At 37.1% G+C, this 58090-nt stretch overlaps 2 protein-coding genes across 3 annotated transcripts; both read left to right on the top strand.

Moving 5' to 3' along the window:
* Positions 1-10510: 10510 nt before the first annotated feature.
* PUR5 (phosphoribosylformylglycinamidine cyclo-ligase, chloroplast / phosphoribosyl-aminoimidazole synthetase / AIR synthase (PUR5)) lies at positions 10511-22171 on the top strand. 2 transcript variants are annotated; one of them, XM_086557538.1, is made up of 8 exons: positions 10511-10877; positions 11240-11334; positions 11414-11515; positions 11635-11694; positions 21013-21185; positions 21276-21337; positions 21474-21632; positions 21858-22171. In XM_086557538.1, exons 1-8 carry the CDS (start codon positions 10580-10582, stop codon positions 21869-21871), a joined length of 963 nt encoding a protein of 320 aa, XP_086413664.1. In that variant the 5' UTR covers positions 10511-10579; the 3' UTR covers positions 21872-22171. The 2 variants fall into 2 exon arrangements, with proteins under 2 accessions (XP_086413664.1, XP_086413663.1); XM_086557537.1 differs by having other exon boundaries at positions 10513-10877; positions 21276-21378.
* Positions 22172-43272: 21101 nt separating this feature from the next.
* Positions 43273-43986, top strand: LOC147504804 (uncharacterized). Its single transcript, XM_086605367.1, has one exon. It carries the CDS (start codon positions 43273-43275, stop codon positions 43984-43986), a length of 714 nt encoding a protein of 237 aa, XP_086461493.1.
* The last annotated feature ends 14104 nt before the right edge of the window (positions 43987-58090 follow it).

Below are 58090 nucleotides of genomic sequence, written 5' to 3'. Positions count from 1 at the left end.
CCAAAGAAGTAGTGCGGTTGGTTAGACATGTGGCCAAACTAAGTCCAACCTAACATAATCTCTAGCAGCTGCTTGGTTAAGTTATATCTCAACTTACATGTATTCTTTTCCCATTACACATAAGTTAACATGTCTTAGCTATTGCAATGAGACAGTTGCAAAGCATATACACATCAGGAGGCTGTTTAGAGCCAATGGGAAGATTTGCCAAGAGGTTGCTAACCCACTCAAAGATCATCACATGCCTTTTCTATAGGCGATTAGCTTGGATGATATCCAAGACACTCAATTTCCACCAAAGGTAAACACATAAACATTCTTGGATCCGGTTTATAACATATTACCCTTCTAACAATGATGGAAATCTACTAAATATCGGTCCATAATCAATGGCTCTGCGCTATAGTACTTGGATAATCGACAATATACATCAAAGTTCCTTATAAGGACACAATGGGTTATCACCAAGATGCCATTAATGTAGGCAATGTCATGTCTCACATACATTATCCATCAAGTACAATTGGCTACCAATGATATTGACATATTTAGTATGAGAAAACACAAGGAGATTATTTTTCATAAGATGGATATATGCCACAAAAGGTGTTAACACATGCTTACTATCATAATACCCATACTTTTCAATGAAAAATATTTCTACTAAGTGTTATAACAATATAATGAGACCAACATGAGTTTTAATTCCTATATTCACTACCATTCAATTCTATAGTGCACGAAATTCCCCCCTATACCATCCGGCCGGTCGGTTTAAAGATGTACTGTGGCCTTCAACCATATTCAAACGTCAACATCTTGACAACTGAATATAGCAGTTACAGAAATGAGTTTAACAACATAATAAACTATCATTTTCAATGACGGTTTATGATGTGTTTCAAATAGGAATTTCTCTGTCTCATACACATTCTCAATGCTAGCACTCATGATATTAAATCATCTAAACAAAGAGAGATTAACACATATGTCTTGCTTTGCTCTAAAGAAAGTACACATTTTTTTATCAACAACGGTGCTTTGACATCCATATGACACTAATATGTTGTTGAATTGCTCATGCCATTTATAGGCGCTTGAATCAACTCATACAAAGATTTAACTAAATTGTATACCTTCAGCTCATCACCTGGTACTACTTGGTATTGTAGTTCAAGACAACTACTAACTAGAGTCTTTAGAATTCTCGTAGAAGAAATTCTAGTTATATGAGCAAGGTTTCAAAATAGTATAAATCTTGTCTCTGATTGAAACCCCTTGGCTATTATTATTAGCATTGTATTTTGCAATACAACTATCACGTTTTAGTTTTCTTTTGAAGATCCAATTCAACCTATAGATCCCCAATAAATCAAGAGTCCGGTTTAGAGGAGTTGTATCCTTCAAAAGGACACTTTCATGTAATTGACAACTTCCTTATAGGTTAATGAATCTTCCTCAAGAAACATATAAACATCATCACCGTGAATGGTGGAAATACTCATTGATAGTCTTCCAAATTTCTTGTGCAGAAATAATGGGATTATCTTATGTAGTTCATTATGCCAATTTCTAAAAAACCACAACCTCAAATAAAATTAGCATATAAGACATTCAATAATAGTGTGGTATCTACAAAATTGTTATCACTCATGACAACTGAAAACAAACATCACTATTATGAGTTTCACCAATGAATATCTACTAGATAATTCTAGGTCTAAAAAGACTTCTTTTAGATTCATTCACAATAGCCTTGGCAAGACACCCCCACATTTTGAAGCATTTTTGGATAGGCCCAAGACCTTTCCATACTTTGTAGTTCATGTCTTTCCAATTATCTTGTGAGATGAACTATGGTAAAAACATGATGTTATGCATATGGGTCACCACCCCCACGGTTCAATAGTTACTCAACCTAATCAAACTTTCATGCAAAACACATTATACCGCTACAAACACTAAAAGAAACAACAACAATAAAATGCACTCTTATGACAAGAATATATTTTACTCAAGTCTATGATTCGGATCATATAAACATAGTCATATTATGTTCATGTTATCTATATGAAAGGAAATCTACAAAAGATTCTAATGAATCTTAAAGAATAGAAGAATCAGATGAAAAGGGTTTTACCCGAGATAATATCATTATCATCCTTCTTTTCATCATTCAACATTCCAACTATCATAGGGAGACAATCCACGCACTTGTACATCACCTTAGCTATTTATCCATAGTCATAGGAGGATAATGCCTAATAAGACAATCCACAAGCGTTACATCTCTTTGTCTAAAATAGTCACTGGAGGATATTGTCTAAGAAGACAATCCATAACCTTACATCTCCTTGACTAAATTAGGTTTAGGAGGATATAATTGTTTCCCATATTGTTTCCTCTCATAGACAACGATGTTCATTACTTAATAATATATGACATGGTTAAACTTCATGCCTATGTTAAATAATGCATTCATGCCAAACATGGTTAATATCATATCATAGGTTCAGAAAAAGTAAACTTTAACTGTACCCCTCACAACAAAAAGTATACGATATTTAAGCAAATCTAGCCACTGAATATGCAAAACAACTGAGGACTTCACCTCCTCTTTTTACATGAGCTCAAGCAAGATAGGATACCCTATTAACAAGACCTCAAGTACTACCACAACATCTAATGGCTCAACCCATTAATGTCTTCAACTAGAAATTTTTTTTTTTTTACCAATAAACTATTATCAAGTTTAAAGCAAATCCACGATGATTAATATCCAAAACTAGCATGCTACACAACTTTAACATATGCTATATTGGATATAAGCTACAAGTTACTTCATCTAACATGTATTTTCACAACAGTACAATTCTAACCATCGTCTAACAACACGTTCACTCAATAAAGGTAAGCAATTATGCATTGAATACATTATAATTACTATCCAAGATTTGAGTGTGGTTGATATTAACTATCTTAAGGTCACTCTTAGACCATCTACATACATCTACATATGTACAAAGAAAATAATATCAAACTACTTCTAGTCAAACCAATTAATTCCTAAGTGATAAACACGTATAATTTGTTGACTAGGTTATTAAAGAAGTTTAAGCTTAGGGATTTCCCTCCTAAGAAAAACTAGCATGCAACTCAAGGCAAGAATATCACCATATAATCAAACCAAAAGAATTGCAAAGAGTGAAAGAATACGATACCTAACCGATTGAAAAATCGGATTACCATATTTTCCTCCTTCTAGAAAAAACAGCTCAAAAGAACTGTAATTCGGAACCAGCTCATGAAGAATTGGGTATCAAGCCTTATACCTATGGAAAGCTCTTTGAATCAGCTATCCAACACAAAAAGCGGATTGCAAAACCGAGCTCTGAGCTGAAAGTTATAGCAGTTTCCGTAACGAGTGACGCAGCTGTCAAAAAGACGAACTTTGACGTTTTTCTTGATAGAAATCTCATATTTGACTCCCACAAACATAGGAGAAAAGTCTACAACCATATAGGGTCTGATAAACCACAAAAGATCAATAAATATTCAATCTTTAATTGGTTTCCCTATCAAAAACGAAATTATTAGAAAATTTCTAAAGTCATAACCCAATAACACAAACAATAACTCAAAGTAAAAGACTTATCTTTTGATTGTCGTATTAAAGCACTCTCCTTTGTTCTACTACAAAATTCTTTCCTTAAGATTGTAAGAATAGTTGTATGAACACAAAGAACTAAAGTAGAAACGTAAGGAACAAGAGCAATAAAGAAACAAGGCGGCGATGGCAGGAATAACCAAGGCGCTGGATTAAACGTCCTAAGGAAAGATTTAAGCCCTTCCAATGGTGAAAAAGGCAATTGGCGTCTTCCTCCGCGAGGATTCAATGGTTAACAAGCACCGACTTTGCACTAGAACGGACTACCCTCTAGAACAAAGAATATAACTCTCGGTGAAGAAGAGAAGAAGAAAAGGACCGGTTTTAGTTTTTTTTTTCTCGAGTTGAGTTTCGATCAAGTCTATTTTTCTATGGACTCACAAGTCCTATTTATAGAGGTTAGGAGAAAGAGATACCAACTCCTAATAGAACACTGAAACTTGCTGCTCAAGAAAAAGGCAAAACAAGTTTAGGCTATTGGTCAAACCACTACCCACAACAGTAAGCCCAAGCCCAAGCCCAGGCCTGAACCCTACCCGATGTGGTGGATAACCAATGTGGGACTATCTACTATGCACTAAAGTGGAGAGAACACATATGGTTCATCTCCTCCACTTTGCACACACTCACAAGTATTTCGAAATACACTTAGAGATTCCAACAGTATGTTATTGAATATTGGCCGACTCCACTTATTAACTAGATTCTGGGCAAGTCTTCTGTTGCTATTACTCATTGACTCTCTTGGCCGAATTTCGATAAAAACATAATTAATAACCCTGCCGATACCACTTTTCTTCAGTTGCTCCCTCCTATCAAACTGCTCTAAATCAATTGAATAATCAGTTAGTATCTCGAGTATCGCAGTTCGGATCACTATGTTGGGCATGCTTCCGTCAGGTAACGGTTCAAGCCAATTCTTTAAAAGGGTCAGCACACCATGATCTAGGAACTCATTTTGAAGTGGTTTCCTTAAAAGAACTTGACTTTCTTGAGTTTGTTCACTGCGGGCTTAGACAATTCATTAAGTGCAACATCTTCTTCTGCTGAGTTCGGCAATAACCTTTTCCACATACAAAGCAATATCTTCAGCAGAACTTTTCTCCACTCTCTTCTCTTTATTTCCAAACATTGCTTCAATCTCCTCATCTTCTACAGCATTTTTTGCCCGAGAGCATTGTCGTTATTTTTTGAAGTCTTTTCAACACTCACTTGGTCACTGTTTTTCTGATCAACCCTAGAAAGTATTTTTCCATGTCTCTTTCATCTCTTGATCAACAAAGTCTCTTTTCCTCTTTATCACAAGCTTTAACCTAGGTTTAGAGACTTCCCCACAACCCAAACCACGAACAAGATATGCTGCATTGTCTTTCTCACAAGCCATATCTTACTTACTAATGTTGTTGATCAACAACGAAAGTTAAACACAGGGAAGCTAGCTTTTTTTTTTCCGAACAACAAAACGAAAATTTAGAACAAGTGAGGAGAAATAACTAACAGGGGGGTTACTTCTTATATATATAGAGAGTGGGAAGAACGAAGGGAACACTTGGCTTGGCTTGGCTTCGAGACTTCGAGTTAAAGCTATCGAATTTCACTTACGTTCTATTTCTATTTGCTAATTTAACAACCTGGATTTGTCTGTTCTTAGCTTCTCTCAGTTCCTAATTCGAAAAGCACATGCACATCCGCACATAGCTCTTCAAACCTTGAACGCGTTATTTTATTACATAAAAGAGACTTGATTATCAGTAATCTTGCATGGGTACGCCCTAATTTCCTCACACGGTACGGACACAGACACGGACACAAATTACCCATGCAACACAAATTATCAGAGACTTGCTTATCACTTAAATATTTGATCGAGGCGTGCAACCATCACCATAAAGCATATTATATAGGAGTTTGCTTTCTTTCCTTACGGAAGGGGACTGCATAAATGCATAGGAGATCACTCTCTCTTATATGTCGATGAGCTGAACGTCAGTGGGACTTGTTACAGGAGCAACATTTCACACAAAAAAATTGGTCTGGTGGTACAAACTTGAAAAAAGACTTGGCAAATGAAACATTACAGTGAAAAATGGTAAATATGTTGATAGTATTTGGTCACGGTGTATCAGTGCCTTCTATCAAACATGTGGCAACTGAACCGAGTACAGGAGACAAGAACTTGAGAACTCCATGAAAATACAAGAACTTTCAAGGATCATTACAAACTCAATGGAGTTCTCATAAAACCAAACTCCAGGAGCAGAATCGTCTTACTTAAACTAGGATCACTACGACTTCTATGAGTCCTCACCCAAAGACATAAGCCACGGTCGGTGAAAATCTATTACACTAAATGCCACCATTTACAGAACTCTATGAATCCTCACTGCAGAATAAACGTCTCATATAGGTTCAGGAAATTTACACAAAGATCGACCATGATCACCCAAAATAAAACACATGATTAAAGGACCTGAACAACATACAAAGTCTTAAAAAGAAGAAGAAATAAAACTTGATGTCGAAATACAGGTTCGAGATTAAAGTAACTACAACTTGTAAGAAGTGTAAATGTTTAGATACAGTTTCTTGTTCATAGATGGCAGAGCTATACATAACGTTTGAAGCATTGGATGTCCACATTCTGCAATAAATCGAATATAGAATTAGAAAATAAAAACCCAAACAACCAATATTTAAAGTAAACAACAAATACACTTATTTCAACTGAAATTTCATTAATAGTGGTAAGTGGTAAGCGTCGTCTAAACTGTTAACCCACTTGCCATTCAACCTCTTACTCTCTTACATTGGTTATACAATACTCCCTTAGAAGGGCACTAAGGAAAGCAAGCCGATTGTGAATATACAATAAAAAGCAAACTTGTGAAAACAAAGTCCTTGAGAATAAATACATTTTGCTTTAAATGAATATACATGACGATTTAGTTGTATACTTACAATTTAAATATCTGCAAAACTTGGCCATGATAACTAATATGTAACGCTGGGGTCTAACCTGTTTAAAATATAGGGTGAACTAGTGTTACCCCCACTAGATGAGCCAATTAGGATTTCCCCCCTACTAGATGGAAAATTAGGGTCTCCCCCCTAAACACACGGTCAATTTGGTTTGACCGTTAACTTTCAAGTCAAACAACTGAAAATGACATAAATGCCCCCACCTAATTAAAATTGAATATTTTCTTTTTGAAAACAATGAGGGCATTTGTGTAATTTTCAATTGTTTGACTTAAAAGTTAACGGTCAAACCAAGTTGACCATGTGTTTAGAGGGGAGACCCTAATTTCCCATCTAGTGGGGGGGAAATCCTAATTGGCTCATCTAGTTGGGGGGGGGGAATACTAGTTAACCCTATAAAATATATACAATGATAGGAAGGAAAAATAGGAAAACAGGGGAAGATGGGAAAGAGATAGAAGATGTGGGTGCCTGGACTGTGATAGGCCTTTGCGAGATTTTAATGTGGTCAGGTCTCAAAAAGAGTTTTTTTTTTTTTTTTGGGGGGATGGGCCGGTTGCTAGGATTGTCATGTGAGAGTTTGAACTTTGAAGGCATGAGTGCATGAATAACGATTGCAGTTTGATAGAAGCCTCTTACTGGTCATTAAATTAACTGGATCAGAGCAATAACCAACATCTGAAAAGGTGGATTTGCGCTCGCTTAGTCCGAGTTTCTTTTTTAATTTAATTGGTAGTTGGCTGTTGGCAAGACACAGTTTAGATTAGGCGTCACTTTTGCCTTGGACTTTTGAAAGATATGCAGGCCACATGCCTTTCTAAAGGTATGTGGTGTCTCAATGCTGAATTTCTCAGAAGGAATTAAAATGCCTTGCCTCTTGGTCTTTTTAATTTAATTGGTAGTTGGCTGTTGGCAAGACACAGTTTAGATTAGGCATCACTTTTGCCTTGGACTTTTGAAAGATATGCAGGCCACATGCCTTTCTAAAGGTATGTGGTGTCTCAATGCTGAATTTCTCAGAAGGAATTAAAATGCCTTGCCTCTTGGTATTTTGGACTTTGGCCCTGTTTGCATTTACTAACACTTAAGTTTACACTTAAGCTGACAGGCTAGAAAGGTTACAAACGGCAGTGAAAATATTGCTCTTGCACAGGAACTAGTCCAGGATATGGGTAGAAAGGTTTGAGATCATAATATTGTTCCAAAAGTGGACATCATGAGTAAATCATATGATAGGAGGGATTGGCAGTTTCTCAAATGTGTGTTGCAAGAAGCATGGATTTTTTTAACGATGGAAAGTGTCCAGAAGCCGACTGAGTCTTTGGTAATGGGACGAGTGTGTGAAGTCTCTTTCTAACCTTCTAGGGGTCTACGCCAAGGGTGTCCTCCCTATTCTTGTTGTTCTACAAAGGAAAACAAAAGCTTTTCTGGGAAGGTAAAATAGGTTTCTTCAAATCCCAAAATGCTTCTACACTGATTACACATTTACTATATGCAGACCACTTTCTTGTCTTAATAAGTGGGTGTTACAACAGTTCGAGGATTTCTAAAATTCATTGAGTCATGGTAAAATCTTGGTTTATTCAATCATCAGGGACTCCCAAGCTCAAAAATTATCTACAAATGTAAATAGATAATTGAAGGCTTTGAAAACATGTCTGATTAGAAAGTGAACATGATCATAAGTGGGTCTATTACCTCTATCCAAAAGACCAGAAAACTGGAAAAATATAACTCAACAGGTGAATGGATTCCGGATCAGGACCTTTCCTATGATATACCTAGGAGCTCCCATATATCACTAAAACGATCTTTTTTTTATCGCAAAAAAAGTGCACTGGAAGATAGAAAGGGTGGATATAGGATGTATAAGTTATTATCTCAGAGTAGGAAGCTTATACAGTTAAAAATTAAAAAAACACTCTAAACTCAACTCCAATCCACGTTTTAGCACATCTGGTCTTTCCATCTCAGGAAGTGACGCATTTACGGAGCATCATGAGGGAGATTTGAAGGAAAACGAAAAAGAATGGTCTGCCGGGAGCAAGAGAAGGCGACCTAGGTATTAGAAATTTGGAGGAAATTCTGAAGCTACCTGTACACTTTGAATTCATCTCCTTTTTAAACATGTCTTCAGGGAGCTGCTGATCTACTAGGTAATTTAACTTTTACTAATGATGTAAATGATATTTTTCTTCCTCCTCTAGATGCTAGGTTAAGTTGTTTTTTAGAGGATGCTAGAAATGGGAGTATCTATGCACAACTTTTAGTTTTTTATGTATACAGGTCGGGGTCTGCCTAACACCTTAACTTATTCTATAGAAAGATTTTTTATTTGTAGTTTTCTGAAAGATCACGGAGGTTATTGGTCTCTGGTCATTTGTTTGTGTTAGGGGTAACTGAAATCCTTCCTCACCCGCTCGCCCTCATAGGTTATTAATTAAAGTTATATTTTCATTAAAAAGCACAAATATCATACGTTTCCATAGAGCCCTGTAGTGTCTATCAATCATGAATTTACCTAGAATTTTCTCATAAGATCCACAATCAGATAGAGCTAAATGAGATAATTTAACATGATACTGACCAGTAGTTGAAACAAGTTGAATATTGACTTCACAAAGACAGCCCGGCAAAAAGAAGCTCGAGTTCCTCTTCCTGTGCACGTGTCCTCTGCCATAAGAAAGAAATATCACAGAAAAATTATTGGAATTAAATCACAAATAAACAATTTACGTCACATTATACACATAAATGCAGTTGAAATAACAAAAAATTTCTAAAAGCCTATAATAGGGTTTCAAGATCTCTGACCTGAACGGACATTAGTTGCAATATTTTATTGAGAACCAGTAAGCGATTTGTTGAATAACTACCCTTTGGGTGTTGTTTCAGTTTATCCATTTCCGCGCAAACTGCTGTTCTCTTAACTTCACTACTCCCCGTCGATGATGGTGCCCATGAATTTGAACCATTCATATTTTCCTTATTGCTTTCCTTCACTCCTTCATAGGCATTACTAGCATCCGTATCCATCTTTCCAAAAACTACTCCATAAAATAAAAAAACAATTGAAAACACCGAGTTATACTAAAAGTGTAAAATAAACAAACACGCAGACTACCAAAGTTTCTGTAGTATAGTCAGGATCTAAACAGAAGTGCATTGTAGCTAACAAAAATTATTCTTCCAAATAAAATAAAATCCAAAAATAGCTTCCAATCTCGTGAAATTTAATTTATTCAGCACTCATGCATTCATACTAGTCCATAGTAAGCAATTGCTTCTCCCTCTCATATTTCCAGTTCAATGATGCATTGTCAACTAACAACAAAATGTATATTGGTAATAAAAGTTTGCATAGTATCATTCTGCATCAATCAAGACCACCCCTCCAGTTTTTGAGTCACCAACCCTGCACTAGCGGGCACTTAGCGCCAAGGCTGGTAGGGTGTTCACTGTTAAGCTATAGTTCTAAACATGCCAATTTTCGCTGAACATGCATAGGGTTAGTCATATTACTTTTGTTCTACACTTTGCCTCCACAAATACGCTACTACACTTGTACTTCAATTTAAACAGAAAATAAAAATAAAAAAAAAAAATCACAACACCCAGACAGAAGGCAACTAGTAATAATTGTAACAGACATAAACTCAAAAAAGCAAAAAATAAATAAAAACAAAGTGAAGTCCTACATAAAATTGAGAAAAAATATAAGAAGGAACTCACACTTTTTATTTGTCAGTCAGAAAAAGTGGACTGTACTTGATAAACACGAACTCACAAACTAACTAAAGTTTTATACTTTTTATATTCCCTATATAGAAACTATATATTTAGAACAAATATATATATAACACAAACAACTGTCTTCATTTTTAGGTCTGGGCTTATTCTTCCAGTTCTACTACTACAACTACTACACACAACATGGAAACGAGTTTGACACTGAAGACAAATACTTTCAACTCGTTGAAACAACCCCATTACATTTGCAAATCACCAAAGTTTAAATCTTTTTTAAAAATCTCTTCCTTAACACCTGGGAAACTTAGACTGAAAAGGGAGGCAGCTTCTTTAGTTATGAATGTAAAGAGTGGAGATGATGATGGTCAAAGTATGACTTATAAAGATGCTGGTGTTGATATTGATGCTGGCTCTGAACTTGTTAAAAGAATTGCTAAGATGGCTCCTGGAATTGGTGGCTTTGGTGGTCTTTTTCCTTTTGGTAAATTTTTCCTCTTCCTCATTTTTTTTTCTGTTGTAAAATTCATACATAGAATGAAATAGTGCGAGATGTCGTGATAAATGTTGCAATGTGTGTAATGAACTGCTTTGAGTTGTATTGAGACTCATATCCACTTTATGTACCAGCCCCTTGTGTCCATTAGTGTCTTCTGATAATCTTTGCACATAGAAAACTACTGATTATTCATACTATATTGATTTTTTTCCCCTGCCCTGCCATTGCGAATGTTCTCTAGTGAAGGGAATTGTTGGTTGTAATTTTATGTTGACATGGTTACTTTCTGTGCATTTTTTTTTTTTTTTTGCATTGGTTGGAAATTACTTTATTCATCTCATGAACAGGGGATTCATACCTTGTTGCTGGTACGGATGGCGTTGGAACAAAGCTAAAGCTTGCCTTTGAAACTGGAATCCATGACACTATCGGGATCGATTTGGTAGAGATTTAAATGAATCTTGCAATAAAGCCTGGATATTTTAAGACATGCAATGCAATGTAATCTGTCTCCTTTCCAGGTTGCTATGAGCGTAAATGACATAGTTACTTCTGGAGCAAAACCGTTATTTTTCCTTGACTATTTTGCTACAAGTCACCTTGATGTTGATCTTGCTGAAAAGGTTAGTGTTTTGGTTGCTTGAATTCATGTTTATGCACGTATGCTTCTTTCTTGATTTCTTCATAGCAATGTTGTTGTCTTTGTTACTCTCAATTTTAATTTTTGTTTCTCAATATTCAGGTTATAAAAGGCATAGTTGATGGATGCCAACAGTGTGACTGCGCTCTTTTAGGTGGAGAGGTACTCTTATTTCTTCTCAGCACTTATTTTCTACACTACCATTATCTAGTGAACATGTGAGTAACTGTAGCATGGTGCAAGACATATTCTTGACTAGATACTGTACAAGACTTGTTTCCACAGTTCAATCCACTCCCCTTTTTAGTTGGAATAGTATGGTGAATCCTGGGAATCCTGTTGAGAGTTTGTCTATGTCTGTTCATAAATGATAATCTATAATTGACTTTTTTTTAATCAGTAAATAAGTGGATTGATGCCCTGAATAAATAAAAGAGGTTAGAGGATTATATATTACATCCTATGATACAAGTACAAAAGAAAATTGGAAAATAACATAATGAATCAAAATCGTCTGCTAAACAACTCGGAGAATAGTTCTACAATGGCCCAACAAAAAATCCCAACCGTACATGAATCTCCCGGAAGGCATGTCTATCCACTCCTCCCATATCTTCGGCTAAAGAAAGATGAAGCCTTTGAGCGAGGTAATAGTCTCCTCCATGGAAGTGTCTATATTATAAAAGTATCTCATGTTCCTCTCCAACCAAAGACCTCACATAATTGGAAAAGTAATGGTAGACTATGGGATATGTTAAATAATGTCCCTATTATAAATAATGTCACACGTGAGGGGGCATGCTGAGATGTTTAGTCCCACATAGCATATGTTAAGTCACATAAAAATATATAAGTCTTGGGGCCTCTCTACTTATCGCCAATTGGTTTTAAGTTGGATGCCCAAATTCAATATTCTCAAAAACTTGCTTGGCTGGTTTGAATTGGCTTCCGGTCTTAGAATCAATTTATCAAAGTTGAAGATTTATGGAGTGGGTATGGTGGAGAGTTTGGGTGGAATTGCTAGTGTGTTGGGTTGTGGGGTGGAGACATTTCCTACAACTTATTTGGGTCTTCCTTTAGGAGCTAAAACCAAAGTCCAAGGCTATTTGGACGAAGGTCATTAAGAGGGTTGAGAGTAAGTTGGCGGGTTGGAAAACAATGTGTCTTTCCATACGGGGGAGGTGCACTTGGTGAACTCTACGTTTTTTACCATTCCAAATTATTATTTCTCCTTGTTTCCTATTGCGATGGGTGTTGCTAGACATTTGGGAGGATTTTTTTTATGGGTATAACATGTGTTTGGGATGGCTTTAAAAAAGGTGTGACATTTCTTTTTGGAATTGGTGGGACCAGTTCCTTTTGGGAGGATATTTGGATGGGGAAACCTCACTTAACGAGCAATTTGGGGACATCTATAGTTTGGCGTCTATGATGCACGGATACTCCTAAAATGCCATTACACCCGTATCAGTCGGGTACGATACCGATACGGGTACTGGATACTTCTAAGATACTTCTAGGGTATTGGAATCCCTGAAATAGACCTAATCCGATAGTTCTACTCCCTTGAAATGTAAATGTTTCTTGAGGTTTCAAGCTGTATTGACTTTGACATGTGTTTCAAGCTGTATTGACGCAGGTGCCAACTAGCAAAGTCGGTAAAACCTTTGGGGGATGATACCAGAGGTCTGGGGCTCGAACCCCGCCAACATCAAAGAGTTACTGATCTCATTTAAATCAGGCTTACCCATTAAAAAAAAAAAAAAAAGTTTTTCACATGTTCTTGACTAAGTTTACTCAAAGAACTATTAACATAATTTTCAGAATACACATATTTTAAAATATTCATATTAATTAGCCGTACACGTATCCTAATATTTCAAAAAGCCGTATCATATCCCGTATCGGTGTTGCTGTATTGGTACCCATACCCGTATCCGTGCATCATAATTTGGCGTGCAACAAGAAAGCTTTGATACCGGATTACTTGGAAATGAGCAATTAATCGGGCGTGTGGAATGTAATCCTTTAGAATAGGTCTTAATTGAATCTTATTGATGTCGGAGAAGTCTCCACTTGGTAAATATTACATTTGTTATACATTTTTATGAGCTCATATGATTGTAGTAAGATTCAAGTAACTATAATTCTGGGCTATTAAATCATTGAGTACTCACCGAGTAATTGGTGAGTACTCGCCTCTCAGCTTAGCCAACCCGACTAACAATTTAATCTCCGATCACAATCGGACTCAAAAACTCCCTGAGTACTCGGCTGATTAGCTGATTAGCCGAGTAATTGTGTTCACTATTTCAACTATTTCAATGTTAAACATTGAACTCGACATTTCGCCGATTCGACCAACCCTCGATTCTGTAAAGTTCTATACTTTAATTATATTTATTTTAGTTGATTGAGTGTTTAATTGTTTATTGATTGATTGGGTTCTTAATTGGTTTCATTATGTTGGTATTTCAAAGTTAAATATATTTAATAATTATTTGTAAAGAAATATAGTGTTATGAAAAATCGTCCGATTAATCCAGATTAATCCCCGACCGATTACACCTACTCGCTCCTCGCTCTTCAAACGAGTAGTGACCGAGTAGCGATTTAACTGCACAACTATAATTATTATGTTAGTGAGGTTGTTTGGATTGGAAAATGGAGCGGTTTGAGACTTTCTTAAAATGCATTCATGAAATGGGGAGTTTCGAGGAGGTGGATGTTAGAAAGTGGATTTGGGAAGCAAATGTTGAGTTCACCACAACATCATTCTACTTAGTCTTAGTCAAGGAATTTACCTTGTTGAATCTTGAGGCTATGGAGGGAATTGTATACGTTTGACATAAAAGGATAAGGAGAACCTCTATCCCATTCCAAGTAGTTCTCTTTTGTTGGCTTGCTTATTTGGGAAGGATCAATACGATTGATAATCTATAGAAGAATAAATCTCTAATTATTTTCATTGAAGTAATATTGGTTTAAATACAAGAGCAAGATTGTTCTACAATCAAAGTATCTCCCTCTACATGGAAAGATCTATGCACAGGAATAATGTCTTTACAAGGAAAGGAAACAAGTGTTTCAGCCTATTTATATGCTGATCTACTGGACAGGTTATACACTCCCCTGCAAACTTGGTGGTCGTGGACGAACGAGTTTGGACCGAAGAAACAAGAACCGCTGCTTGTGGAGGCCGTTAGTGAGAACATCAGTTGTTTGATTAAATGAAGGAACAAATTGCACACGGTGACTACTTGAAGAACCCGCTCACAAAGTGGTAGTCAAGCTCGATGTGTTTGGTGTGTGAGCCTGAAAAACTGGATTAGCTACAATGTATGTTGTGTTCAGATTGTCACAAAGGAGGAACAACTGGAGTGCTACTAGGATGATGTTTCTCACAAAGAAGGTGAGTGATCTAGACTGTCTCAGCACTAGGGCTGTCAATGGGCCGGATTGGAGCCGGACCTAGTTGTATCCAGGTCTAGTCTGATGACACTTTTGCTAAGTCCAAGCCCGGCCCAGCCTAAGTCTTTTCAGACTCGAGGCTGATCGGCCTGGTCCGAAATACAGTAAGTCAATAGTAATGAATTTCTCCAAAATTCTTTGGCTGGTCATGGGAATTGAACCTTGGTCTCATTCGTGGCAACATCAGCCTTATCCACCAAGCTACAAAGGCCATTTGTTCTGAAAATGTTAAACTTAAAATAATACAATCAAACTTGAAAACTAATAAAAACAACAACTACAAGTATCAAAATATCGGGCCGGGCCACTATCAGACCGGACATAGCTTTGTCCAGAACTGGCCAATTAAGGCTATTGGGCCTAATTTTTAGTCTAAGTCCCTATACTATTGATTCGGATCCAATCGGGCTTCGGGCCTAGCCTGACCCATTGACAGCCCTACTCAGCACACAAATGAGCAAGAGACTGGTATTCAGTAAAGTACTAGAGTGAGACACCGTGGGTTGCTTCTTAGAGCTCCTGAGCTCCAAGAGACAAGATTAGGTCCAACAAGACAGAAAAACCAGATGTAGAGCACTTGCCGAATCTGCATCTGAAAACCCATAAGAGTTGATGAGGAGCCGGCAGAAGAGCGGAACTTCAAAGCATACTCAATGGAACCTTTCTGATATTGGAGGACACACTTGACATCAACAAGGTGAAAAGTGCGAGGAGCACTCATAAACTGTGCAACATGATGGGCAACTTATGCAATGTCCGGTCTTGTTAGAGTGAGATATTGTAGTGAGCTAACAGGGTGGCAGTCCTCAGTTGCATCTTTAAGTAGGTCATCTTCCAAGGCAGAGAGCTGAGAGTTAGCAGCAACAGGAATGGAAGATGGCTTACAATCAGTTATATTCCTCCACTTGAGAAGGTCAAGTGTATACTTGGTCTGAGAGAGATGCAAGCCTGGGTGCAGAGAAGACACTAAAAGGTCAATAAAATAACTGATAGGACCAAGGCAGAGAGCTGAGACTTAGCAGCAACAGGACTGGAAGACGGCTTACAATCAGTTATATTCCTCCACTTGAGAAGGTCAAGTGTATACTTGGTCTGAGAGAGATGCAAGCCTGGGCGCAGAGAAGACACTTAAAGGTCAATAAAATAACTGATAGGACCAAGGTCTTTCATTTCAAAATCGTTACACAAGGTGGAAATGAACTAGGAAAGCAAAGAATCGTCATTACTGGTGAGGACAAAGTCATCAACATACATAAACATAAATAACAAGAATCATAAGCATCATATATAAACATACCCCATCAAAACAGAAACACAGAATGATCGGCTTGGCTTTGAGTGAAGCCATACTGTATAATGAAATAGCTAGACCTAGGGAACCATGCTTGTGATGCTTGTTTCAACACGTAAATTGCCTTGTTGAGTTTACAAGAGGGTGTTATGGGTCTACAAAACCAGATGTCTGCCTCATTAATACTTCCTTATTTAGAAAACCATGTAAAAGGCATTTTTCACATCAAGTTGGTGAAGTGGCTAGCCATTAGTGACAACCAAACTAAGTATAGTGTGAATCATTGCCACCAAGTTCGGCGTTTTATTAAAAAAAAACGCCTTTAAAACCCGTTAAATTGGTAAGACGTCTTGTATCACTTTAAAATCCGAGTTTTTCAAAATATTGCATTTTAAACTTAAAAAACGCATTTATCGCGAGATTTTGAAAATCTCCCGTTTAAACTTATTATTATTATTATTATTTTATTTTATTTTTATTATTTTTTATTATTTTTATTATCTAAAAGAAAACGTGAGAAGAAAAAGGGGTTTTGGAGTTTACCTTTTTGAAGAGTTGGCATTAGATTGAACTTATTGAGACAGTTCTATTTTGTTTTGGACTATTAATACTTGGAAATTTTAAAGTTATTTGTAGTATTTGATTATGCCATTATGGTTGGTAATTAGTAGTATCTTCTTATATAGGGTCATGTTTTGGTACTGAATCTAAAACTTCTAGTATTTGGACGAGTAATTGATAACTTGATACCTTCATGCATTTGAATTTTCTTTCATTTGTATTATTATTATTTTTATTTTCTGTGCCTATTTTTTTTTTCCACTTTTATAAAAAATCAAACTCCTTATCTATCGTATTCTTTATTATCGGTTTTAACCGTTTCTTTTACGTATTATACGTTTTAAACCCATTTTTTATGACCCACGTTTTTTTACGCCTTTTTTTTAGTTTTTTTTCGAGATGTTCTGTTTAAAACACGAACTAAGTTTTTTTCAAGTACAACGTTTTAAACCCGTACCGTACTTGGTGACAATGGTGCAAATGGTGGTAGGTTTGACAACGGGGTTGAGAGTATAGTCAATGCCAGGTTATTGATGAAACCCCTTTGCAATAAAGTTGTGCTTTGGGTTGTTCAACGCTACTGTAAGAAGTCTTTTTTAGCTCGAACACCCATTTGGTGTCAACGGTGTTCTGATAAGGAGAAGGTGGGTGTTGTTTTTCAATAAGGAGTTGAACTCATCAGCGCCATTTAGGATAATGGACAGCCTGAGAGTAGCAAGGGGGTTCTAACTGTGAGGCAGAAAACTCTGTTGCATATGCCTTATAAGGGGATAGTGCACTATGCCATCGAGGCGAATCAGCTGGTGTTGTGTACCATCTTGCAAGCGTGTGACCATTTTGTGATCCCGAGATGGTAAGGACTGTTCTGTAGAAGATGCGGGGCAATAGAATCAGCTTCTAAAGAACTTGGTGTAGTAGGAGAGTCTGCAGATGAGTCATGTGATTGGTCTTGAGAGTCTAAAGATAAGTCTTGTGATTGCTGATGAGTGGCTGAACTAGGTTCAGCAAGAAAGAGTAGATGTCGGAAATGTAGGCAGTTGAGAACGATGATGATATTGTAGAGTGAATAATCAGGTCAATGGCCATTGGGATGAGTTGTGCTCTTCTCTGAAGGTGTTGTTGGTGGAATGATGTGATATGTACTGACAGATACAAATGGAGGCATACAAGCCTTCTATCTCCGAGCAAATGGACATGTAAACTCATCTAACTGTACATGCCTTGAGATGTATACCCTATTGGATGCTGGATCAAGACATCTGTAACCTTTCTGCTGCGAGCTATAACCCAAGAAAACACACAACACAGTTCTTGGCATAGGTTTACTAGTGAAATATTCCCCAAGACGTGGATAACACACACACCCAAATGCCCATAGATTAGTGTAACTAGGGGACCCAGGCTAACCACTTATAAGACCCCGATTTTAAAAGGTGAGAAGGGAAATTAAAAATCAAACTATCCATTGTAGACCAGGAGTAGGGTTATCTTATTTTCCAAAGACAATTAATAAGGTAAACATCTGTGGGAACCACTTTAATTCATAAAATAAGTGGGACATTTGCAGTGATTAGCAAGGTGCGGGACATATCAACAATTTGACGGTGTTTGCGTTTGGCAAGACCGTTTTGCTCAGTTATGTGAGGACAAGAAACCTGTGGGGTGGATGCCTTGGGACACATATAACAGAGAATGGACGATTTACATGTTCATTTCCCCCATCACTATGAAAATATTTGATAGAACTGCTAAAAATGTTTTTGACAGATGCAAGGATGGTTTGAAAGTGGGTAAAACTTTTAATTTACTCCTCATTGGAAGAACCCATGAGTACCATGTGAAGTCATCAGTAAAGAAAACATAATATTAAAACCAGAAACAGATACAACAGGCGGCATCCATACAACAGTGGCACTCATTTTATTATTATTAGGTACTCATTTTATTATTATTAGGTAAGGGAAGCTGTGTGTATTCCCAAAGCACAACCTTTACAAAAGGTGGGATGTTTAAACTGAAAATCAGAAGCTAAAATTTTATTAGGTTGTAAATAAGCCGTCACTATGGATGATGGATGACCTAAACAATTTTACTAAACAGCAAATGCTGAAGGGGATGCCCAAACGGAGGATATAGGATAGAGGTTGTCTTTACATGGGTCCTGGAAGAATGGAACACTAATTATTAAGTCAGAAACACAAAAAGCAGGTGGATGAAACAAAAAGCACAGAATTATCTTTAGTAAAGTTTCCCAAACGGAGGATATAGGATAGAGGTTGTCTTTACATGGATCCTGGAAGAATGGAACACTAGTTATTAAGTCAGAAACACAAAAAGCAGGTGGATGAAACAAAAAGCACAGAATTATCTTTAGTAAAGTTAGCAATAGACAAGAGGGTTCTTGTCCATGGGAGGGACATGGAGAACATTATTTAAATTGTTGGATTTTGAACCAAAGGGAAGAGACATGTTACAAGAGTTGGGCGATCTGGAGTGTCACCATTACCAAGAACCACATTATTAGAGTCAGTATAAAGTGTTCCTATTCTGTAAGGGCGCAACAGCTCCAGTCATATGGTGGGTGGCACCAGTTTTGGGGTACCAATTGGGATCCATAGGCTTAGTGAATTGCAATCCAGCAAAGGCAATATTAAGTTGATTGGTCCCCAACTGACTTGGATGTCGTTGGGGACAAGTGAAAGCATAAAGCTCAGTCTGAAAGCATATCTGGAAAGTAAGAATATATTTAGTATGCGCCCCAAGAATACCAGAACTGGTTTGATTTCGGTTTCCTAGCCATGACCCGTGTCTCTCCACTTACGACCTCGAAAGTTGCCTCAATTACCACGAGGCTGACTTGGGCCAGAGGTATTGCCACAGAACTGACTAGGGCCAGAAGTGTTGCCACGAGACTGAGTGGGCATAAGAGCAGTGTGAGCAACTTGCTCCATCTGAGTAGGGGTTGCAATTGGAGTCTCATAGAAAGAAGGCGAGCACACAAATCTTGGAATTCTGAAAGACGAGGAAAATTTGGAATAGTTGTCACAATCATAGAATAATCAGAACCGAGGCTTTGAAGAATTGCAGTGACAATATATCTGTTAACTGGTTCGTTAATGGAGGCCAGGGAATCAGCCAAGGACTTGGCATGTTGGAGATACTCTGTAATTGACTGATATCCCTTCAAAATGGAGAGAAGTTGAAACCTGATATGGGTGGCATTGGCCACTGATTGCTGCAAGACATGACATCGAATTTCAAGTTTCTTTGGCAGTACTGGATCCAACAACCATCGCTAAGATCGGTTCAGAAAGAGTAGCCAGTGAGAATACGAACCAAAGTTTGATCAGTTCTATATAAAGCGGTGTAAGAATGATTTAACTCGGCAGGTTTGCCATCCACAACAGGAAAATACTCATTAGGTGCAGGAAACTATCCATCAATAATTGCCAGAAGTTCTGCATTAAACAAAAGGGTACAACTGCTTGCGCCACAGAAGGTAGTTGCTATCATTCAACTTCATTGTGACGAGATTGGTTAAGTTAGGGATCGAGAATGACACACTGTACAATTGGGAGGTTGGTAGAATTGAGGAGGTTGAACCGGTGCTGGTTCCAGAGGAATCGAAAGAAAAATCCGCCATTATGTGGTGTTTAAAGAAAGAAACTTGAGGATCTTTGAGCATAAGGAGAAGGAACTTCACAAGATTGTGGAAGAGGTCAAATATGTGTTGTTTGATTAGGGCTTACAGAAGCGTCTCCAAGCTTCCAAGGGGTGGGTTACTAAAAAATTTATTTGTAACTGGGACTCTTGCACTTTCAGGTTATATGGGTATGAATGTATGATCTAGTAGCTTCTTGCAACCTACGATCACTTACGTAATTTCTGATATGTACAGTGATTCAAACTTGAAAGAATGAAATTGAATTTTACAGATCATAGGCAAAAAAAAAAAAATGGCGGAATTGTGTGCCAATCATATATTCTCTTTATTAGTGTGTTTCAATTAGGTTTAATCTTATGATGTATATCGAATCCAATAAGAAGTTACTGGTTTAGATACTTAACATTGTCAGAAATACTTTTGTTGTGCGTTGAGTTCAGTAAAGAATTTCATAAACTAGGATCTCAATGTAAGGTGGCTTGCCCTTTTGCAGACAGCAGAAATGCCAGATTTCTATGCAGATGGAGAATATGATCTTAGTGGTTTCGCAGTTGGCTCTGTCGGAAAGAATTCTGTCATTGATGGTAAAAACATTGTAGCTGGAGATGTTCTTCTTGGCCTTCCATCTAGTGGAGTACATTCTAATGGGTTCTCACTTGTTAGAAGGTAATTGCTATAAGATCAATACTTCTTAATGTTTCTCTATTATTTCTCTTATAATCTAATCTTTACATGAGATTTCTAATTACTTTGCAGGGTTCTGGCTCAGAGTGGCCTTTCTTTGAAAAATCAACTCCCCGGTGCAACTATCACACTTGGTGAAGCTCTTATGGCACCAACTATAATTTATGTTAAACAAGTCAGTTTATTACTCAGGCGGATATCTTTCTCTTCCTATTCTGCTCTCAATTTGTGACAAACGTTTTAAGATTTAACTTCATCTTGGTTAAATAGGTGCTCGATATAATCAGCAAGGGAGGTGTGAAAGGAATAGCCCACATCACTGGTGGTGGACTTACAGACAATATACCCCGGATATTTCCAAAAGGCCTTGGAGCTGCGATTCATCAAGATTCGTGGAATGTCCCTGCCTTGTTCAAATGGATCCAAGAGGTTTGATACCACTTCTTTAGCATCTCTGTGGAGAAGTAAAACTTCATGAAATATGTAGTTTTGATTTCTTTTACCTTTTTTGTTAATAATTCATCAAAGTTTCTACTTGAGTAACATCCAGTCTGTGCCATGGGCGGTAATGATGTGGGGCATTAATGAAAAATATGAAACCATATATGCATCCTCATAGGCTATTGTCACCATTAAAAGTTGGCGTTTGTGCAGGCTGGAAGAGTTGAAGATGTTGAGATGAGGCGGACATTCAATTTAGGAATTGGAATGGTTCTTGTTGTTACTCCAGAGGCTGCTGTTAGAATACTTGGGGAGTGTCATAAAAGAAATGTTGCCTATCGCATTGGTGAGGTTGTTAGTGGTGGTGGAGTGACATACTGCTAAACAAATTCAGTGAAATGTATGTTATTAAATTATGTTTGTTTTGTGAGTGTATCTGGTTATGGAAAAGATGGGAAGTGTACGTGGAATTTGTTTTCGTAGTATTCTGCCCAATAAGCACAAGTAAAAGTTTCATTTAGATTTAAGTATTTGTTTTATGTTGAATTCTTCTTATTTTGTCTTTAGAAAGTGTTATTATTTTGCTTCTTCGACAAATTCACCTCATGTCTAACCTCACAAGCCCACTGAAACTCCAACACCAAATTGGCGACAAAAAACTCCAAATGCGGCATAGGGCAAATTCTCCTCCCAGCACCAAATGGCCAGCTATATCAAATGGTGCTGCTATTTCTCCGTTGTTTTTAGAGGACGTCTAGGGTGTGTTGGGTGCACCCAAATTTTACATGCGCAGGATTTTCAGCCATACATTTTGAAGAGTAAAACCGGTTAAGTTTCAATTGGGTCACTAAGCTACCCATTAAACCACTAGTTGCAACATACTTTAGTTAAACTACTACATATAGCATATACGTTAGTATCGAACAATAAATGACATATTGAATCTAGTGAACGAGATTAGGCATAGCTGGAAGAGGAGATAGTGTTGATGGAAAATTCGGTGGGACAATTGGAGCTTCAGGAAGCACCTGTGACCTATTAGCTCGAGACATAGTTGCATGTGGCTTTTTGAAGGGTGCGGTAAAGTGTTGTTGGGGTTTATACCAATACCAATCGATTTCTCCACTACACATGTATTTGAATACAATTCAACTCTAGACAAATTTCTAAATATCAACTACAACCTATGTTAACATGCCAAACTCGCTAAACAACTATTAACAATAGATAATAATATAAAACAAAATTAAACGCATACCACAACACAAAGATATACCGTGGTTCGGCCAATGATGTCTACTTCCATAAGAGCTAGTCATTTTATAAAGTGGAAAGGAATATTACAATCTCTAATTTCAGTCTCCACTAGATCACTCTTATCTTTTTATAGGGTTATCTCTCTGTAAAAGTTATCTCTCAATCTTGATAGCTTTCAAGATTGGGTTTTCTCTGACTTTTGTGCTGTCTCTCGTGTGTTTGGTTTTGCCAAAAACCCAAACTTATGATGCAAAACTCACGGTTCCGCAAAAATAGAATCTTGCCAAAATAGGCATGGGCACGAGGCGCGCTTAGAATTGTACTACAACGGCGCAAGGTGCGCTCTTGCCTTGGACAATGTCCAGGTGCTTGAGTGCTGGGTGCACTCCAGATTTGCCTATGCAGGGCGCGGGGTCATACCTTGGACGATGTCCAGGCTCTTGAGCGCTAGGGTGCGCTTCAAAATGGCTTGTGGAGGGCGCGGGGCGCGCTTTGTCTTCTCCACACAAGCTGAAAATGAATTTCTCTACTTTCCTCATGTGAGGGATAACTCTAACATAAAGCATTGTGTTGACTATTGTAGAGAGTCCATGCTCGTTGTCCTTCTATAGCTCGTTGTCTTTCCTCTATAGAAGCAAAACTTTCGTGCAAAGTATTAGGAAACCCCGTTACTTGCTTGTGGCACTCAAACCATGTCCTATATAAACCCAAGATTAGGTACTTCAATAATATGATACTTTTACTCGCATAGTCAATAATATGGTACTCAAAGTTACATATACTTCAATAGTATGATATTATAAAGCACATATTCCATAATATGATACGATTCATTACATATATTTCAGGAATATGATACTATAAAGCCCATAATACTTCAATAATATGATACTTTTAGTCACAAATTCAATAATATGATACTCTAAGTTATATATACTTCAATAGTATGATACTATTAATCCCATATTCCATACTATGATACTAGTAGTTTCATATATTTAAAGAATATGATACTATCAATCGCATAATACTTCAATAATATGCTACACTTAGTCACATTTTCCATAATATGATACTCCAAGTTACATATAATTCAATAGTATGATACTCTGAGTTTGATATACATTTAAGTGCTACATTTCCTGGTGTTGAGATTGCGTTTAATCATATGATAAAACCATTGTATCTCAAACTATTTTTCCTAAAAAGTTGGCATACTACTTGAGATTGCGTCTAGTTATTGCAACTTTGTTTTGTATGTCATTACATTATTGATTCTAAATAGTAAATAAGATTTATGTTAAAAAGAGAGTTATGGAGTTTTGACAGGTTATTTTCATACTTGTCATGTGTTCACAGTGCAAACGTGTTACATCAGATTGTATCTTAACTGCTAGCATGGCCGAACAAACATAACAAAATGGGCTATTACGAAAAAAGTTCTGACAAAATGAGCAAAAGACATGGATAAGTGCTTCAGTTTAAAAAGTTGTCAAGCTTGTCGAAGTGCTTGGATACATACATCGTGAGCATTATAGAGTTGCAATCATAAAAATGTCAGGTTACATCTTACCAAGTTAAAACTTGCAATCAGAAAAAGAGAGAAAAAGTTAGAATACATCTTACAAGGAGCCATCTTATGAAGCTATAACTGTGCAGAAGTTCAAAGTTGAACTTTGCATTACACATTACATTTTTCAATTTATTTTTAGGTTTGAGAATTCAGACAGAGTCATTTTCAGTGTAACAATGGGTTTCGCAGTCAAAGTGGCTGTTTTCTTTCTTGATGCCATCTTCACTGCATCACGAAGCCATTGAAATCCTTGGCAACTCTTGCATTTCAAATACCTTTCTCCAACATTTAATCCATACTTGGTAGTCTTAACAGTCCTCCTCCCCTTACAGTCTTTTGTATTGCATTCACAGTTTACCCAAGGGCACTCGTTCATCCAATGGCCTGGCTGACCATACTTAAAGCATTCGTTTGTTGATGAGCTTGATCTAGAAAGTTGATAAGAAACAACTTCATCTAACCATTGCAAATAACTACGACATGAATCATGTTGGCACTTCAAGTACTTCCTTCCTGGATTGCTTGTTGTTTGCGATTTGCCCAATAATCGGATCCCATCACATGTAGCTTCTTTACAGCGAGAGTACATAAATTGGCACTCAATAGCGGAGTGTCCAAGTTGATCACATACCTGACATTCAACCTGTGGTGAACGAAACATGTACTTCTCAATTTGAAACTCATGAAGATAGAGACAATGAACAAATGTCTCGATCAGCAACTAATGCAGAAATTAAACTTCTTAATAGGCTACTTCAGACCAATAACTCAACCAAGTTCAATTATTCAAGAATTAGTAATCCATAAAGGAAGAAAAACCTTCACACAACCAACAAAATTTTTCATGTTTTTTATACTTGATAAATTAAAATTTATCTCTCTTAACATTTCAAAGATCAAATTCTTCGTGCTCTTTATACTTGATAAAATTATAAGTGACGAATGACACTCAATAACTCAAAATTTTCTCTTATTTACCCCTAAAACTTAAACTTAATCAAACTCATGAATTTAAAGGGAAATTACCTTCATTTTTGCAAAATTAATGTGCTATTATGCTTGTTTTGTGCTTCTTATGCTTGATTGGACCTTATGCAGTAGCAATAACTTAGATTTTTTTTAAAAAAAAAGGTAAAAACCCTAAACGCTAACCCTAGATGTTTATATAAGAGAAATGTAAAAGGAGGGACAGGTTATACTGTTGGAGCATACGAAGGGAACAAATGCATTGACTAACTTATATTAAAACAATAGATGTAGCATACTCCAATTAAGCCACTAGATGTAGCATACTACTATTAAATTACTATCTGTAGCATACTCCGATTAAACTACTATCTGTAGCATACTCCCATTAAATCACTATATTGGATTTAATAAGTATTGCGAGCGATGACAAAGTGGTAGAGCTATATTGGAATAAGAGTATTTTCCAATGCGTACATCATAATGAAATATGCATGTCGACGATAATTTGAATGCGAAAACATAGCCGTAATTTGAATGTGAACACTCAAGTACCACACATACCTGTAATTTGAATGTGAACACTTAAGTACCAAATATATTCGTAATTTCATTTAAAAACATAGCCGTGATTCAAAAACCAAACCACAATGTTTAGGCATTGAAACACAAACTTAAACACTTAAGTGCAACCCAAGAGTGAAACACCAAACTACGTTACAACCAGTCAACCACAATTCTCATATGCTATTTATTGTATCATAGACACATGCTATAATGATTGAAAGAAGATGAGGGCTTCTCACCCTTGTGTTTTTCTGCATTTTGATTTACATTTCTTTTCATAATTACTTGTCCTACTTTCTACTATATGAGGCCCTAGTATATATGCTATTATTTGATACTAGGACTACCAAATGGCATTGCATGTAGTAGCCTAATTACAATTTAGTAGAAAGTCCATTCTCTTTTCTCTTATTTTATGGCTGTCTCCATCAAATGAAGTCCAAATGTATGCTAATTACGAATAAGAAAAGAAAACAATACAAGTTTACAATTTGATATTATGAAGGTCAGTTATACAATACATAATATTTATGTTCTACCTAATCTAAGATGAGCAGCATACTTATGCTGTCATTTTCTTTTCATGTGCAGAGTACTTATGTTGTACCTAATCTAACTTAAGTAGCCATCTAACTTCTCTAAAAATAAAGTAAATCAAAATAAAAAACAAAGGCTCCATCAATAAACATGCCCCAAATCTGAAACAATTATATACCTAAGATACGTGACTTTTCTAGAAAATTTTCGACAGAGTCTCCTCTATCATTTTCAACATTTTCATAAAAGACTTGTCATAACCTGAAAATTAAAACAATGTACTTCTCAGTCATTAACCCAGCTACTTAACCGTCTCGACGAATGCCAGAGCAGTTAAATAACCGGTTGACAAAAATGAGATCACTGCAATAGAAAGACTTGAAATGCCAAAGAACTTAAATGTCTCGACTAATTACAGATCATCCAAGCACCTCGTACAAAGCCATTACCGAAAACACAAATTAAATATATACTTATGTGTCTGATAGCTATCAAAAGGTTTACATCATTAACAAATGGTACTTACTATACAACTTTCAAAAAGAGAAACAAAAGAGGTCCAAAGATAATACCTAGGGACCTTCTGAGTTCTGATGGTACTTACATCAGAACCCTCCAATTGGTTTGTATAACACACATGTTCTGGATACTAAAAAGCATACTCCATCTAAGAACTAATACACGATATCCAACTTGTGACATTACAATTGATATGTCAAAAGTAACCTCTAACAAAAAGAAAAAGTTTCTTGTAATTACCTATAACTCTACCCCACATTACCTACAATGGTACCACATCAACTATCCAACATTACACCTCCATTACACAACTTACATAGATATGGACATAAGTTATAAAGTTGTATCATCCAAAAACAAGTTTTATTCCCAAGCTTAGCAACCTAGCTCTCATTCCTGTAACAATTGCCTCTTTGACCTAGTTACTCTGACAGGTGCTTGTTCTTTTACATTCTGCTGCACTGGTACTGCTTCCTCCTGCTGTACTGGTACCGGTTCACGGGATCCCAACACTACTACTGTGTCAGAGACTAATGGAAGTGTAGCACCTAAGGGAGCAAGACATGGAGGCATAGTCAGAGACCTAATGTGAACTAGTATAATGTGCTATACAGCTGAAGCTAGGTCGTACAAGAACAATCTTACATAAGGAATTACAAGCTATTCTTAATGGCTTGAAATTGTGTATACTACCAGGTAGGTTAAAAATGCCATGGTCTGTTAAAAATGAGGCGATAGAGATTTGGGAGTTAATGCAACAGCCTAGCTAAGTGAAGGTTGTTAATTTTTTTTAAAAAAAGTCTAATAGAGCAGCTGACTTTTCAGCCTCCCTAAGGGATCTAGAAAGGAAAGATAGATCTTACATGTAGTAATACTGTTTATGTAGGAAATAGAAATAGGTTGTTATTAGCACGAAAACATAAAATATTCATTAAGTGTTAGTAGAGTTTCACCAAGTTTTGTCGGCAATGCATTTGTTTCCTTCGAAGTCTTCTTTTTCTGTGGGTATTTTCTTTGATACTTTCAGTATTCCACGGTGACGTTGTAATCAGGTTGGAGGAGCTCTGAAAATATTTTGAATTCATGTCATTACCACTTGCAATAATAAGATGCTTCAGAGTAGTGTGTCTTATAAAAGCCCCACGCCGTGACGCTAACAATCTCATTATGAAATTTAAAATTAATATTGGTTAGACAAACTACCTGGAGTGACATCAAGTGAAGAATGTCTGGGTCGTCGGCGCAGACAAGTTTTATTTGGGAGGCCATCTTTAATTGCTTGGATTTCTCTCTGTTTGTCCATATGTGGCTTCTTCTTCATTGGACCAACTAGATAGGGAAATAATAAACATTTTAGATGATAAGTCCTCAAGTCCTTATACCTTATAAAAATTTCTAGAAAAATTTAACTTTCATGATACACAAATAGATAAGGATGATAAGACACTATCGACTTACCATCCATTCCACAATCCCCGGTGCTTTCCACAGTAGTCACAACAGGAGGTGGACTTTGTGGATGACAACCTGTTGAACCTGCTGCCTCATCGATGGAGATTGGAGCTGTTTGCTCAATCGTCTCGGACCTCGATCTTTTTCACCAGAACATCTATATATGCCACAAAATGATATATATTAAAAAGGCAGATGAAATGGGCGTATATAAAACATCTTCTATTTAAAGAAATTCACACTCTATAAAGCAACAACTTCTATTTTAGCATTCTCTACATAATCTTATAACATCACTTAATTAACTCCCCATAATTGGTCCATGTAAAGACAAGAGCAGGAGTACTTTTGTTTTTTAATTTATCAAGGCAAATTCAAACTTTGAAGATGGTAATAAAAATACATTAAAGTTGCTACGACGAACATACTTCCTTCTCCTCTCTCCAGTGTGCCTTTCGTGTCCACAGAAGTAGGGTATAACACCCTATGTTTTAGTTCTCTTATTTTCATAATAATAATAATAATGAATAATATATAAAATAATATAGGATAACTATCAGTTAAGGATAAGAGTCCCGTAACTAATAGATAAGGGTTGTCCTTGTTTTTCGGTGAGTTTTCTCACGTAGAGTTTTGGGAAAAAACACAAATGAGGGTTTTAGAAAAAAGAAAATGGGAGTTTTCTTGTGCCAGAAAAAGGAAGTTTTTCGGTAGCTGGTTGATAGTCGGGATGGCGCTAAAGGTGAGTAGCTATTTTGCTATTTCACGGAGTTATAGTTTTCGTGATATCGGATTATCTTGGTCTAATGTTTACTTTTTTTTATCATTCATTATATTGTTTTATTCGACGTCGTGGTGTCGAGTGGTTAAAACTCTTTGGAGCTTTGTTCATGGAGGCGCCAGCCCATGAATCCTACGGCCATTATATTATGTTGTTGGGTTTTGGGGTATTTTGTTGGTTGAAATTGGTTGATGGACGTCGGGAGGTAGGATTGGGAACTGTTGGAGCTTGAGAAGGTTTTAATGGCGAGCACGCCATTCTTGTGATCTTGGGGTGGGGGCGATTTTGTAGTTTGAAATGTTTATGATGTTGTTTTTGGGTTGGATTTACGTTTGGTTGAGTGGGGGCTTGACAGAGGTGCTGTTGAAGCTTGGGTGACCATTAATGGTGGCCGAAAATTGTAGATCTAGGTTGAGAAGAGTTTTGATTTACTAATATTTGTTGTTTTCATTTTCATTAAAGTTGTATGGGTTGGTATGGGGATCGAAACCGTGGGGTCAAAATGGGTGGTCGATCGGAATTGGTAAAATTTTGGACAAGATGACCTTTGTTCATCTTAGTTGGGCCTTGGGCCTTGGTTGGTTTTGTTTTGGGCCGGCTATTTTGTTTGGTTAGGCCGGTTTGTTTTGTTTTGATTGGGCCCGATTAGGTTCTAAATTGTTGGGCCAATTCTAATATTTGTTTTGTTGGGCCAGTTTCATTTGTTTTGATTGGGCCGGTTTCAGTTTAATTTTCGGGCCGAATCCAATTATGTTTTGGGCTAGTTCAGTATAAGTTTTTGGGCCAGTTTCTAATATTGCTTGGGGCCTGTCCATTGGACTTAATATAGATCTAATTGGGTCTTTCAACATTTAAACTTTCGGGTTTTAAGGTTTGGGCTTGGCCAGTTGGGTCCGAACCATGACCTTAGTCACGAGCCCATGAGCCATTCATTTTGACCTTAGCCATGAACCATGGCTATGACCCTGAACCTGTTGAATATAGAAACGACAGTTTGACTTTGACAATGAGGTGTTGACTTTGACCAGAGTTGACTGTTGACCAGGGTTGACTTTGACCCGTTGACCCAATTTGACTTTTTAACTCGGATTATGATTTGGGCTATTAGGATAAGTCTAGGGCTTTTTGCATGCTTGGCTTTAAGCTAAGACCTTTATATATACGTGTGTATGTGTATTAACTACTATGTGTTTTTGTGGTATTTTATGATATGCAACGTTATGACACTAAGACATCCCTGAAATTAATAACGCGTAAATAAAAAATACAAGAAATCAAGATACTCCTTCGTTCTCTGAAATGATATATGTAATAACGTTCAATAATGCGTAAAAAAATTTAACGCACTCTTTTAGAACTCTCCACGCCTCAAGTTTTGGAATTGAGGTTATGACTGTTGATGTCATAGGTTAGGTGGGCATTTATTGAATGTGCCATAAATGGCCCGTTAGCGTTATCTATGGGTATTCATTGAATGTGTCATGAATGACCCGGGTATTCATTGAATGTGCCATGAATGACCAAATTCTTTGGACTGCCCTAGAGAGGAACTAAGGTATTCGCCTTGCGGGTTAGTTGTATTCCTTGAGTGTACGGGAATGTAGAGTTGGGTATTCCTTGAATGTGACGGGAATGACCTAAGGTATTTAGGCACTAAATGGTGAGTGTATAAGAAAAGAAATTGATTATTTGATAAGAGAAATTGATTTGATTATGCGAGTGTATTTGGGCTTGCATTGGAATACCTATAGGATATCTACACATATTATATAGAAGTTCTAACTTTCTTTTGCAGGAGGGTAGGACTTAATAACATTTTGTGCAGGGACGCGGTCCTACCCTTATACAGCAGTGGATATCGGTAAGTTTGAATTAAATGATTTAGATATTAAAACGAGTATTGGAATGAGTTAATATAATGGAAGTTTTGCTTGGGAAGAAACTATGCCGGTTGAAATGACGGAACTACCTGTCTTCCAAGCTGAGAATGATTAAGTTATGGGAAAATATAACATGATTGTTTGGATAATTAAAGTATGATAATGTTTATATGTGGTTAGTCTACTCATACCAGCAAATTCCATTTTGCTGACCCATGTTTGCTTTGTTTTGGTAGCGTGGGTGTGTTCTTGGGTTTCTGGTGGGTGGAAAATGGCGTGTGATTTGGATTCTCGCCTGGAGCAGTCCGGGAGTTTAGTTTATTAGGTCTGATCTTTTGGAAGGATGTAATAACGTAGGTTACATTTTTATATGACATGAGAATACGATGTTGGAAATTGTTATTCTTAAAGTTTGTTTATGTTTGTATTGGGATGGAAGAAAGTTTTTAATAAAGTGATTGTTGAGGAATTCGGAGATTTTTGTTGTTAAGTTGATCCTGTTGTGATGTGGGTTTTAGGTTTTGACATGTGTTGTATCCCCCCGTCATAGCCTGGGTTTTTAGACAATTGAACCAAGTGATGGTTGAGATATTTATATTTTAATTATTCATTTTTTTTAATTGTTTAGAAATTTGGGCTGTGACATAGGGAGTGCTTTTGTGCTGCAAAAGGCAAACATGGCTAGGGCCCAGGAGTGAAGAGTGACGACACCTTACTTCATTGGAAAACCCTATTTGTCACACCCTCCCATGATTTTGAACACATAACCCCTGAACTCCTCGCTAAGAGCATCTCCATTAACCTCTAGTGAAATTGTCTTTTCATAATTATAATTGTAATTGTTTATTGATTTTAATTATTATACACATACATTACTTTATAATATAATAAAACGCGGGAAACACGTTGCTTAATACTTGTTCTCGGTCACTTTTAGTGGATTCTTAGCTTTGACATAGCACCAACCTTGGATAACATGTAAAAGCCTCAAAGGTGTTCTTATGTCACGAGAAACCGCATCCAACACGCCCTGTGTTATTTTTCCAAACTTATTTTTAATGGAGTTATTATGCACACAACCAAGTTTCGAATTTTTAATAGAGCCCAGATTAGGTGATCATGAGACTGTAGAAACTACATAATTCTCTACAAAACATGCACATCACATGAAATGAAAATGAAAATATCGAAGACCTGTTTGGTGAAGAAACTACGTATACATTCCAGTCCAAACATTATTTTTTGGGTGCCCATAAAACCTTATTGATGAACCCTTTAAATTTTGATCTTTTGGAAGTCTAGTCTACCTACTAATGCAAACTTGCAAAAGTCAGGACCTTTATCCACTTCTTTAATTAAGTTAAGTTAATACAAGTTCGGGTGTACTAAACCTTAATTTAAAAAAAAAAAAAAAAAAAACTGCATCATTAATAAATGAGGTTGAAAACATGTTTACCTTCACGCATGTCTTGCATATCACATTATGTATGTACTGAGGTGATAATATTGTCAACCGGACTCGAAGAAGTATCTGCATAACCAATTATCGCAAATTCCAGCCCGTAAGCATCAATGATAATTATTACTTTGGAAATTCAATTCTTTGATTCCTATATGTATTTAAACAATTCCAGGTTACCATTACGTATTTCTGGCTCGACTTGGGGATGACCACTAGCAATGCCTCCTTTAACATTCTCTACACATCAGTTCAAATATATGTTTATTCATTTACACTAAAGAGTACATCATTAATTCGATAATACTGTACATTACAACCTAAACTTACCACCACGAGAAGCAGGCAGTGTTGTAGTCAGCGGCATATTTTCATTTAACAATCGCACATTGACTGGTTCGTTTACTATATTGATCCGCTCACCTTGTTCATTGACTTCTTTGTCATCAGCGCTGTCCTCACTTTCATAAGTTGGTGCCAAAAAAGGATCAGACTCACTACTCATGTCATTGGAGCCTTCCTGAACACCACTCACACTCTCATCACAATGCATATCTTCACTTACATCATCATCACTCCCGGCTTCACCAACTCTTACTATTTCTGAATGCACGGCGAGCAAATCTTCTGGGATTACTTGTTAAGTGATACTCTCGAAGAAAGGCACAAACAATTGAGCAAGGTGGAAAGAGCGCTTCCTCTGCACCAAAACACAAAAACAAATACAGTTTTAGCTTCACAAGATATACATGGATAACTATCCACATAACAAAGGTTGAAGTTACTAGCAAGAAGAAGTTTTAAGGGAAATCTCATCATATCATAATCAAGCTACTTTCTAAAAGCATGCATTCTAAGCAAACTTCATTCTAAACAAAAACATAGTAAACACACAGAATGAATTCATAACATATTAACCTCTTCAGTCAACTTTTCCCTCAGCAATGCTTGGTGAGGGTGCAAGGGTCGAATTTGCGTGACACTGTGGCTCCTATACCACTCCAAGTAAGTAGCATGACTTGCCTCGGTGAACTCTACTTGTTCCTCCCTAGATGCGGTCAGGGCGACACCAGATTTCCCGGTCAAGATATTTCTTTGGGCGGCTTAGGGATTTAGGATCATCTCTCCACCTAGTAGGTGGATCCGGTATGTGTTGCTTCTGCCCAAACTGCCTCATGCATCTTTCTGGCATATACCTCTCTACAATGTCGAAGTGTATACGCCATGTAGATATAGGCTTCATATATGAAGCGTTCAAAGCAAACTGGGGAGCATTCACCCAAGCATCCCATGGCTGCCATATTATCTAAAATAGCAAACATCATACCAAGATTAGCATATACACTTCTTTGGCATTCACATTCACACATAAATAAGTAGTGATCAGCTCCAAACAACCTAATTGCATTGGTTTTTTACGACGTGGCTAATTTGTTTATGCATGACAGATATCAATTATAAATGCATATCGCTAATACCTAAATATCTACTTAAGACAACCATTGCATGACTAACCTTATCCGCACGTAGCGTGTCCATCTTTGCACTTAGATGCTCATACGTGAGCTTTGAAGGTCTATATTTGACGTGTTTCCACCGGCAAGAAGCTGGGAATTTAACAAAAGCAGGACACCTTGGCTGACACATACGAATCCTTTCGTAAAACCATGCCTAGAAGCAAACATCCATAATTAAAATCCAATACATAGTTAATTAATAACGAACAGTCCATAAAAGAATTTGAAGCTACAGTGTTACAACACTTACCAACAGTAGAGTTGAAGAGCCACAAACATTCAAAACAAAATTACAGTCACTTTTGCGGCCTTTGTTATTTTCTTTACGACGAAGTGATGCCCGCATGAGTGACTTGAATAGGAACGCAAGCATAGCAGTACCCCAAGCATACGAGGCACAATTCTCCGTATCGACCAGGAATGGTAGATACTTCATATGCACATGATAACCTCGGCTCTGAAAAACTGTGCTTCCAATGAGGGATAACACAAATGCAATCCGCGTTGTTGTGTTTGGCTCACACCTACTCGTCGGTAATGCGAATGTAGTTTGCAGCCCGACACAATTTCAGCGATTTCCCTCTTACCCTCGACTCACGGAGGACTTAGGCCCAAATATTTCTTACATGCTTCATGAGCCCAATTTTGAAGTTGCCCACAATTGGTTTCCCAATTACATTTAAGCCTAGAATATAGGCAACATCCTCTAGTGTAATTGTTGCTTCAAAAGTTGGAAAGTGGAATGAATTAGTCTCTGGTCGCCAATGGTCAACCAAAGCAGATATCAAGTCCTGGTCCCCATGGAACTGGTCTATTTTTCTCAAGTACTTGAAGCCCAAACCCGCAACCATTTTCTTTTGGGTTTTAGATAATATCCAGTCATTTACCTTTTGATTGTGCTCATGTGTACGGACCACTGGTCGAACCTGTTACTCATTTAGACAATTTATTGAATGTTAATTAATAGAAGCAAACTTAAAACTTATAATTAATAAATAGTTGAAGATAGCTAGTTACCTCTCCGTCCATGAGCAAAGATGATATATGATCATCTTGTAAGTATAAATGCTGCATAATTTGTAGTATGTTGTCCATGCTGTAGGGTGTAGTAAGAGGTACATTAGTAGAAAAAAGTTAGAGCCAAAATAATTAAACTAGAACAGTTCATACAAGAGATAAGAGATTAAACAAATTGCACGTTACATGGATTCAATATCTTATGATAAGGTAGTTAAAATTAATGAAGGGAAAGTAATGGCCAAATCACATATCAAAATCACATATCGAAAACAATCTTAGGCAAAGGAGTTGAATGTTCTTATTAATTGAACATTTAATAGTTGCAACATAATTTAACAAAGTTTTCGCAGATGACTTCTGCAGCTGATCAGCAAAACGCAGCCCCAATTTGAAAATGAATAAAGACATCACAAAACACAAGCAACGAGAGCATGACAACTTCTTAAATACTTCTTAGTAAGTTTCACATTAAATTGAATAGAATATAGGTGTTAGTCGATGCATTTTGCATGTTGTATAGGGAGAGAGTAAAAGTAATCTACACAGTTAAAAGATTACGCAGCTCACAGTTTAGGATAGTTCTTCTTGCACTCTAAATACTCAGAATATACCCACGCTACAAATATTGGGATAATCCCAATGAAGAATGAGACCTGCAATAAATACATATTTCCGAAACCATATCGATTCTGACTAACATATAATAAGAAAAAATGTGACAATTGACAAAGAAAGGTATTGATAGAGACTGGACGCATACACACACCCACAAAGATAGAGCATTAAAAATAATTATCATACTTATTATGTGAGAAAAGATATGTTGCAAGATCAAAATGTACACGATCTGAGAGTTATTAATGCTCTCATAATTCTTCTGTTAAGTAAATTGCCGACAGAGAAGGCAAATAGTCATCTTCTCACTATTCTTTTCTTATTTACCGCGATCAAGACAGTCATGACTTCATGGGAGTTGGGGCTACTTTGGATGTATTTTAGGTCCATAATTTGGATTTCTTACTTCCCTCAACCTAGAGTACTTTCCTCATCTCTAGTTTGAAAAAATGATGCAAGAGTAGACCAATGGGAAGAAAACGTTAATGTAAGTCCTTTTTACTCAATTTTTCTATTTTTTGGTTTGATTAAAGGAGTAGTAGCTACTCTATATATCAATGAGGATGAGATATCGTACAGTACAAAACAGACACACGAAACACAAAAGTAAGACATCAACAAGACAGACCACACAAACAACAAAATACGGCCAGAAGGTACAATACTTAAAGCTATATATCAAAGATATCCAACTAGGAAAAAAAATAGTAAAAACGGATATCTCTCTCAACTTGTGTTGCATAAGTACGGCGTGGACACAACATATCTACCCTCAAAATGCCTTGACAGCTCTCTAATTGTCTTCTCATATGACTTAGCCGTTCCCTCAAAATGCAATGACAGAGCTCTAATCGTCTTCTCATATGACTTAGCCGTTCCCTCAAAATGCAATGACAGAGTTCTAATCATTTTCTCATATGACATTGCCCTTCCCTCAAAATGACTTGACAGAGCTCTAATAGTCTTCTCATATGACATTTCCCTTCCCTCAAAATGCAATGAGAGCTCTAATTGTCTTCTCGACACAACATGGCCGAAAATGGCAATGCTTCATAAACTAGTGCCCCTCTAAGGAAAGTATTCACTGGAACCAAGCAAGAAACTATAACTCCTTCACCAATCCAGAGACTTCCAAATAAACCTCAAACAGAGAGCAAAATGACACCAAATATGCCAAGAAAATGGAGATTGAATGAGAGTGACTGGCACACTCCCCATTCGACATACACAAAGGCCTAAAGCTCGCAATCAGTTTTCTCCTCCCAAAAAGGATATCTCTAGTACGGATATTATTCTTGGTGGTACAACCAAGTAAGAAACGAGAATCAGGAAAGGACTTACCATGCACAAATTTGTGCTTCTTAGTTCTTATGGACAGAGAAGGCCTGCACAACCTTCTCAAATGACAGAAGACTCTCCTCTGAAAATCTAGCCCTTGCCCATTCTCAAACCTATACGTGAACTCCCACAAAAAGATCTTAAGACCTTGGCAAATACCGCATCCATAAGGATCAGGTGATGACCCATTAATATCTCGTTTCTATCTCTCTCCAATTCATCATTAACCAAAGCAGATTTCAAGTCCCGGTCCCCATGGAACTGGTATATTTGGGTATTAATCATCCAAACAAACATTAAATAGATTACCCAGGACCAAGGCAACTGTTATATAGGATTTTTTTACTTAACCCCCCACGAATGTACCCCCCTGCGATAACCCCCCATTTTGAAAATCATTACAGATTGTCCCCCACTCCGTCTGTTTTGTGTGTAACGTACGTTGATATTTTCCATATTGACAACTTTGCCCCTACTTCAAATTTGTTAAAACCCCCTATTTTTAACATACGTCTTTGACCATTAACCAATCTTCTGAAAAAATCAGAAAATTAGGAAAAAAATCAGAAGTTAATGAAGCTTGAAACACAAATTTATGTTAAAGTTTGTGAATTCACTATTAACTTAACATATCAAAGGAAGTAAAATCAAAAGCAATCAAGACCCAAACTATCTTAAAAAAAATCTAAAATTTAGGTCCAGGAGGAGGAGCACCACCATAATAATCCAATGGTCCATTATCTCTTCTTCTCTTCTTCTTACAACAAACAAACAACAAACTCAATACAACAAACACTACTACTCCACCAATAGCAATCCCAACCACCGTTCCAATCGATATTCCATTCGAAGACGGAGATGGTGGTGATAGCCCCGACAATGGTGATGGCGGCGAGGGTGGTGGTCTTCCAGAAACTGGCGTGGGAGGTGATGGTGGACTGCTTGTATTTCTAGGAGGTGGCAGTATGTAGAGATTGCGAAGGCATGGTCGTGGTTGGTGTCGGTGTCACCGAAGGCGGTGGAGAGCCTGCAGGCATTGTAAGAGGTGGTGGGGAGGTGGCAGGAGGTGTGGGCGGTGGTGCTGCCGTGGAGGTGGATGGAGGTGGAGAGTGGTGTTGTAGCTGGTGGTGAGGAGGTTGCATTGGGAGATGGGGTTGGTGGTGATGGTGATGTTGTTGGAGCTGGTGAAGCTCCGGGTGATGGTGTTGTTGACATTTTACAATTTGAGGCTACCTCTCAAAATTAAAGTTTGTATTGTGGGTTTTTTCTCTCTCTCAAAATTAACCCAAAATATTCCCGCTTTATAATAGGGGTAAAATGGCCAATATGAAAAATATCAACTGACGGTACTCACAAAACAGACGAAATGGGGGGCAATCAGTAATGATTTCCAAAATGGGGGGTTATCGCAAAAGGGGGTACATCCGTGGGGGGTTAAGTAAAAAAACCCCTTAAATATATTGCCCCAACTAAATCATCAACTAATTGGTCGAGTCAAAATCGACTTGACGAGTAAGGAAAATAATTTGTTTTAGTAATTGAAATAATGAAACAATGAAACAATGAAACAAAACAACCTTATAATGAGCATATAATTTTTTTTATAACAAACTTATTTATGATACGTACCATTTAATAATATCTTTCACTCCACACTTCTTTGTACATTGAGGACACTATAGATTACCCACACGAGTTAGTAGTACAAGTACAAAATAAGATTTAGAATCCACATACCGCTTCTACACAAGAAACAACAGTACAAACCCGTCGACCTCAAAGCTTTGATGCATTTTTCAAAAGATTGTTAACCAAGACAATACGAGTTTCTCAAAAAAAAAAAAAAAAATATATATATATATATATATATATATATATATATATATATATGCCCCGCTCTTAGATGGACGTCTGTTTCCGGACTTTACTTAAAAACCGAAATTTTGAAATACTAAATATACTCTCACGAAGGGTTTTCTCATGACTCGCTCCTTTTCTCTCAAGTCCAAACTTACATTACAATTTCCCTCCCTCCTGGTACTCTTTTCTCTCTCTCATGGGGTTCCTCTTCTCTCAAATTCAAGGCCTTGACCCCTGACCGCTTTATTTGTACCATGTATTTGAGTGTTTGGCTGCTTGGAAATAACCGACTTATCCATGTCTAGTAGGCTCTCTAGGCTCTTGTTGGTATCCGTCCGAACAAATTGTGCCATTGCTTGCACTATAAATTTTTATGTGCAAATCTTGGTAAGCTTGTTGTTTTGGTGGGAGTTGATCTATTTATGTAAATTTGATACTAGAAAAAATAATCTTGGCATGTTGTCGGGGTTGACGACAATTGGAATAAGGGAATTAGAGAGAGGAGGACGGTCAGAATGAGAGACTCTTCTTTGTGTTTGACGTTGGTTTGCTTTGGTTTTGTAGGAACCAAGTCTGACATTTTTGTATCTGTTTGCACAAGAGACAGCACACAACACTACAGCAGTGACCTTTTCAATTTTTTTTCCACAATCCAGCTGGTGCTCTTTCAGGGCACTGCTCAGAACAACATGTATATTTCAAATCGTTCCACAGCAAATCTATAAGTACATTAAAACACTTTAATAACCGTCTCACATTTAACAATATAAATTCATCGTTAGTAAATCCACAAATGCTGCTCCAACATTTTATCTAGGTTGGTAACTTGATCTAAATCAGAACTAAAGTGAAGTACCAATCTGTGAACTAGTATGAATTACAAAATAGATTGGGTAGATTGGAATGAAGCAGCAAGTTAAAGATGCATTTTGTTTGTTCTTTCATGAGTTTTGTTCTCATCTACGATCTAATTTCCATGTTACGTAGAGGGAACCATTTAGCTACTAGAACTTAGATCCTTTAAATCGCAATACATACAGGTGGAATCAAGAACCCAAGTTAAACTAATTACCCATGCTTCCAAGAGACATTCTTTGAGGTTTAAGTAGTTGAGGATGAAGTCCACTCCTCCACTAGCAACGAGTTAATTCTGTCTTAAAACCTATGAGCTCTGAGCTACCTTCAAAAAAGCACATTGTTGTCACAAGCACCAAAAATAAGAAGAAATAAAGAAGGGTGAAGAAACTCAAAAACCAGGGAATTGCCAACTCAGTTAAAATGATGTTAATACATCATGTTCTAGGCTGAGCGAAATATTTTTGAGGAGTTAGCGGATTTGGAGGATGACGACTTATCTAATGCAGAACCAGAATTATTTGGAGATAGAGAGTCCACGCCAGCCCCTACTAGAGTAACAATCGAGAGGTCCTCAGTACAGACTAGAGCCCAAAAGAAAAAAAATACAGCTCATCAAACAAAATCTGGAAAGAAAAGCAGGGGAAAGCCCAAAGGAAGTGGGAAGAGGAAAAACCACTAAACTCTTTAAATGATTAAAGCATGCAGCTGGAATGTAAGGGGTCTAAATGGGAGTACAAAGGCAGCACTGATAAACAAGTTTATTTTGGAAAATAAGATTCGATGTATGGGGATACTAGAAACAAAGGTAAAAATGGATAAGTTTAGTAGTATAGTAGAGAGAGTTTGCCCATCATGGGTGGTGGAACAATTATTCAAGCAATGAGTATGGTGGAATATGGTTTTCTTGGGATAGGAGTTATCCGGATGTGAACAAGGAGGTGGAAGGAGGCCCAGTTCATCCATTGTAAGGTGAAACTATTGCAACATGGCTTCTCCTTTTTGTCACCATGGTATATGCTAGTAAACCATAGAAATGAAAGGTTGATTACGTGGGAGGAATTGAAGACTCTTAGTGCTAGTATACAAGGACCATGGTGTGTAATGGGAGATTTCAACAATGTGTTGTTCTCACATGAAAGAGTTGGTGATATGGCTGCGTGCATCCAAGGGAGGCAGTTCGTTTGCAAACCTGTTTGAATGTGGCGGGACTCTTTGACCACTCGCTTCGGGATGCTTTTATACATGGAATAGTGGAGGGATAGTGTAAGAAAATGGTAAAAAATAGACAGATGCCTAATAAATGCTGCATGGACTTCAATAAGGCTGGCAACAAAGGTGGAATTCCTAACGCAAGGAGTTTCAGACCATTGTCCAGTGGTAATGACTTTTCTCTCTACAGTCAGAAGTCACCCCCCTTTTCGATTTTGTAACTCTTGGATGCTCCACCAAGAGTTTGAGGAAACTTTGAAAGGTTGTTGGGACATAACGGATCATGGCAGTCCAACCTTTATGCTAACTAGAAAATTGAAGAGTTTGAAAGAAGTGTTAAAAGGGTGGGCAAGAACCTTTTGTCATGATACACAGAAGCTAGTAATAGATACAAGAGCTGAATTGGAGTCAATACAAGTTAGAATGCAACAGCACCCGCAAGATAGTTCTCTCAGTGCCCAAGAGTATCTCATTAGAATGAAGTTGTGTGATCTGCTCAAGCTGGAGGAGGCTGACATACTACAGAGAACAGATATAGATTGGATGGAGTTTGGAGATAAATGCAGCAGTTTTTTCTTTAACGCTCTCAAGGAAAAGAAGAAGAGAAGTCAAATATGGGAGATCCACGGACATACAAGGAATCGAGTAAGAGAGGAAAGGAACCAAGAGTTTGAAGCTTTCTGCAGATACTATAAGGACTTACTTGGGGTGACTTCTAGCACCTCGTGTGGGACAAATTTTCTGAAGAGTTTGAATGTTGTGGAGGTAAGCAATACCTCACGCCAGTTCTTAGAGTTCTTAGAGTCCTTTATTTGGTATGGAGGAAATAAGTCACGAGATAAATGCTTGGAGGCTTTATTTGGTATGGAGGACAATAAGTCATCGGGAAACTGATGGATTTAATGCTTGATTTTCTTGAAGAGGTGTTGGGATACTATTGGTGAGGACTTCATTAAAGCTATAAAGCATATATTCGCGATAAGCGGTTATTTGGAGGTATCAACTCCACTCTCCTTTGTCTTATTCCGAAAATGAAAAATGCTTTAAATGTTAGTGAGTTTAGACCTATTGCCTGCTGTAATGTTATATACAAATGTGTATCAAAGGTACTAACAAACAGGTTGAAGACATGCATTCCATCATTAATCTCAAGCTCCCAATCGGCATTCATTCCGGGGAGATCTATTCAGGACAACCTCCTTCTTGCCCATGAACTTCTCAGAGGATACACAAGGAAGAAAGGGCAGAAAAGATGTGCAATTAAGCTTGACATCAAGAAAGCTTATGACTCAGTCTCATGGCAAGCACTTGAAGCTATTCTACAGAAATTCAGATTCCCCCCCAGTGTTTATTGAATGGCTGTACATGTGTTATGCATCTCCTGTCTTCTCCGTGATGGTAAATGGGACACCGGAAGCGGTACTTTCGCGGGGAGGCGAGGGCTTCGACAAGGTGACCCAGTTTCACCTTATATGTTTGTGCTTATTATGGAAGTTTTGAGTTATTTGCTCCAGCAAGGGCTTCGAGGAAAATAAGATACAAGCCCACTCAAAATGTAAAAACTGGCTATCTCTCACCTCTGCTTCCCGTGATGATGTGTTCCTCTTTTGCAAAGGAAACATGGAGTCTATCCTAGCAATCAAGGATAGCCTAGCCTCCTTTCTCTCAAGCGGGGGCTCCGGGCCTCAGATTATCTTAACAAGGGGTATGGATGAAGAGGAAGGGGAAGTACTAGCAGCTGTAATGAACATCTCCTTAGTCTCTCCACCGGTTACATACCTAGGCCTCCCCTTACAAACATCAAGGCTGGGTATAAAGGGACTGATTGCCTCTCATTGAAAAGATCACGAGTCGAATATCGAATTTGGAAGAATAAAGATTTGAATAGAAAGCGGTGATACGACTAGTGAAGTCGTGTCTATCCTCTTTTCAAACATATTGGGCAAAGACTTTTATTTTGCCTAAAGCAGTTTTGGAAAAAGGTGGGTAAGATATGCAAATGATTTCCGGGCAGGGACCAAACATGGCAAAAAGATGCACCACTCGAGTCATGCAACTCTCAGGAAGGAAAAATAACAAGGGGGACTTGGGTTGATAGACCCAAAACTATGGAATCAAGCAGCATACTGTGGACTAGTCTTCAAACTGGTACAAAGGTCAGAGAACTTGTGGGTGAAATGGACATGGGAACATCACATCAAGCAAAATCATTTTTGGACAATGAAGATACCTCAGGACTGCTCCTGGGTCTGGAGAGGGATACTGAAGCACCGTGAAGTCTCATGGAAATATGTGAGGTACGTCATTGCAAATGGAAATGCGACAAGTTTCTGGCATGACCCCTGGTGCTCGAGCCCTCTCTTTCTAAATCAACAAGCTAAAACACTGCTAGTTGGCACAGTCAATCTAGATGCGAGAGTAGCTGATGTAATCTCGGATGGCTGTTGGTCGAGGACTATTACAGAGTTACCTGACAGCGAAGTGAAGAAGTGGATCATGGGAACCGAGATTAATTCCTTCATAAGTTCAGATCAGGTCATTTGGACTCCGACAAGTTCTGGCAATTTCTCAATCTCCTCAGCTTATGCAGCGCTCAAAGATGTGCGAACCAAAGTCAAGTGGTACAAGATAGTATGGGGCAAGCTTTCGGTTCCTAGACATTCCTTTACAATGTGGCAATTATTCTCAGGGGCCCTTCCTACACAAAACAGACTAAAGGTAAAGAAGGTGATTCAACGTTCTCGATGCTTCTTATGTGATGGCCATGAGGAGAGCTCGGCCCACTTATTCTTTGACTGCTCGTACTCGAAACTAGTGTGGCAAGGTATGAAAAAAGCAATGGGATTATCAGAACTGGTTCGCAGCTCACACGCCGAAGTGGTACCGACTCATGTTCCTCCTCGTAGAACAAATACAACTACAACCCGAAGTTAGGGGCTCATATTTGCGGCGGTTCAAGCAATATGGAATGAGAGGAACTGGAGATTGAAAAAGCAGCGGTATAGAACTTCGATCTTTGTCGGTTCGGCGTTGAATAGAATGAAAATCTACTTGGGGAAGAAAACGGAGACGGTGAAAGAGGATGTGCAGATCTCGAGGCGTTGTTGCTGAATTTGGGTATTGGAGCTAAGTTCAAACATAAGGAGGAGAAGTGGGTGCGATGGCAGAAATCGATAAGGATATCCCTACTCTTAACTCTAATGGGTCTGCGGGGGTGGGAGAGCGGGGTTATGGAGGAGCTTTGAGAGATTGTAATGGAAAGGTTCGACTTGCATATAGTGGAAGTTCAACAAGACTATCGGTTTTATACCGGGGAGCTCTTTGGGGGTCGAGAAAGGGCTTGAAGGTGCGAGGGAACTAAACGTCTGAGAGAGTTGAAGTCGGTCAGATTCTTTGAGAGTGATCCACATTATGAACAAGGCGGAGGAACCACCGTGGTGCTTGTAGAAACTTGGTGGCACAAATATGGGCATGCGAGAGAATAATTTTGAGGAAGTAATCTTTAAGCATATTTTTTAGAGAAGGAAATCATGTGGCTGATTATTTATCAAAAGTTAATAGGTCCTTGTGTAATGATATTTTGTTCTTTATTCCCCCCATGGATCAAAAACTCAATGTACTGATCAAAGGGGATAAGGAAGGAAAACTGTACTTGTGTTCTTGAGTATATAAAAGGTTGGGGCATCCGTAACCCCTAGCTATTTCAAAAAAAAAAAAAAAAAAATACATCATGTTCACTGAGACTAATATTTGCTAATTTTTCTTGGATGAGAAGTGAAGAGGATTGGTCAGATCTCGCTATTACATTCCACATGAGAGATATTTTGGCTGGTCCAGCAGAAACATGAAACCTTGGGCCTAGCATGAAGAGCAGAAGTGAGCTAGATAGTAGATTTCTGGAATCTACTGCTACACGAGGCACTATATTCGGATTCATGAAGTTGAGGAATGGCAAGGAGATATTACTAGCTTCTTCCATTAAGAACAAGAATAGACATACTGTCCTCGTATAATTGCTCTGGATTCCACCTAGCAATCATTAGTTCCTCAACAGAGTAATGCTCAAACAAGAACATGAGATTGAATCAAAAGCACTATTCCTGATGTGAAGAACCAACACTATTCCCCATGAGAGAGAGAGAAAGAGAGTACTAGGAGGAAGGGAAATAGTCACGTAAGTTTGGACTTCAGGAGATAGAAGGAGCGAGTCATGAGAAAACCTTTCATGAGAGTATATTTAGTATTTTGAAATTTTAGCTTTTAAGTAAAGTCCGTAAACGGACGTCCGTCTAAGAGCGGGGCTGATATATATATTTGGAGTACAATCTCTAATTGTTTCCACAGCTAATTCAATGCTAAAAACACAAAAATCAAAACAAACTAAACTTAAACCAATAAAACTCAAACCTCTGACCTCTGACCTGAAAACCGAAACATTTAGTGGAACTCCCTATACCAAATTCATCCAAATTAGTGTTCCCAAAAACAATCCCACCACATTCCCTCACTTTCTTAACTACCGTGGCATCAAAAGCCGTGACTCCCCATCCTCAAAACACTGTTTTTTGGTGGAATGGAGATAGAGGGTGGATGTACCATTGGACTCAGCCTAAGAGAATTTTTTTATCCTCTTTTTTATAATACACATATTTTAAAATATTCCTAATAAGAGACCGTATCCAAATCCTTTAAGGTTTGGAATCAAGCCTGACGTATCTCTTAATTCATTTCAAGAATTATTCCTCTTTCTAGGTATTCTAGGCAACTTGTCAAAGCAATAACTTTCCCTTCATTCATCCAAATGGCACACCAATTGTTAGCATGCCAGTTTTAACAGGTATTGGAAATTCAGAATAAATTATTAGAAGATACAAGTAATTACAGGTAACTTCTTAAGAATATAGTCATCTTGAGTAATATATCCTTTTACCAGAAATACCTGTAACAAGTATCTTCTTATAATTTAACAATAAGTTAGCCGTTCTTAGAAGATCCCAACAACAGGTATTTCTGGTTTCTTCTTAAGAATATAGGCATCCTGAGTTTTCTATTATCCTTTACAAGAAATACCTGGAACATGCATATCACACTGCGAGAGGAATAGCTTGAACCCATACCTGATAAAAAACATCATCATCTTCTCAAACCAAGCCTTTGTAACGTAATCACCAACGAGTTTTGGCTTCGAACAATCTAAACTACGATAACTCGTTGGTGATTACGCTACAAAGGCTTGGTTTGAAAAACGAAAGAGGTTTTTAACGATAGGGGTTCAGCTACTCCTCTTGCAATGTGATCATTGGTGAAGCCTACAAAAGGGTAAATGAAAGTAGATCTCTCTCGAAATTGCCCAAAGGATTACCTTAGCATGCCAATTTTAACAGGTATTGGACATTCAGAATAAATTATTAGAAGATACCAGTAATTACAGGTAACTTCTTTAGAATATAGTCAAAAGATCCTGAGTAATATATCATTTACCAGAAATACCTGTAACTAGTATCTTCTTATAATTTAATAATAAGTTAGCCGTTCTTAGAAGATCCCAACAACAGGTATTTCTGGTAAAGTATATTAGACTCAGGATGGCTATATCTGAGAATATAGCCACCCTGAGTCAAATATAATTAACCAGAAATACCTGTTACTGGTTTCTTCTTAAGAATATAGCCATCCTAAGTTTTCTATTATCCTTTACCAGAAATACCTGTAACATGCATATCACACTGCGAGAGGAATAGCCTGAACCCATACCTGATAAAAAACATCATCATCTTCTCAAACCAAGCCTTTGCAATGTAATCACCAATGAGTTTTGGCTTCGAACAATCCAAACTACGATAACTCGTTGGTGATTACACTACAAAGGCTTGGTTTGAAAAGATGAAGAGGATTTTTAACAGCAAGGGTTCAGGCTACTTTTCTCGCAATGTGATCATTGGTGAAGCCTACAAAAGGGTAAATGAAAGTAGATCTCCACTTGAAATTGCCCAAAGGATTACCTTAGCATGCCAATTTTAAAAGGTATTGGACATTCAGAATAAATTATTAGAAGATACCAGTAATTACAGGTAACTTCTTAAGAATATAGTCAGGAGATCCTGAGTAATTTATCCTTTACCAAAAATACCTATAACAAGTATCTTCTTATAGTTTAACAATAAGTTAGTCGTTCTTAGAAGATCCCAGCAACAGGTATTTATAGTAAAGTATATTATACTCAGGATGGCTATATCCTTTAGAAGTTACCTGTTACAGGTAACTTCTAAAAATATAGCCACCCTGAGTCTAATATAATTAACCAGAAATACCTGTTACTGGTTTCTTCTTAAGAATATAGCCATCCTGATTTTTCTATTATCCTTTTTACGAAATACACGGAACATGCATATCACTGCTTTGAGAGGAATAGCACGAACCCATACCGATAAAAACATCATCATCTTCTCAAACCAAGCCTTTGTAATGTAATCACCAATGAGTTTTGGCTTCGAACAATCCAAACTACGATAACTCGTTGGTGATTACGCTACCAAGGCTTGGTTTGAAAAGATGAAGATGTTTTTTAACAGCAAGGGTTTAGGCTACTCCTCTCGCAATGTGATCATTAGTGAAGCCTACAAAAGGGTAAATGAAACTAGATCTCCACTCGAATTTGGCCAAAGGATTACCTTAGCATGCCAATTTTAACAGGTATTGGACATTCAGAATAAATTATTAGAAGATACCAGTAATTATAGGTAACTTCTTAAGAATATAGTCAGGAGATCCTGAGTAATATAACCTTTACCAGAAATACCTGTAACTAGTATCTTCTTATAATTTAACAATAAGTTAGCCGTTCTTAGAAGATCCCAGCAACAAGTATTTCTGGTAAAGTATATAAGACTCAGGATGGCTATATTTTGCAGAAGTTACCTGTAAGAATATAGCCACCCTGAGTCAAATATAATTAACCAGAAATACCTGTTACTGTTTCTTCTTAAGAATATAGCCATCCTGAGTATTTGATTATCCCCACTTGCGAATTATTTTTCTACACTGTTCCCTATGTATATTGGATTGTCTTATTTCTTCTTTTGCTTTATAAATGTGCAACGCCCATCGGATAGTGTTCCTCTATCTCATCTCCCGCCATCCAGTTCTCATGTAAGATGAACTTTAATTAGTGCTGTACTACTATAATTGCTCATGCATTGTCCAAAAGTTTTCGTTTGGCTATATATTGTGTCGCTTAGTTAGGGGTGGTCATCGAGTCGAGCAAGCCGAGTATTGGCATGCTCAGATTCGGCTAGTGAGTTTTCAAGTCGAGTTCAAGCCGAGCTCAAACTCAAGGTCGAGCTCCACTTTGTGCTCAAACTCGACTAGTTTTGAATTACAATTAGCTCGAGCTCGACTCGTTTTACAAAACGAGCTCGAGTGAAGCTTGAGCTCGAGACTCGTAGCTCGTGAGCTTGCAATCCTTGCATCTGGAAATAGTGGCATAGGCATATCCGCATATATACTCAAAATTGTTGAATAAACCCCATTTTTGTATGATTTAAGTACAAAAGTTCCAAAAAAAACATTACATTTCAGTTTTCACAATGGAGGAAGCGCAAAATAAACCATAATTCCCTAAAACACCCCTCCCTCCTTTTAATACCTTTCTTCTTCCATTCTTGGAAACAACTGAGAGCGAGAGAAAGAAAAGAGAGAGCAGCTAAGGCAGCTACTCAAAAACTCCGTAACCCATTAACGGGTTTGGTTTGGAAGTTTTCTTCAAACCCATGTCTGAATCTCAACGTGCTCAACCACCTTTATACAAACAACATTCTTTATCATCCGACATGTATCGAGATGAAGCATGGTTAAGAAGAAGACAAAACAGCAAAAATAGAATAAGCAAAAGTGTTACAAATGATTATCTAGATGAACTTAAAACATGTATGGAGTTGGGTTTCAGATTTGATTCACCAGATTTAGATCGGAAGTTATCTGATACTTTTCCAGCTTTGGAGTTTTACTTTGCTATTAACACACAATATAATAACAGCGTGTCTAAAATCCCATCTCCATGCTGTTTTTACCTTGTGGATTACCTTGTGGGTTCATAAACATTACATTTCAGTTTACCTTGTGGTTTAATATGTTTATGGTCGGGTATTTTTCTTGATCATATATGATATATAGAATTTTTTTTTTAATAAAATAACGAGTAGCTCGCGAGCTACTCGACTCAAACTCGAACTTGAAACGAGCCTAAAACTAAGCTCATATTTGACTCATATTTTTTCATGAGCGAGCACGAGCCGATCTCAAAATGAGTCGAGCACCGAGTCTTCTGATGAGTCCGACCTTACGCTTAGTACTTCTCCATGTGGGAAAACAAAGTTTTAGTTTCATTGCGTATCTTTTTACGTTCGTTATTTCTGCTGGATAAGGGTAAACGTCATCTAATGAACCATTCTAGGAATCCTTAGGACAAGAAAACAACTTTTTTTGTTCCAGTCCAAGATAGACTCTACCTGCAACCACCTACTCCTCAACAACCTACTTCATTGGTTATGTAATTCGGTAACTCTTACTAACTTCCAACTCTTTCAGATAAAGCTTTTTTTTCTTTGTGTATATACTTTGTAAAGACAGATTACTCTTGGTTTTAAATGGGAGATATTACTGCCATTTGACATGGCATTTCTTTAACTATTAACCTACTAGGAGAACCTTAGCATTCACCTCCCTCACTTCTAAATGTGTTTGGGTAACTATGTATGTAAGCTCATAGTCTTAGAATTAATTTTTTGCATTTAGTTTACATCGGTTTATACTCATGTTCCTAGACGATTTTTTTTTTTGAATATTCTCTTCCTAAATACATGGCCCTCCACACCCATGTATGAAAATTAAACTCAAGTGCTGCTTGTGTGTGCTCTACTTTTTTCGAGGAAGAAAAGATAGGGCCTAGAACACCCAAGTGGTGCCTAGAGTGAGACTAGAATCCATATTTATTTTCTCTGTTAGCCGGCCCTAAGATTGTGGGGACCCTAGGCCAACTCTTATATCGAGGGCCTTGTAAAACCCAAAAAAGTCCAGTAGAAAAATCATTATGCAGATTTTTTTAAGAACATTAATTAATTTTATATCTCTTCTACCATCAAAACATGGTAACCTTATGTTTTCATAGCTCCAACCCAAGTTCAACTCCCTCTGTATGCATTTTGCCACACAAATAACAAAGTGAAACAAAACTGAGCCTAGTATGTACTGTAGGTAGCCTTGAGTGGGGGCCTTTTCATTGGTCTATTATATGGGGGCCCTAGGTATGTACTACTTATGCTGCCTACCCCTCAGAGCTGCCTCTGAGTGTTATATTACATGCAACTCTCTGGACTTTCCTTTTTATCCATACATTTATGCCTTAACTTTAATTAGTCTTAGGAACGACTAGGTGTAATTGTAATCCAAAAATAGAAAATTGATAAAATAAACTAAGCTATTAACTAAACTATTAACCGAACTATTAATATGATTTCGATTTAAAAAATTGACAAAATAAACTAACAATTGTTTGCTTTTCATAAAAGATAAATTAAGAAGAAACCAAAAATAAAAAAAGAAAAGGCTTGTACACTTCAATTGTGTAGAGGGTGAATACTTGTAATGCTCACCCTCACTCATATTTCTAACTCCGCCACTGCATTCAAAATATAAAAATGAACATAAAAGAACACTGGAAATTACCTGGTCTTGAGGCCAAAGCCGTCTCCAACCAGAAAATGAATACGACAATTTGCAACAAATTAATTTGGGGGGTTAAAATCCTATAAAAGTGAGAAACAAAAGAAATCAGTGAACAATGGGGTTGTAATTGATAGGGTTATATACTAAAAGCATTACTTTTGTATTAACTCTAATTTTTTTTATATTTTGAATCAGAATCATATGGGCAAATGTTATGCATATTATATATGTTATTAGTTATATGCATGTGTCTAATACTTTATGTTATAGATGATATGGTGTGAACACACAGAAGATCATATCATCAGTACCTTATAAAGTATAAGTAATCGTTTCACAACCTAGATGGATTTGGACAAACCATTAATGCGGTTGTAGTATAATCTCGGTATTAGTCTATCTTGACTATAGGATTATACTAGTACACTTTGTGTGTATTGAGCAGGACCAAGTGAGGTTGTTTCTCTTTATCTTGACTATATAAGAGAACAAACACGCCTTTGTTATTATGGATGCTTGTCGTCCTAATCGGATATAATAATGGGCACTTACATGCATTGTACATTGCTTTAAATCATCAATGAGTGAGATTCATTTGTGAATCAACAAACTCGATGGATTGGGTAATGACATTGTATGTAAGGTGTCTTTATTGATTATAGAAGAAGGAATCCGTAATGTCTGTTGATTATAGAAGAATCCGGTCCCCAAGAAGTCGGGTTGATGATGTCTCCTTGAGGGCTCTCAAAAGATTGTCATGTAAACCCCGCAGGTGGATTTATTCGACATGACAATGAGGTTGAGTGGTACTACTCAAGGACATAATAAGTTGATTAATGTAGTTGTCGGTAACTTGACTTAATCAGCGGACATTCGATATCTTAAACACGGGGAGATCAACGAGCATATAATATGGAGCCCATAAACGTGACGCGTAATTTGGGATTAGAGGTGGTAGCAACAATGGCCTTTAGTGGAATAAGCCATTTGTTGACGGACTTGAGCGTGTGTTGTGTTCAAGGGAACATGGGAAGCCCAACCGTCAGAGGCCCAACCCTAATTTCTCCTCATGGTCCCTGTTGTAGCCTATAAATAGAATAATCTCTCTCTGGCCGAAATTCACTATTTATTGTTCTGAAAAAGAGGCAAGAAAAGTAGGTCTGAATTCATTTCTGATCTTAAGAGAAAAAAGGGGATTGGTAGATCGTTGTCCACACAACGTCCAATTTATTCTAAAGGAATACACCAGAAGATCAAGGGGTTGATTGTTGATTTTGGATTTGATAAAGCTTGGATTCTCAGAGTTATCTAAATCAGATTCAAAGGTATGTTATCTATTCAAAATCGTGGACACCCATTAATTCCGCTGCGCGTGGTGTTCGCGGTTTGTAGAAATAGTCATTCTGAAATAACGGTTCTTACAGTAATACCTACTTGAATTGGTAGAGGATCGCGCAAGAAATATTAGGAGACGAAAGTTTGAAGAGGCCTGAAACAAAGTTGTATGAGAAGGGGAGCCAAAAAGACGCGATGAGCAATTAAGTAAAGACGGTTGGTGTTTTTGAAGAATTGAATTCGATTGAATTTATTTGAACCGACCCTAAATTTTAAATTAAATAAGGCGGTTGAAAGACCGATGAAATATCAGTCGAAATAACTGATATCCGAGATATTTGCGATTTCCTAGTATTTTAATTGGCTTTAAGGACACGATTCAATTCAATTTTTTCATATGAGCGCCAACAACAAAAAAGACCACCCAAAAACTTGCGGCAAATTTGGGTCAAATATCAAACGAACTCCTACCATCAACCTACGAAATATCGGTCCTTATCGACGATTTATCTCATTTAGTTGGGATTAATATGTTATATATAGGGGTGGCAGTTTTGTACACGACCCGACATGAAATTAGCGGGTTTGGATTAGGAAAAAAGGCTTTTGGGTCATTTAAGGGTTGATCCGCAGAATAAATGGGTTGGGTTAGGGTCACATATGTTAACCCGTTGGTAGACCTGATTAGTTCTCGGGGCTAATGGGTCAGGACATCAACCCGTGACTAGGGCTGGAAATGGAGCGGGTTTGGGTCGGGTTTCGGGTCAAACCCCTTTACCATATTAGGATCCATCGGGTTTCGGGTCTGGTTTTGGATATCCATATCCATTAAAAACACAAAAAAATACACTATTTTAATGATTTTCATATATAAATGTACGATATAAATTAATTTTTAGGCATCAAATTATGAATATTGTTAAAATGGATCGAATCTCGGGTCGGATTCTAGTCACAAACATAGAAACCATATCGGTTAAAATGGATTCAGATATGGTCGGATTCGGGTTGAATCCCGTACCATTTCCAACCTTACCCGTGACATGTATAACTTGTTTTAAGATATGGCTAGGAGGGTATAGATCCAGTACCTTGCCATGCAATACACCCTCAACTTGTGTATATGAGTGACCTAGATTCACTAGCTTTTCTCTCTCCTGACACACACTAGCTTTTGTCATTTTTTAAAATCTCACTATCCCAACAACCTAAAATATACGACTAAAAGGAAAAGGATTAGTTGTCATATTGATTCATTCGATAAAGATTATGATAATTATTTAGTTTTTATTATTCAATTTTTCATGGTTTTGAAAATTATGTGTTTTAAATTATATATATATATATTTTATATATATATATATATATATATATTATATATATAAATATCCAACCTCTGTAAATATAATTGTGAAATACTAAATATTTTGCATTCAGGTTGTGTGTGAACCCCCCGACTTCGGATTGGATCGGATAAAGTGCTTTCGGAAAAATTGAGACATGTACTAGAATGAGTACTAGAATGACAATATTGATTTCTTGAAGTTGTGATTGATGTCTATAAGAAGACTTTAAAGTTCGGTGGTATTGTTGGGTTTTACCATGCCTTCAACATTATTGTTTACACGAGTCTGTACTTTGGAATGTATGATTCTTTGAAGCCAGTTCTATTAACCGGAATTATGGATGATTTTTTATACGGAATATATGATATACTAAATAGAGTCGGTACTAAATTTTAGACTTAACCCCCCACGGATGTACCCCCTTTTGGCAATAACCCCCCATTTTAAAAATCCTTACTGATTGCCCCCACTCAAATGCATTTTTGAGTACCGTTAGTTGATATTTTCCATATTGCCCACTTTACCTCTTAAAAAATAGCCGTTGTATTTATTTGTATTTTTCATTTTCCTGGCTTATTTAAAACCAGACTTGGACCCGCGAAAAACTTGTCTTCTCCAACACGATTCTTTCCCAAACCATTTTTTTTGCTCTCATGGGTGGTGGTTCGGGCTCTGAAAAGGTTTGGTCATTCTAATTCATCTTTTCTCCATGCCTTCATCTAATTTGTTTCACTAGCGTAGATCTGTATGTTTAATGGTCAAAGACCTATGTAAACAATGTGGGGATTTATACAAAACATATATTGATCAACATAGATGGGGGCACTAAGCGTAGATCTGTATGTTTAATGGTCAAAGACCTATGTAAACAATGGGGGGTTTATACAAAACATATATTGATCAACATAGATGGGGCCCTAGCATAGATTTGTATGTTTAATGGTCAAAGACCTATGTAAACAATGGGGGGTTTATACAAAATATATATTGATCAACATAGATGGGGCACTAGCATAGATATGTATGTTTAATGGTCAAAGACCTATGTAAACAATGGGGGGGTTTATACAAAATATATATTGATTAACATAGATGGGGCACTAGCATAGATTTGTATGTTTAATGGTCAAAGACTTATGTAAACAATGGGGGGTTTATACAAAACATATATTGACAGTTGGGGGGTTTATACAAAATATATATTGAATTATGGGGGGTTTATACAAAACATATATTGAACATATATTGAGAAGTCTGACATGACAAAATCTAACTTAAGTCTGACAAAATATAACAACTTAACACTTCAAGTTTGACATGACAAAATCTAACTTAAGGCTGACAAGAATAGTTGAATTCAAGACTCTGCAATAGAAGAAGCCTGGGAGGACCTCCTTGATCTCTTTCTTGGAGGTGCCATTGGTGGCATTAGAGGTATATTCACACTGTCTTGAGTTTGAATTAGTGTAGACTGGCTAGGCTGTGGGGGACCCTGTGAATTTCCAAATAATAGCTCTTCCATTGAAGACATGGGTTCATATTCAACATTGGTTCTGCCCTTGCCAGCTCCTCTTCCTGCTCTGCCTCCTCTCCCTCTTATAGGTCCTTGGCTCCCATCCACCTCTGCTTGAACTTGGTTCCCTTCCACACTTGCAGTTCCTTGGCTTCCAGGTATACTTGGAGGGACTTGGCTCCCATCCTCTTGGAGGACTTTCTTCCCCAGTTCTTCCCTTCCCTACCTCTACTTCCTCTTCCCGTCTCCCATCTGGCCGGGATTGATTGAGTGCCTTAGAAAAGGTTTGCGTCCACAATTTTTAAATGATTTAAGATAAAGTAGTTTGCTGACAATCGCTAGCGCCAAAGAGACCACCTTAGACCAATTTTAAGAACAAAATGACCTTAGTAGTTTATGCCACTCTTACAACCGGTGGTGTGGGCTTTAAAAAAATATCAAATTAAAGGCCCAATCGAGGCGTCAATGCCGGATCCGGTTGTAATATGGCGGCTGTAAAGCTTACTAGCCGCTTCAAAACAAAACCGTGGAAACACGTATATAAATACCCCAGTGTTAGAACCGATCAGTATCTTGGGTGGCACATCGGATCACGATCTTTGAAGCGTACATCAAAGTAAAAGGAGTCACATCAATACGGTTGCAGTGCAGGCGGTGAGTTTTATCACAAGGTATGCTTAAGCAAGAGACATAATCAGTTTGATGCCGCTTGGGTAAACTCCTACTCCTGCCTTCCCATACCTGCACGCGATGATGATTCAACTATAATTAGCTCAATCTCTTGGTGATACTTCCGCATCTTAATCAGTTTCACTACTTTCCTATGGTCAAAGCTATTAAACTCCTTAGCACAAGCACTAAACAATAATAATACCTTTTTGAACTTGACGGAATCTTATGCCAGTCATCAAACTTCAAGATGGCAGTGCCCAAGTGTCTATTTGTGATTTATTATGCAATAATTTCTCAATCAATATATATTGATAGTTTTTTGTTAAAGAACTAATTCACAATGTTATAATATTGTTTCACAGGCATTACACTATGGAAAATAAATACACAGGACTTGTCGAGCTCAACCAAAAAATAGACAAGTGTATAGTGAAGGCACGTGTCAGCAGATTGTGGTTCCCTTTTAATCCGTTGAACAGAAAACAAACTTTTGGAATAGACATGCTTCTCATTGATGAAAAGGTCAGAAATATACATTTAATTAATAATCACTTTTTTTTACTTAATAATTTAATTTTGTAATCATAGGAGATCAAATCCATGCCAAGGTGCAGGATGCCTAAAAGACAAATTTAGAGAAAAAACTAGAAGAGGGAAAAATTTTATACTTTTGAGAAATTTGAAGTGGACAAAGAAGACAAGAGTTAGATCACAATGCGATTTAACTGCAAAATTTTGTTTTACAAAAGCAACTATAGTAACTCCCACCAATGAAGATGACAAGAGTATTGAAAAATTACAAGTTCACTTTTGTTGGATTCGAAAAATTCCTTGCAAATGAGAAGATGCCTCTGACATGTGACTTGAAAAGGTATTTTATAAACTTATTATCTGTTGTATATTTTAATAATGCATATTGAATGATCTAACAATATTTGTATCTGAGATATCATAACAATTTTGAAAAATTGGTAATAAAAACCACAAGGTTTGAGGAGAAATTACTTTGGTAGGCTAAAGGTAAACATTAATTCATAAGTACACAATTTTTTTCTTCTATTATTAAATTGTATTTGACAATTTGGGATAGTGGGGGTTATGAGAAGACCGTGGCTTTATGGGGAGAAATGTCTGATACAATTGCTAATATAAGCAATAAGGAAGAAAATGTTATTGTCATTCTGACATCCCTATTTCTCAAAAAGATTGGAAGTAAGTTTAAGCTTTAACATCATCTTTGTATTAGTTTCCAAAATAATTCTTATCATACTAAACTATTTCCTATTTAATAGTGTAATTCCAAGTGTGTGTCTCATCAGCAACAAAGCTTTACATAAATTTGGATTTAAAATATGTTCATGAAATGAGAAAAAGGTCATTTATGATCAGTTTTATTTACAAAATTTTCAATTATTCATATTTTTATAATGATTCTCTTTTTTCAATTGTGAAGATTTGAAGACCACGATAAAAAAATTGTAATAGAAGAAACGGAGACAACGAAGAACCAATTTCATTAGAGGAAAAATGAGCAAGGACGAGGATAACAATAGAAGAACTCATAAGATATGGGATGGAACCAACAAATCAGGTTAGCCATTTACTATTACATTATTTTTCATATATTTTCAATATCATATGATTTATATAGTTAGTTTTGTAATCTATGACTTTTACAGGAAAGGTCTTCACATGTAGAGGAAAATTTGTTAAGTTGTTAGGGACCAACCGGTACTTTAAACTTTATGTTAAATGTAATTGTAAAACACGTTGATAGTGGTTGAGAACATACATGCACAGATTGTGGAGCCAAATATTTAAGACCAAAAAAAAAAGGTAAGTCTTCCAACAAATGTCTAATAAAAAGGATATTGAGTACAAATATTCTAAATGTTTTAATTTAGATACCTTTTAAAACTATGGGTTGAGGATGAAATGAAATTTGCTTTTAGTAGCTTTTGGTAACAAAGCAGAAGATATTGTGAAAGTACCAATTGCAAAAGTTCTTGATTTAGAGAAAAAGGCAAGTAAAGCATAAACACGTTTAATTTTATTTCAATATTAAATTATTATTAACTATTTATTATATAATTTGCAGGGTCAAGATTTTGATGACATTCGAAAAGAACTTGAAAAAAATACTAGTAGTCATTGGATATTTCAAGTCAAACTCAATAAATATAGTATGCATGAAAAGTTTCCATCATTTACCATAACAAATATGGTATCTAAAGATAATAAAGATGTTGAATCAATGACAGAAAATGCAAAGGTATGTTCAAATTTTATTATAATTCCTCTTCTGAATATTTTATTTACTATTTTTAAGAAAATAAATAACCAATATATTGTTATGTTAAAATGAAGCAGCAGATTTCCAAAGAAATTACTGAAGAAATTCGACCATCAAAGAAAGCTAAAAAAATAAAGAGTAAAGTGATGAGGACAA

Source organism: Coptis chinensis, chromosome 4, assembly GCF_015680905.1.
Source record: "Coptis chinensis isolate HL-2020 chromosome 4, ASM1568090v1, whole genome shotgun sequence".
Lineage (NCBI taxonomy): Eukaryota > Viridiplantae > Streptophyta > Magnoliopsida > Ranunculales > Ranunculaceae > Coptis > Coptis chinensis.
Note: the sequence above shows the minus strand (reverse complement) of the source record. Positions and strands in the feature narration are given on the sequence as shown.

Coding starts and splice junctions, on each gene's coding strand:
- PUR5 (XM_086557537.1), top strand. CDS start 10,580: ATGGAAACGAGTTTGACACTGAAGACAAATACTTTCAACTCGTTGAAA. Junction 11,695..21,012: donor GCGCTCTTTTAGGTGGAGAG/GTACTCTTATTT, acceptor GCCCTTTTGCAG/ACAGCAGAAATGCCAGATTT. Junction 21,379..21,473: donor CTATAATTTATGTTAAACAA/GTCAGTTTATTA, acceptor TTGGTTAAATAG/GTGCTCGATATAATCAGCAA.
- LOC147504804 (XM_086605367.1), top strand. CDS start 43,273: ATGAAGATACCTCAGGACTGCTCCTGGGTCTGGAGAGGGATACTGAAG.